The sequence below is a fragment of the Chanodichthys erythropterus genome, chromosome 7, assembly GCF_024489055.1.
Source record: "Chanodichthys erythropterus isolate Z2021 chromosome 7, ASM2448905v1, whole genome shotgun sequence".
In the NCBI taxonomy this organism is placed as follows: domain Eukaryota; kingdom Metazoa; phylum Chordata; class Actinopteri; order Cypriniformes; family Xenocyprididae; genus Chanodichthys; species Chanodichthys erythropterus.
The window spans coordinates 25,023,110-25,087,504 of NC_090227.1; the positions used below are offsets into that span (position 1 = coordinate 25,023,110).

General features: G+C 36.4%; 6 protein-coding genes across 12 annotated transcripts in view; 4 read left to right on the forward strand and 2 right to left on the reverse strand.

Annotated features, from left to right (window-relative positions):
• The first annotated feature begins 3,124 nt into the window (after window positions 1-3,124).
• Window positions 3,125-15,492, forward strand: zdhhc7 (zinc finger DHHC-type palmitoyltransferase 7). Its single transcript, XM_067389933.1, has 8 exons — window positions 3,125-3,290; window positions 4,245-4,321; window positions 7,615-7,908; window positions 7,996-8,120; window positions 9,411-9,507; window positions 10,023-10,104; window positions 10,565-10,695; window positions 11,954-15,492. Exons 3-8 carry the CDS (start codon window positions 7,621-7,623, stop codon window positions 12,131-12,133), a joined length of 903 nt encoding a protein of 300 aa, XP_067246034.1. The 5' UTR covers window positions 3,125-3,290; window positions 4,245-4,321; window positions 7,615-7,620; the 3' UTR covers window positions 12,134-15,492.
• A 1,289-nt stretch (window positions 15,493-16,781) lies between these two features.
• Window positions 16,782-24,134, reverse strand: nip7 (NIP7 nucleolar pre-rRNA processing protein). Its single transcript, XM_067389937.1, has 5 exons — window positions 23,975-24,134; window positions 23,514-23,600; window positions 22,855-22,993; window positions 19,383-19,523; window positions 16,782-19,276 (listed from the first exon to the last, which is right to left on the reverse strand). Exons 1-5 carry the CDS (start codon window positions 24,028-24,030, stop codon window positions 19,157-19,159), a joined length of 543 nt encoding a protein of 180 aa, XP_067246038.1. The 5' UTR covers window positions 24,031-24,134; the 3' UTR covers window positions 16,782-19,156.
• cog8 (component of oligomeric golgi complex 8) lies at window positions 24,086-30,805 on the forward strand. The gene is made up of 5 exons (XM_067389934.1): window positions 24,086-24,517; window positions 26,088-26,295; window positions 28,336-29,154; window positions 29,759-29,927; window positions 30,030-30,805. Exons 1-5 carry the CDS (start codon window positions 24,189-24,191, stop codon window positions 30,428-30,430), a joined length of 1,926 nt encoding a protein of 641 aa, XP_067246035.1. The 5' UTR covers window positions 24,086-24,188; the 3' UTR covers window positions 30,431-30,805.
• A 186-nt stretch (window positions 30,806-30,991) lies between these two features.
• Window positions 30,992-38,182, reverse strand: nob1 (NIN1 (RPN12) binding protein 1 homolog). Its single transcript, XM_067389936.1, has 9 exons — window positions 38,089-38,182; window positions 37,417-37,549; window positions 37,166-37,299; window positions 37,016-37,087; window positions 36,749-36,886; window positions 36,367-36,657; window positions 32,467-32,564; window positions 32,211-32,355; window positions 30,992-32,035 (listed from the first exon to the last, which is right to left on the reverse strand). The coding sequence occupies exons 1-9, from the start codon at window positions 38,155-38,157 to the stop codon at window positions 31,760-31,762; spliced, it is 1,356 nt and encodes a 451-aa protein (XP_067246037.1). The 5' UTR covers window positions 38,158-38,182; the 3' UTR covers window positions 30,992-31,759.
• A 77-nt stretch (window positions 38,183-38,259) lies between these two features.
• Window positions 38,260-58,387, forward strand: wdr59 (WD repeat domain 59). 6 transcript variants are annotated; one of them, XM_067389165.1, is made up of 27 exons: window positions 38,260-38,313; window positions 38,914-38,963; window positions 39,792-39,927; window positions 40,073-40,158; window positions 41,329-41,409; window positions 41,490-41,527; window positions 42,356-42,444; window positions 42,950-43,066; window positions 43,170-43,247; window positions 43,709-43,865; window positions 43,974-44,053; window positions 44,132-44,264; window positions 45,274-45,398; window positions 45,583-45,747; window positions 45,833-45,934; window positions 46,036-46,180; window positions 46,811-46,880; window positions 46,970-47,123; window positions 47,599-47,655; window positions 50,000-50,133; window positions 50,303-50,384; window positions 51,283-51,395; window positions 51,509-51,659; window positions 51,889-51,967; window positions 53,679-53,802; window positions 53,899-54,041; window positions 57,721-58,387. In XM_067389165.1, the coding sequence occupies exons 1-27, from the start codon at window positions 38,260-38,262 to the stop codon at window positions 57,954-57,956; spliced, it is 2,979 nt and encodes a 992-aa protein (XP_067245266.1). In that variant the 3' UTR covers window positions 57,957-58,387. The 6 variants fall into 6 exon arrangements, 4 of the variants coding, with proteins under 4 accessions (XP_067245266.1, XP_067245267.1, XP_067245268.1 ...); XM_067389166.1 differs by having other exon boundaries at window positions 47,602-47,655; XM_067389167.1 differs by lacking the exon at window positions 47,599-47,655.
• Window positions 58,388-64,345: 5,958 nt separating this feature from the next.
• Window positions 64,346-64,395, forward strand: part of glg1b (golgi glycoprotein 1b) — a 73,720-nt gene continuing 73,670 nt past the window's right edge. For both annotated transcript variants that reach the window (XM_067389938.1, XM_067389939.1), the window contains exon 1: window positions 64,346-64,395. This exon is cut by the window's right edge and continues 313 nt beyond it. In XM_067389938.1, coding sequence (XP_067246039.1) covers window positions 64,394-64,395 — 2 coding nt within the window. In that variant the 5' untranslated portion in view covers window positions 64,346-64,393.

Consider the following 64,395-nt stretch of genomic DNA (forward strand, 5'->3'; position numbering starts at 1 on the left):
AGAGTGACTACTCTTAAATGCTCTGATTTGAATGTGTTTCATTGATTTGTCAGACATGCTGGTCGTACCTTGCTGGAGCTAGATGAGTTGTCACTACTGCTGACGTCACTCACAATGCACTTTATCAGTCACGAAGACAGACCAGATTCAACCGTGATCATTTTCCTGATTTTGTATGTATGTATGTATAATTTCTGCAATAATAAAAATAAAAAAAACGAAGACAGACATGTTTTGACTGTGACAGAGTTGCGAGTGTGTGGCAGAGAAAATTATTTTTATATCATTTAGAGGGAAAACGTGCGTGTGCATTTTAGTGTTTGAGACAGCAAATTTTCAAAAGTTGCAAAAAGTCGCCAAATAAATTTTAATAGTAGCTATTTTTTTGCTAGGTGCTTGTTTTGGGGGGAAAAAAGTTCCCGGGGTAGTCTGAAAAGTTGCTAAAAGTAGCAACAAATTTGTTGGCATGTGACTGTGGCGCCACCCAGTGGTGAATCAAGGCAAATCACCCAAAGGCCTTCTTGAGTATTGCAATTAAGGGTTAGTTCACCCATAATGTCATTTATTACTCACCCTAATATCGTTCTACATCTGTAAGACTTTGTTTTCTCATCTTTGAAACACAAATTAAGATATTTTTGATAAAATCCGATGGCTCAGTGAGGCCTGCATAGACAGCAAGTTAATTTACACTTTCAAACGCCCGGAAAGGTACTAAAACATATTTAAAACAGTTCATGTGAGTACAGTGGTTCTGCCTTGATATTATAAAGGGACGAAAATATTTTTTGTGCGCCAAAAAAAAAAAAAAAAAAACGCCTTTCATCAATAGTTCATAGGCGATTCCAAAACACTGCTTCGAATCTTTTGTTTTGAATCAGTGATTCAGAGAGCCAAATTCACGGTTACTTCAGCAGTTTGGCAGTTTGACACGCGATCCGAATCACAGATTCAAAACAAAAGATTCGAAGCAGTGTTTTGAAATCGGCCACTAGATATTGTTGAAAAGTCGTTATTTTGCTTTTTTTGGCACACAAAAAGTATTCTCGTCGCTTTATAATATTAAGGTAGAACCACTGAACTGACTTGAACTGTTTTAAATATGTCTTTAGTACCTTTCCGGGCGTTTGAAAGTGTGAATTATCTTGCTGTCAATGGAGGCCTCACTGAGCATATCGGATTTCATCAAAATATCTTAAAGGTACAATATGTAAAATTTTTGCAGTAAAATATCAAAAAACCACTAGGCTAGTGTTATATATTTTGTCCAGCTGATTACTAACAATATCTCCAATGTTTTCAACTACTTGTAAATCATGAGAAAATTCCCATTCTAAACAGTGACACGGGGCAGTGCAGTGCAGTCGCCTGTCAATGACGTCAGTTACCTTTGTTACCGCCTTTACTGACGTAGAAACCACATGACAACAGTGCCGTGGACAAATGCGGAAGTAGAGTCTAGCGTCCAGCAAACCACTAGCTTGCTTCAAGCAGTTCCTTATTTACTTCTTGCACATTTTATGGTGGATTGTGTTACTTATTTATGGAACATAATTACTGTTTACCATCTGCCGCTGGTTCTGTCGACAAGGACAGCTCCCGTAAACTCATGATCGGAAAAGCGGAAGCGGCGCCGGCGACTGTGTCATAATAAAAGTCCCGCTGCTCGTGAGGCGTGTGTTGATCAATCGCTCCAGCTCCTCGTTCAGCTCCCGCAACACTCGGTCCTGCTCTGCTTCATACTACAGTTAACGTTAATAATCGCATCCACGGACATGAGTTCTTCCAGACTCCAATCCCTATTCTTTTGCACCGTCCGTTGAGATGGAGACCACATGTCCCAAGTTTCCGCTCTAAAACTTGGCGTCATCGAACCACGCCTTTGTTTTGAATAGGCTTCTAGCGACCTCTAGCGGAAAAAATATCACAAATTGTACCTTTAATTTGTGTTCCGAAGATGAACGAAGGTCTTACGGGTGTAGAACGACATGAGGGTGAGTAATTAATGACAGAATTTTTATATTTGGGTGAACTAACCCTTTAAAGTATCTTCTGAGAGATTAGGAGGGAAATTGTGAATACTGTGTAAAAAGTTTATTTTAACAAAAGTGCCCAGGTGAAAAAACACTATAGTAATTTATAGTAAATACTGTAGTGTTTTTGAACCATAGTAAAGTACTTGAATTCATTTGTTGTGGTAATTCTATAGTTGCTGTGGTAATATAACTATAGTATTATAAACAAATTACTTTACCCAATACTACTAAGATTTGTACAACTAGGGTAGCTATATTATACTACAGTATACACTACAGATTACAGATTTAGCATTCATTAACAAAGTGTTGTAAATACTATCATATATATATATATATATATACAGTTTACTACAATTTACTGTAGTATGGTTTAAAACCACTATATTTACTGTAGTATTTTTTCACCTGGGTGTGTATTCAAAAACTTAAACATGCTTGACAAAAATTAACAAGTAAAAAAATGAAGAAAAAAAAAAAAAAAAAAAAAGTATTAGATTTTTGAAGGAACAAACAATTTGACACAGGACCAACCAATATTGCTGGCCTTGTGACGAATTGCTTGTGTTCCTATTCTGCTGTCACATTAGATTCTAAATGCATAAATGTAGCCTAAATGTAGGCCTAGATTTAGAATTGACAGATAGCCTACAATTCTCTGATTTAAATCACTTTTATACACAAATAACTATAAAGCAACCTATTTAATCACAATTAAATGTCTATAGGGACATAAATGTATCAATTGAAATGCAATACTGAAATAATAATTAACCTTTTATAATTGTTAAGCACTGGTAGATTATGTTAGAAAATATATTTCATCATTTCATATAGGCTAGGTGAAGATGTCCACATTACAACACATTTGGCTCTCTTGCACACTTGTTCCCTTTGAGGCCCTTCTCTTAAAAATTAATCCTTGAATTGCCATTGAGACAGAAAGTGAGCAGAGGGCACCTGAGACCTCCCTGGAGGTCCTTATTAAATTAGGAGCTTCCCTGAGCGCTGCAGTTCTCCGGATTCGCCGGTAGGGGTCAGAAGTGAGGCGGCGTGTGTTCGGGCCTGTCACTCATCAGACAGCAGAAGCAGCAGAAATGATCGCACTGAACCCCGGAAGTGTGTGTGACCCTCATCATTATTTCTCAGCTATGAAACCCTTTAAACAGTCTGAGAAATGAAATGATCTCTTTATATGTGCCCATCGCTCACCTGAGAATCACAGCTGGTGAATAAAATCTCATTTTGGAGGCGGTAAGTAAAAGAAAACGCTCTGTATTTCGGTAAAGAAAGTAAATAATGATGATGTTTGCATGGCTGCGATTTATCAGGCGGATTTAAATGTGATTTAATAAGACTGTCAGAATAATTAAATTCATAATTGCTAATATATTAGTTATAATAAAGGCAAGTTGAAACCAACCACGTATTAGATAAAGGGTGTGCCGGGAGATTAGAGATTTGTTGCCATGATGGTCGCTATACTGGTTTATAAAATAACAACAACAAAATCACAGTATACACACTGAATTTATGTCTTTTTATTATTTTCTGCTGCCCGAAACTAATATCTGAAATCAAAACACATTTCCTCATAACAGGCCAGTGGCACTTTTAGTTACAATACAGTGTGTGAATGAGAGAGTTTGTACGATTCTAATATTTAGTCTAATATTTATTAATGATTGAATGTGAATCTTTTGATATAAGTGTAGATTGTTATTCATTTATAGCTCACTAAAGGAAACTGGTGGGTTTTATCAGGGTTGAAATCAACCACAGCAGTATCTTTTATGTCAAAATGAAACAGGTTTTTATGTCAGATGAAGGGCTCAAACTTGGATCTTTTCTCACACACACACATTTTATATATATATATATATTTTTTTTTTATTTTTTTTTTTTTGCTGGACTTTACTATAAATTTAGCCATAGTAAGTACAAAATATGATCAATGACATATAGTTGAACCTGTGTTTTATATTAAGAATGGGGTTCAGGTTAGGCTTTGTAAAATTGAGCTTTTGTTTAACAATGTTTTTAAATGATTACTAGCGATGATGTGAAGGAAGGCTTATTATGTGTGAATTTTGAAATATTATGGCCACACACACAGTGCTATCTGCATTGCCCCGCTTACACTTTACTTTCTTGCTGTACGTATAATCACGTATACAATGATTTTCTGTATGTGTTTGTCTTCTACAGGCTCCAGACTGTAGATGCCTTTGAGTTCAAACCCAACAGGGTTCGAGAGGATGTCATTGTGAGGGACGCTCTGAGTGGTGAGTCATTTGTACTTGCTAAGTAAAACATCACTTGAATAAATCCCTCACCTTAAGTATTAAACTTTTGTAACGTATCCCACACTGTCAGAGAAGTAAATACATGCAGGTGAGCATCTACTGTAAAGACTGTCTGATTAGTTCTTGCTTTATGGTTTCCAGTCCTTTTTCTCCTTCAGAATGAGTCCTTGTCAGTTTTTTTTGGCACTGACCATACGCATCTCTCTTTTAGGCTGTTTGGCCTTTTGTTTTGTAGGCAATTTGCATCTCAAAAGTTTTCATGTAAATGAGATGCTAAGTTTCAGCCCATGTTGAAGGCTGAAACTCCTACCGTGTTTCTTTAACAAAAGACGTTAGTGATGTTCCAGTGATACTAGGATTGAAAATGGTTAACAGCTCCATCACTATAAGAGAGCCTCTTTTTGAAGCTGGCACACTCTTGTGCCTTTTACATACTGAAATTTTAATTATGAATATGAAGTTTCTTAGGTTTTCACTTTCACTTTATTCGTGTCTGATACTTGTAGTTGGATTTGGGGAATTTAAAATATTTAGTGGGTTATTATATTATTTAGATACAAGCTCATGCTTGATTCAAAGTAAACTTTTGTTCAAAAGTTTGGTGTTTGTAAGTTTTTATGTGCACTAAGGCTTCATTTATGTTTTCTAATTTAATATATTTTAAAATGTAATTTATTCCTGTGATGCAAAGCTGAATTTTCAGCATCATTACTCCAGTCTTCAGTGTCACATGATCCTTCAGAAATCATTCTAATATGCTGATTTGGTGCTTTAGAAACATTTCCTATTCCTCATTGTTGAAAACCATTGTGCTGCTTAAGATTTTTGTTGAAACTGTAATACTTTTTTTCAGGATTCTTTGATTAATTTAATCTTGCTGAATAAAAGTGTTAATTTCTTTAAAAAAATAAAAAACAAAATCTTACTGAAATTTTGAACGGTAGTTTAAAGGGATAGTTCACCCAAAAATGAAAATTACCCCATAATTTACTCACCCTCGCATCAGGCCATCTTAAGTGTATTTGACTTTCTTCTTTCAGTCGAACACAATCTGAGATATATAAAAAACATTCTGGCTCTTCCCAGCTTTATAATAGGAGTGAATAGTAACTAAGATTTTGAAGCCCAAAAAAGCACATCCATCCATCATAAAAGTAATCCATACGGCTCCAGGGGGTTAATAAAAGCCTTCCGATACAAAGAGATGCGTTTTTGTAAGAAAAATATATATAATTAGAACTTATAACTATAATCACTGGCTTCCGATAACGTCCGTCCGTGCATTCACGAGAGAGTTGAGTTCTGCCGTATGACGTAGGATGTAGTAGGAGTAGTGTAAGCTTAGGTCAGATTAGACGCCTCTTCTGGTTCAAACAAATAGGGCCGTGCAACAAACTCAAGCATTTCTCTTTTAAACTTCTCGTTTTAGACTTTTAAAGGTGGTACAGAGGATGTTTTCGTCGACTGAGTTTTTGAAATGAGCGCATGCGGAAGAACAATCCCCCTCCTTCACAGCTCATTTCAAGTGAACGCCTCCCAAAACTCGTGCACGAGTGTTTGTTTACCACAGGCATTCGCTGTGTTATTAAGCCGGGCACACTTTTTACGACTAGCTAAAACATTCTGACTGTGCTCAACACACAGCGATAGTTTCCTGCTCCTGAAGCAGATTTATATACTTTCACATGGAATTTGAACACCGACTGTAATCGCAGACTGAACGCAACTGGCTCTGACTGGGTGCGTTTGAGCGCGATCAGTCATAAGTATCAATTTACATTCATAATCGGCCTTACAATCGTTAAGCCGCACACACACTTAGTGGATTCATTATGTCGATGATCGCGTAAACAATTGGCTGATGTTTTTAAGGCCCTACCTCGTGCACAGATGGATGTATATTAATATTATTCCTTTCAGTGCACCTAATAAATAGTCTTTTATCACTTAGTAAAGACAGTTTCAAGTAATATTGCAAAAATGTATAAAACAAAACATCCTCTTTACCTCCTTTAATTCGTGACCGGTGTTTTGTTTTGCTCTATCCTCTGCGCTTCAGCATTCGTCAGTACGTCATATGTCTGGTCAAAGTTCAATGATGGTTATTTAAAAAAGTTCAAAGGATATTTACCTTACAAAAACGCATTGCTTCGCTGCAGAAGGCCTTTATTAACCCCTTGAAGCCGTATGGATTACTTTTATGATGGATGGATGCTTTTTTGGGCTTCAAAATCTTTTTTTACTATTCTCTCTCATTATAAAGCTTGGAAGACCCAGAATATGTTTCAGTATAACTCCGTCTGTGTTTGACTGAACTAACCCTTTAAAGATAAAGTGTTGAATTTCTATGGAGAGGTTTTGCATTTTTAGAAGATAATTTTAGTGGCGCTTGAACTCACTGCAACAATTCTATTGTGTTGCTAGGTGGTTGCTATGATATTCTAGGTTGTTGCTTACTGACTCAAGTCAATAGAGCCTCTAAAGTACCTATGATATTCTGGTCTATAGATATGGCTAGAATTCTTCCTTTGTATTTATTTTAAAACCTGTTTTTTTAAATTGCCATTGAAAAAAGTCATACATTCAGACATTTAGAGAAATAATAACACCTCAACTCAACAAACCACACAATTTCAGGTATTATTCATGTCCACAGCACAAATGTGACCGTTTTAGTTCTACGAAACCCTAACACGTGTCTGTTGGCATGTCGCTCCACAACAGCTAGAAGCTGTCTACTCTGGACGTAACAAAGCGACTGTTGCGAATCCGTTTGTCCTTCCTATGAGAAGTATCGCTGATGCTTGGAGTACATCAGAAAAAGAACAAAGCATCAGTTTACCGTCTGGGGTTTGTTATGTCATGTCGCGCTGCATCCAGCGTAGACAACATCACTGATTATAATGGATTCTCTTGTCTTTTGTCGCTTCGTGCCACTCGTGTCCGGTGTGGACGCGGTGTAAGCATGAGCAGTAGTAATAGTGATACTTGCCTTAGTAAATAGCAACATTAACATTTTTGCATTTGGCATACGCTTTTAACCAAAGCATTGAAGGTGTATATTATATCAGGTCATGCATTCCCTTGGAATCAAACCCATTACCTTGGTGTTGCTAGTGCCATGCACACGTTGTATTGCTTTCCAATGCTGCTCTTTTATCTCTACAGTACCATTATATATAAGCATGTGAATCAGTGTTATGTGTGGCTGGAATCGAGGTCCAGTGGGAGTCTCGCTCGTCCTGCTCACCCCTCTCTCTCTGTCTTTGCAGGAGAGAATGCAGTCTTCAGGACACCGGTTAAGGGATGTGGAGCAGCACCAGCCCCTGCTCAGCGGAGGGGAGGAGGAGGTGGCTGCCGGCCGCGTCTGGTTCATCCAGGACAGCTGCGGGATGGTGTGCGCCTTCATGACCTGGTTTCTGGTTATGTACGCAGAATTTGTGGTGAACTTTGTCATGTTGCTCCCCTCCAAAAGCTTCTGGTACTCTCTCATTAACGGCGTGGCATTTAACTTCCTGGCTGTGTTGGCGCTGACATCGCACCTGCGAACCATGCTGACAGATCCGGTAAGAAAAGACCAACATTTTTATTGAATGTGGTCATGAACTTTTTGTGTTGGATGTTATTGATGTGACGTACATTGTGTTTATCAGGGAGCTGTTCCCAAAGGTAACGCCACTAAAGAATACATGGAGAGTCTGCAGCTGAAGCCAGGAGAGGTCATCTACAAGTGTCCAAAATGCTGCAGCATTAAACCAGAGAGAGCACACCACTGCAGGTAAGACCGTCATCTGATAAATGACTCACAATCAGGAGAGAAGCTTTTCCTTTTGCTATCAGTATTTTTATCTGTATGCGGCCACATTCGACAATTTTGTAGTTTTTTTTTTTTTTTCCCCAGTGGAAGTCCTCTTAAAATGTCAGACCAGACACAAAAAAAAGTTTTTGCTACTGTACCTTTTGCACTTGCATGTAAATGAATTATGCTGTGATTGGCTGGTGCTTTTTGCATTTGAAATGATGTTGCTAAATACAGCATATGCGCTGGTATGTAATCGTCGATTGTCTTTTCTTTACATGGTCAGTTTCGATATCATAATTTATACGAGGGCTTTTTTACAATTTGATTTCGATTCACAAGCTTGTGATTCCATTCAATTTTGATTCAATTATTCTATATCGATTCATTTTGGCTTGTCAGGTACAGCACATGGCAAATTTCCTCAAGGAAAAAATATCTCTCAACTAATGCTGTAAACTATACAGGGAATCCCAGTTGGTGCATCACTATAATATTATAGATTAAAAATGAACTTATTTGTATGCTGCTTAAATTAAATTTACATATAAGGACGTTTTAATAATAATTACTTTATAATAATATGTTTTCAATAACATAATTGTTTCTTCTCATTTTATTTATATAATATATAATTATTCATTTAATTTAAAACATTTAAATTGTTGCTGTCATAAAAACATGATAGATTTATTCAAAAATACAATAAATATGCAATATAGTGCATATATATTGCAAAATGCTTCTCTCTAGAGTTCATTTTTCTAGCTGACTAATGAGTTTTTGGACATTGAATGGCTTTTCTGAGGTAAATGTAACAAAATTACATGACATTGTTTACAAGATGTTTAATTGATGTCTTTCCGTGGTTGAAACACTGATTGAGCAATTACATGAGACATGATGCAGATTTCGGTAAGTTGTACTGTATCTTCCAACATACCTTATGATGTTCATTCATGTTTATTTTGTGCTATAGCTAGTAGTGAAGCGAAAGAGATGATCTGTTCACGTGCGTTCCGCGCTGCCGCTTCGTTTGAGGCGAAAAATCTAGTAGTGTATTGTGAACTGGGAGGGCTGTCATCAAAGTTTTTTAATATTATTATAATTTTTTTTTTTTCAAAGCGCAAGAAAAATTCTGTTTTACATTATATATCTCTTTTGTAATCAAGACAGCTGTATTTAGAGCCAAGTATCAGTGACTGCTGAATGTTTAGCATCTTCTTTTAAAAGTGGTATGGCATCTTCACCTGGTTTTGTTTGTTGTAGTATCTGTAAGAGATGCATCAGGAAGATGGATCACCACTGTCCTTGGGTCAACAACTGTGTGGGCGAGAACAATCAGCGATTCTTTGTCCTCTTCACTGTAAGTGTGTCTGAGACGGCTGCGTCTTTTTCTTTCTTTCTTTTGTTTTCTTCTTTTTTTTTATGGTGGAATTGCTGACAAAATCATCCAATTAAAAAGGAATGATTTTAGGCTCTAACATCTGATTGCATAAGCTTTGGGCACATAATTGTCTGAGTACTGTATCAGTACAATTATTTGTTTACAGAGTGATCTTTGGCTGTTACTTTGCTTGACAACTAAAAAAAATCCTATGGATAGGCTTATGTACTTTTATTACTTGGTGTGAAGAAATGTGATCATTACTACTAGTAAATTATTCAATTAGTTTTATTATTATAACTATTGTAAGGTTACATTTTACACAGTATATTGCTTTATTGTCTTTAACCAATTACTTTTGTTTCCGGTAAATTTTATAGGCATCAATATCAATATTAAGAACCTGCATTTTAAAGCATGACAAAAGTATTTTATATTTAATTTGTTGAATTTTGAATAATATTTGACTGTAATGTGTTTTTCTTTCTCCTCAGATGTACATAGCCTCCATTTCATTGCATGCACTGTGTCTCAGCGGTTTCCATTTCTTCACCTGTGTCAAAGTCCAGTGGAATGGTGAGTAATACAGATTTTAGATTTGCATTCCATTACTGGAGGAGAGATGATATTATGTCATATAAAGTCAAGTAAAAGACATTTATTGTGCTGTGTCATTGTCATCTCTTGCTCTCAGAAGCCACTTTGTGCTAACAGTTTCTGATTTGTGTGTTAACTGCACTACTTTTGCTTACTGTATGCAGTCTATAATATTACAATTTAGAATATATTTTGTGTAATTCTATTGTTCTAAAATTTACAATACAATTTTTATTGTATTGGTTTTTCATTTACTTTTTATTTGCATGTATAAGAATATATTTTGTAGTTTTTATACTCTGGAATAAAATACTGTTGTTGTTTTTTGTAATCTGTACTATTGATCTTTTCTTTCTCATACTAAGCATTTGTGAATTTGATTTCTAGCATTAGTTTTGACAGCATCATCTCATCTGTGTTGTTCTTCTCTGTTCTGTAGAGTGTAGTGATTTCTCCCCACCTGTGGCAGTCTTGCTGCTGATTTTCCTGTGTCTGGAAGCGCTGCTGTTTCTCACCTTCACTGCTGTCATGTTCGGCACTCAGATACACTCCATCTGTAATGATGAGACGGTAAGTTGACTTACACAAACCTCCAGAAGTCCTCTCACCCAGTTACTACCATTACTTCTGATGGAACTGAACTTTTACAGCCATATTGGGTCTATTATATTTATTGCAACTGATTGTAATTATTGGACAAAATAAATAAATAAAACAAATAAACCTGCTTATCACGCTGCTATTTACCAAATAAATTAATGCATAATTATATATGTATATAAGGGGTGTGACGAGACAGTTAGCTCAGTATTTACACAGTATTTTTAAGAAATCATCAATGATATACATGACAAGAATAGTGTGCAGGTGCATTGAAAATGCTTTAACTAATCATCTTGTAATTAATGTCATTTCAGTTCTACAAACCCGATTCCAAAAAACTTGGGACAATGTACAAATTGTGAATAAAAAAAATGCAATGATGTGGAAGTTTCAAATTTCAATATTTTATTCAGAATATAACATACATGACATATCAAATGTTTAAACTGAGAAAATGTATCATTTTAAGGGAAAAATAAGTTGATTTTAAATTTCATGGCATCAGCACATCTCAAAGTTGGGACAAGGCCATGTTTACCACTGTGTGGCATCCCCTCTTCTTTTTATAACAGTCTGCAAACGTCTGTGGACTGAGGAGACAAGTTGCTCAAGTTTAGGAATAGGAATGTTGTCCCATTCTTGTCTAATACAGGCTTCTATTTGCTCAACTGTCTCGGGTCTTCTTTGTCACATCTTCCTCTTTATGATGCGCCAAATGTTTTCTATGGGTCAAAGATCTGGAAATTTGCTGTACAATTTGGACATTTTCACTTAGGGGTGTACTCACTTTTGTGGCCAGCGGTTTAGACATTAATGGCTGTGTGTTGAGTTATTTTGAGGGGACAGCAAATGTACACTGTTATAGAAGCTGTACACTCACTACTTTACATTGTAGCAAAGGGTCATTTCTTCAGTGTTGTCACATGAAAAGATATAATAAAATATTTACAAAAATGTGAGGGGTGTACTCACTTCTGTGAGATACTGTGTGTATGTGTTTTTATGTATATACATATGTATGTATGTATATATATATATATATATATATATATATATATATATATATATATATATATATATATATATATATATATATATATATATATATATATAAAATGCAGCATTATTTCTCAGAAATACAATTCAAATTCACTGTATCTGAGTTTTGTAAAAATGTGATGATAGTATTAGCCTTAACTTAACATTTTTCGTTTGATGCTCATAGGAAATCGAGCGGTTGAAGAATGAAAAGCCCACATGGGAGCGGCGGGTGCGATGGGAGGGGATGAAGGCTGTTTTCGGTGGCCCACCCTCTCTGCTTTGGTTCAACCCTTTTGCTGGACTCCGGCTTCAGCGCCTGCTGATGGTCCGTGCCCGGAAGGGCGGGGCCGAGTTCTCCATTTGAGTGAAGAATGCTGTCTATAAAGGCATGTCCATCTGCCTTCATGCCTATTACCCCACTCACATAGGACATAGGAGTCCTTCCTTAATGCTGATGCAGGTTTGGAGATACTACAGTGAAAACCTGTGAAATAACTGATGTCGCCCTTGGAACAATGAGGCTACGTCTCGATACAGCCTGTCTGTGTCCACACATTATTACCTCGTTAGGCGGATCATACTTGTTATGCTCATATTTTCTTCATGAACATTCACACTCATGGGTTTTTGATTTGCTTTTTAAGTGGACTATTTTTGTTGTTTGGAAATTTATAGAACAGTTGAAGGATGTCAGTATCCGTTATCCAGCCTGATGAAACTACATCTTGTGATTTAAGTAGAGCTACTGTGTGATAAAAATAATGGCTAACATGCAATGGTTATTTAAAGAAATAGATCATAAACCAAATGAAATCCGCAAAAGATGTTTTGGGGGAATTTCACAAAAACTGTCAGGAAATGTCAGTGTTCATATATCACCCCAAAATCAAAAGGGAAAAAAAAGAAGATAAAGAAGCATTACAGATTTTTTGCATTAAAAGAAAAAATCTCATTTGCATTATTGTAATGTGAAAAATAGATGATCTATTATTTAAAAATGTAAAGTATTTATATATAGTATTTGTTGTACTGAATTAAATTTTTGCTGATTTTAATGTAATTAATTCAATAATGACAATGAAATTTTTTTTTCATACTACATAAATAACAATTGCTTAATTATAAAGAAAATGTCAAATTGCACAAAAATCTTAATGGCAGATAAAATAGGCTTTATTTTCCTTATGTAAAGTATCATTTATAGACTTTTTTTCCCTTTTGATGTTAGTGTGAAATATGAGCAGGACATTTCCTGAGATTTACTCTCTTAGGTGTTAAGTGCTTGCGGCTGGTTTAGTCACCTTATCTTTAGCGTGTAACCTAAATGAAGAAGTCATTTTAAAATAGTCTCGTCTTCATGTATTGTATAGATAATAATAGCCTCATTCCGTAGTCTTGAAATTAATGCCAATCCCACAAAGAACTTGAATGGATGATGTGACTATATATAATTCTTACATTGACCTTAGGTAGCTCTGTGAGATAAATAAAGACAAATCACATTATGGCATACATAATTAAAGGATGCCCTCCGTGCACACGAGGCCCACAGTGCTGAGCCAGGAACTCTAATTAACGTGTAGATTACAAATTTAACACACGGCAGTGACATTGGCGGGTACCATCCATGTAGTGGGACTTTGCGACCTCTTCGTTAGTCAAACAAATATGCTGCACAATTCACAGAGGCTGACTATCACTTTGTTTTATACTGTTTCTTGTTGCTTCGTGGTTCATTGTCCTCACTTTTATGCTTTTACCTTTAGCTTAGAGAATCGTTTCATGGTGACCACTAAGTTTTCCTTATGGAAAATATTTTCATCATACAAAGCTGGAACTTGTTTGGCACGGTCGACACGATGTGTGTGTGTGTGTGTTGCTTTGATTTCAAGGGAATCTCACAAAACCTGCCAAGACCATCTTCATGTCATTTTTCACTCTTAAATGAAAAGATAAAAACAAGGAATTACATTTTGCATAAAGGCTATAAAATCTATTTTCGGCAATTATATTCTCAATATAATGCAAAAAACATAAAAATAAAATTGTTAATCTATAACTAAATAATTATATTATTTATACTAGTATTTATTGTATTCCTGTTAATTTATGCTGATTTTAGTTCTCAAATAATGAGAAAAATGTCACAATGCCAGAAGTCTATATTTATGATAATAAGGATTTAATTTTTTTCATGTAATACGTAATTTTCTATTTTTTTCTTTTGATTTTGAAGTAAAATATGTCCTGGATATGTTCTCGACAGGCTTTGTGATATTTGCCCTACTGTATTATTAGAACATTTATTGCTTTTATTTTAAATATATATTCAAAATATATAAAAATAATGGCAGTACATGAGAATTATATCACAGCACTAAAAGGTGAGTTTAAGATGGGTCTAGATAGAGTTTTAAGAGACTTGAAAACTACTCCATATTTACCAAGCAGAAGAGATACATATATGTGTTAACAGTCTTGGATATTATGTTTACAATACTGGCTGTTTTCAAGCATTCATACGAATATGTGATGATGCTTTGGTTCTGGTATCACAGCCATTCAACAAGTCCAGTGTAGAAGATGAGGCTAACTGCATTTTTTTTATCACAAATGACTGGAGATAAAGGGATATGGAAATTTGAGCCAGTCTGACAATTGATTCTGATGCCAGATAAATGATTTCTAGATCAAATAATACAACAAAACTAGTTCTAAATTTTACTGTTGCCATTAAAGTGTAATTCCAGCATTTTATTTGTTAGAAAAAGTCATGAGTTTTGTGTGCCAATTTTGTTATGCATCATCTATGTAATGAATATGACAATGAAGTCTTCTTTTACACATTCCCTTCGCATTATTATGAAGATAACTGGCTTTTCATACAAACCATCAGACGGTTCATGCAGTGGAATTTACATTGGACTGAATGGTGTAATTTATTTTTTATTTTAAAGAAATGTTTCTACACAAAGTCTATTAGTTATTAATTTTCTCTAAAGGGAATATGTACTATATGCAAGCCCTGAAGATCATGTTTTGAAATTGATATGAGAAGACTTGCCTTTTATCAACACATCACTAAGAATGTATCTCATGCTTTTTATACCTTGTTTTAATTGGGTAGAAGAGGGAGTTATTTTCTTTGCATTAGAATAATTAGAGTTTTGCATTCTGTACTATTATTACTACTACTGCAACAGTATTTGCCTGACCTCAACTCTATTTTTAAAACATGCTTAGACTTCTAGATATTACTTGACTGTAAAAGCTGAGGGATGTTTGCTCTTAAATGACCTTCATTAACCTCAAATAGCATTAGGGATTACACTATTGCATATGTTATCAGACCTTTTGAAATGTCTTGGTCGTTGAACCAAGTTACCATTAACAAAAGCTAGAAACTTTGTCTCCAACTTTCACCTTTTCTCCACGTTAGATCTTTATAGTGCTGCAAATTTCACTGAAACGGGTCATTATAGCCCAAAATGTCTCAAAGCTTCAAGCTCATTTTAACAGTGTCTGAACTTGGAATGTTGGAAACAGGGTTTACGGTCACAAAGCAAAGATTATGAAATTATGTCTGTAATAAATGGTGTAAACAAATATTGTTCTGATACTTTAAAGTGTCATAAAGTTATGTTCTTTCTTATGTAAAGTTCTTTTACATAATAAAGTCATTAGATTTAAAAACTATTAAAGCCTATTGTGCAAATCTTATCTAATGCAATTTTTAGAATGTTTTTTGCTCACTGAGGCTGCATTTATTTGATCAAAAATACAGTAATATTGTGAAATATTATTACAATTTAAATATATATATATATATATATATATATATATATATATATATATATAATATATACACACACACTGCAGAATTATTAGGCAAGTTGATTTTCTGATCTTTTTTTTTTTTTTTCAAGCACATTTTACCAATTCCAATCCACATCAATCTTAATAACTACTATTAATATTGTTTTTAATCATTTATAAGTGATATATAATTGTTCATGAAGGCTGGAAATGAAAAATGCCTTATATTCAGGTGTGCAGAATTATTAGGCAGGTTTGCTTTTACAGGCAAAATGAGCCAAAAAAAAAAGAGATTAACTCAGACTGAAAAGTCAAAAATTATTAAATACTCATGAGAAGGACGCAATACTAATGAAATACTAGAAATTGCAAAGTTAAAGTATGACCAAGGGACAGCAAAATGCTCATTGGGTCAGCTGGGTCATACAAAAACAGCTGGAGGAGAAAAGACACGTTAACTGCAAAATAATTAAGGTGAAGAATTAAGTGTGAAACCATCAGGAACCCTTTAGTCTCCAGCGCCACCATTTTCCAGAACTGCAACCTAGCTGGAGTCTCCAGAAGTCTGAGGATCTCAGAGACTTAGGTTAGCTAAAGAATCCTAAAAAATGACCCGCTCTTAATAAGAATCACAAGCTGAAGTGTTATAAAATACATGAAGACTGGGTTTTTATAGGCCTTATAGACAGACAGCTTGAGAGTGACTCCTGAAGGACCAGCACCACATCCTCTTGTACCACTGTTTGAAGAATTTATCTTCCAGAATCTGGCAGTAAGTTTTGGAAGATCATTTTTAGTCCATATCTGCAAGACGGACATTTCAGGATAAGAGATGGACTAAAAGTGACTCCCACACCTTACTGCCAGATTCTGGAAGATAAATTCTTCAAACAGTGGTACAAGAGGATGTGGTGCTGGTCCTTCAAGAGTGTGTGTATATATATATAATTATAAAGTCATTTATTCCTCTAATGCAAAGCTGAATTTTCAGCATCATTACTCCAGTCTTAGGTATAACATGATCTGCAAATATCATTATAATGACTGATTTACTGAAAGAAAAAAAAAAAAAAAAAGAAAAAAATTCTTATTATCAGTGTTGAAAATAGTTAATATTTTTGTGTAAACTGTGAAACATTCTTTTTATGATTGTTTGATGAATAGAAAGTTTAAAAGCACAGCATTTATTTGAAATATTTGTAACAATGTTACAATGTTGTCTTAATATCACTTTTGATCATTTTAATGCATCCTTACTAAATACAAGTATTCATTTCTTTAAAGGGGTCATATAATGCCCCTTTTACAAGATGTAATATAAGTCTCTGGTGTCAATGTGTCTGTCAAGTTTCAGCTAAAAATACCCCACAGATCATTTTAGCTTGTCAAATTTTCCCCTATTTAGGTGTAATCAAAAACACGTTGTTTTTGTTTGTCGCTTTAAATGCAAATGAGGTACTGGCCGCTTTCCAAAAGAGGGCAGAGCTTTAACAGCTCACGCTTCGGTTGCTCAACAACAACAAAGCTGGAGAATCTCACGCAGCCAAAATGATGATTTTCAGTAACCTTACATTGTTCAACCTTAGTCAGAAACTGATGGAGAGACTCAGGAAGAAGTTACAACTTAAAGAATGCATATGGACGTTTCTGAATGGTTAGTGGATAAAAATATATGTAGTTGCTGAGCAGTTGATTCAACTTATTGACTAGCATGTGCCGTCATGTTAATCTGTTGTGCAAATCCAGCATTGAAGCAGTCCGGTGTAAAATGACGGCATGGTAACAACACTCTACTACAACTCTTCCTCTTCTCTAAAGCAGCCAATTATGGCGTAACATGGCCTCACCGCCTTTGTTGCGTGTTCTCTTGGGCAGGGTTTGTACACATTTTGGGGTTAGTGATGTCACTAACCCGGGAAAAAGCTCGTTGTAGTCCTTAAACAGCGAATTCTATAAAAGAAAATATCTCCCTTTGCATTGAACTTTGAGCGTCTTAACTTTACAGATGTTGTTTATGCTCATACAGCAACATTACACACGAAAGTTAAAAAAGTGAAATCATAATCAACCACCCCTTTAAAAAACTGTCAAGGGGTCACAATATATGGGTTTTCTAAAGAAAAACATTCTTGTACCTACATTTGCACTACTTTAATCTGTTTCCACTGTCATAGAAAACTTGGAAATATAATAAATCAGCTTCAGTATCAGAATTGCCATCAAATGAAAAATTGAATTTATCTTGGCATAGTTAAATAACAAGAGGTCAGTACATGGAAATGACATACAGTGAGTATCAAACTCCATTGTTTCCTCATATAAATCTCATTTGTTTAAAAGACCTCAGAAGAACAGGCGAATCTCAACATAACACCGACTGTTACGTAACAGTCTGCGTCATTAATATGTACACCCCCAATATTTGCTTATGCCAGCCCATGTTCAAGGCATTACACAAGGGCAGCCAGTATTAACGTCTGGATCTGCACAGCTGAATCATCAGACTAGGTAAGCAAGCAAGAACAATAGCGTAAAAATGGCAGATGGAGCGATAATAACTGACATGATCCATGGTATCATGATATTTTTAGTGATATTTGTAAATTGTCTTTCTAAACGTTTCATTAACATGTTGCTAATGTACTGTTAAATGTGGTTAAAGTTACCATCGCTTCTTACTGTATTCACGGAGACAAGAGAGCCATTGCTGTTTTCATTATTAAACACTTGCAGTCTGTATAATTCATAAACACAACTTCATTCTTTATAAATCTCTCCAACAGTGTAGCATTAGCCGTTAGCCACAGAGCACAGCCTTAAACTCATTCAGAATCAAATGTAAACATCCAAATAAATACCATACTCACAGGAGTCGATGTATGCATGATGAACACTTTGTAAAGATCCATTTTGAGGGTTATATTAGCTGTGTGAACTTTGTGTTTGCGGTTTAAGGCAGTTGAGAGCTTGCGGGGGAGCGGGAGATTTAAAGGGGCCGCACGCTTAATCGGTGCATATGTAATAATGGCTCAAAATAGGCAGTTAAAAAAATTTATTAAAATAAATCTATGGGGTATTTTGAGCTGAAACTTCACAGACACGTTCAGGGGACACCTTAGACTTATATTACATCTTTTGAAAAGGGGTTCTAGGGCACCTTTAATTCGCAAGAAACCTTTTGCAGTAATAAGAAATTCACTTTAATTGTTCAAAAGGAATATGGATGTGTGGCAAGTCTGATTTCACTGTCAGTGTTGATTTTATCTAAATTATTCTTAAACATTTATTTTTAACTAGTTTGAGTAAGATGTAACATGGTTTGGTTTTGTGTCCTGTTTTATTAAATCAGAAAATAATTCATAAATGCACAAGCCACTACATTATTTCAAACCTTTTTCATACAGAAATAGTCAAACAAATCCTTTTGTATGTGATTTTCATTACACATTGAAAGCCGTCCAAAAGACTGTCAAACATTGTTGATTTGAATGAAGTTTGTCAAACTTGTGTAAAAGAACATCCAATAGCCAGAATGTAATGAACTGTCCATGAGTACTGCCGTTATGTGCTCTTATGTCAGCGTGTCTTCACTTCTGATGTACTCCCCAATATCAGCCTGATGGAAAACCACAATGGACATGGGGTCGACCTTCCGACACTCCTGTGTGGTCTTCGCTGCGACTCCAAAGCCCTGAAATGAGATCAAGACAGTGATTGCATTTAAAGGTCACTGAATACTTTTCTTAACATGACAACAGTTGTTCTATCTTGAACATTTTTAAACAAAAATGTCTCACCAGCGGTACATCGGACATTGAATACACCACCACTCCTTGGTACTGCGATGTGTTTTCTGTGATTCTCCCCAGGCCGGATTTCATGACGTGGTTTCCATATAGGAAAGACTGCTCTGATCCAGGCTTCACCCACACCTTAAACTACAGCATACAGGAGGCAGATTACAGTTACACTTTATTTAAGTACTGAGTAATATTAATTACCTACATGTACTTTAGGGTTAGGATTAGGATGTGGTTTAGGCTAGTTGCATATAATTAAGCACAATTTATAGTAATTACTATAGTATAGTGATGTGTAACACTGTAAAATAGCGTTACAAGTGTTACCGTTTATACTTGCAGCATTTATTAACCTTTGTTAATGTTGAGTTCACAGTGCATTAACTAACTAATGTTAACAGATACAGCTTTTAATTTTAAAAATGTATTAGCAAAGAGTTGAGATTAACAAATTAAGTTTAAGATTAATAAATGCTGTAAGAAGTATTGTTTATTGTTACTTCATGTTAACTAATGTTGACAAATGAAACCTTATTGTGAAGTGTTACCACAGGGTTTATGCAGGTTTCAGTAAGTCAAATTTAAGACCTTTTTAAGACATTTTAAGACCATAAAGACTGAAATTTAAGACCTACACGACGCATTACCAAAAAATATTAAAATCAAAGAAATTCTGAAAAAATCATTTTATTTCAATGAATTCAGTCATTGAAAAAGCATTTATTTAATTTACAGATAAAGCAATCACATTAGTAACCTTCCACACACATCAATGTGCCAAATGCCTTAAAAACCTTAGGCCCAAAATGAAAATAGGCTAAAACAAACTTGCCCTCAAATAGAATAGATTTCATCTCATTATTTATTTACATTACAAAACAGCATATTAATAGCCTAATAAAGATTGAACAGGCTACTCCAACCCATGTAACAACCAATGTAGCACACACACACACACACACACACACACACCAGATAATCCATTTTAGATAGATAGATACTTACCTCGGGATAATTAGAGTATCTATCTAACATGGATTATCTGATATATGTATGTATGTGTATGTGTATGTGTGTGTGTGTGTGTGTCCCGCACTGTCCCATGAACTGTGAGCCCAGGTACATCGACTAAACTATTTCATTGTTCCAGAACAATGGTCCTGTTGGTCTGATTTTGGCTTTCATTGAACGTTACGACATACGGCCCGGTAAGAGTACGAATCAATTCCCTCTTTATAAACTCCCCCAATCCAAATCTCGCCGTAAGCGATCTTGTTGGGCCCGCAAGAGAACGACTTCGCGATTACTGAATCAGGGAACATCACTTGGAAGAGATCGCTAATCTCACTGTTGCTATTAAATGAGTGGTGTTTGTTTAGTCACCGTGTGTAGTATACAAATCACCTCTGCTTTCGATGTGTCAGTCGCTCAAAAAGTACCCCAAAGGTTGTTCGACGGAGCTGTGATGCTATTGCGCTGGAGACCGGAGGGACCAGGCATTGAGGAGGACGACGGCAGTGGTGAGGCTAATTGGCCGAGTCCGCTGAAGGGATTTTGCGGCTAGCTTGTGTTTCTCCGCTCTGGCGTGTGACTCCAGCGCCTTTACACCGCATCACACCCAGACTCTCTAGCTGATTTTTTTTTCTTTTTTTCTTCAAAGTTTGCAGTGAGCCTCGTACCTGGAGCTGGGTACCGCTTGTAACCAACAGCAGAAATCGCTGTGATCTAGCCATGTCTCGTTGAAAGTACACTTTCCCATTTCACCATCCACACGTAGCCGAACTTTAACAAACTCTGAGGAGACGCAGACGTATTTCGCGGGCAGGTATTGTATTTATCACGGGATTTGTAGTTTTATCAGAGCGTATACCAACACCAATATACCCCAGAAAGAACTACGACTCGCTACTTTTTTGCTACTTTGTAATAACTTTCAGCAGGTAGCGTTTCTGGAAATGGGTAAAAAAATTTAAGACGTGACTAAATGAAATTTAAGACCTCTGATGAAAATCTGGCCGTTTTTAAGACTTTTTAAGGCCTTAAATTTAAAGTTCAGAATTTTAGACTTTTTAAGACTTTTTAAGACCCCGCGGAAACCCTGTACCAAAAACTTAAATGAAAATTTGAAATTTTGCCTCGGCAATAAACTAAAATAAGTTTAAATTGAAGCACTAAAATGATTAACTGGAAATAAAAACTAAACTAAGGGGTGTTTACACAACATCGTTTTCAACTAAAAACAGAAACTTTTTATGCATTTTGAACAACAACACTGTTTCGAGGGCCTGAAAATGCAAACTTGAAAACTTTCAAAGTTGCAAAGTTTGCAATTTTTTGAAAATTATACTGTTATCGTCTCTGTGTAAACTACAAAAATGCAAATTTGCGAAAATTGTAACGTCATGTGCATTCGTATTACGTGTTCAGTCTATAGATGCATAGAGTTTCTTTACAAAGTGACATCGCCAACTACTGACCAAATCAGAGATGACGTGTTTTTGTAGGCCAACCCGGAAGTTAGCGGTGCACGGGTTCCCTCGATCGAAAGCCTATGCATTTTTCCCATAGACTTTTGGAAAAATCGCAGACAATATTATGTTTTGATACTTAGACATTTGTCTATCAAGATAATCTTTACAAGTTAACATTTATAAATTTTGAAGCCTAAATAAAGTCAGATATAAAAAGCTAACAGTAGGCTATAAACAGACTACAGCACACAATGGTCGCGGATCAACGTCATCAACACCAAACTTCCTCAAACTTTATTTAAAAAACAACTATTTAAAAACATTCTCGCTGATTATGATCTGCACGGTGTGTGAATACTTATCCACTTTTTCATGAGAAATGCTAAATGTCTCCCACCAAAGGAAGTAGTCCCTTTTAGCAACTTGGTAAAAAAAAAAAAAATAAAAAAAAAAAAATCACAAGCGGGTGTATTTTATGTCAGATCAAAACGTGAAGATATTAAGAGGCTTTGTTAACCACAGACCTTATTTCAGGCGATTTAGCAAAAACCCATTCAAAAAACCCATAGACTTTTAGGGCGATGGAACCAGAAGTCCTAAAATGCTAACTCGCTTCCGGGTTTTGCCTACAAAAACAAGTCATCCCTGAGGTACTCTATTTGACTGAATTTGTTATTCATTATCTTAAAAGTCTTTTGATCTAAAGGCTTCTGCTTAAATGCTTGAAATGTGTCTTGCAGATTAATATAAATTATGCCTACGTGTGAGTTGTGGTTGTTTTTTCGTTTTTTGATTTTATTTATGTTGATGTTTTTATGAGTCAGACCCGATACCAAAGGAAAAACAGCTAAAAGGTGTCAAAATAACAAATGCAGATATAATTGAAATCAAAATTATTTATACAATGCTTATATGAAACTTTAAAGCAGCGTCATAGTAATAAAAAGGAAAATAACAGTGTTAAAGTTACAAAATACATAATCAGAATGAATATTTACCTTAGCATATGGTGCGAGGAAATCCAGAGCTGTAATGTGCAGACGAAACTTCAGTGTCTTTGTGAACTTTCCAAAACACGTGCCAACTGAAACCAGTTTATCTCGGGAGATATTGGTAGCCAACTTCAGGATTTTTTCACTAGAATGGAAAAGATGAGAGTAAAGATTATTTAAATGAATGCTACATTAAAGACCCCAGGAAAGCCAAACTGGACATATATAGTTCTTTATACAATAGATTGTTTCAAAGCAGCTTCACAGTACAAAAATGGGAAAATAATGTTTAATGATGCAAACTTTATTTATTTATTTATTATTATCATTTATTATTTATATTTAAACATTAAATATAAGACAAATTCAAATTCTGCTATAAAGCAGCTCTACAAAGACAAAGTGTCATTATTCAGCTCAAGTGAGTTGGGTTGGTTCGTCAGTTTTATTTTTCCATGGTTTTATACCATGTCTGTTCATTATGTACTCCTAAAGGTTTATAAAAAATTCTTGCAGCTATATGCATTAAAAACACTTTAAAATCAAAATAATGATTACTTGTCTTGCCTAGAGCAAACTGCCCATTAAAAAGAATAGGAAATTTCAATAGGACATTTTTATGGTGATCACATTTAAAAGATAAAGTAAAATATAACAGACTTTACCTCATATAATATACTCGATCATTATGAAGTCTGAAACAGTAAGTCCCATCAGGCCGATCAATAAGAAGTTTGATGTTCTCCCCAATGCTAGAAACACAAAAATTGGGCATATTTAATTTAACTTGCATTAAAATATACTTCAAGTCTAATTTAAAATAGTCTTGGGCTCTATGGTGCAGCACATGTACACAATATTTCAACATAATTATATAAATATCACATCATAAACATTAAACCCATCAAATAAAAACCCTACAAAGATATTATATTATACTATAATTTATATATATATATATATATATACACACACACACACACACACACACACACACACAATATTATTAAAGTAAAGTGTAGAATAGTTTTTTTTTTTTTTACACATGACATGATCACACAGTCTGGCTACACTTTTGTTAAACGATCCCTGCTCTAAATGAGTAAAACCGAAACATGTCACTTACTATTTAGAGAGTTTCTCAAACATTGTTTTTGTCTCTTCGTCTGTTAAAGGACGCATGGTGAAAAGAATAAATAGTTTTTCTTAAAGAAGCTAAAAAACACCGCAGCTCCTTCAGACAGTGCGCAAGCCACGTGGGTTCAGTCCGTCGCACATATGTGACGTCGTTGTCTTTTAAATAAAGTTTATTGTTGAGTTTTGAATCAACACTTCCGATCATGGCTACCGTAGACGTGGAGGATGAGAGTATCCTGGCCTCGATATTTAAAGACAGCTTTCCTGAGAACTGGAGAGAGAATCCGGACTTCGCGGCGTATCTGTCGCAGTTGTGCTCGTGCGGTGTGGATGAGTTAAACCGGGAGCCGGAGCGTCTGTCGGAAGAGCGGGCTCAGATCCTGCAGCAGACCCGTGAGCTGGCCTTCACCAACTACAAGACGTTCATCAGGACCGCGGACTGCACACAACACATCTACACTGACTTCAGCACAGTGGAGAACTGTCTCTCGAAACTCTTGCACAAACTGCCCAGCTTTACTGAGAGATGCAGGTCTGTGCTTCACTCTCACTGTCAGGAAATAATGGATGGATGATAGGCTGTCTAACTAATCTGTCTGTCTATATGTATGTATAGTATCTCACAGAAGTGAGTACACCCTCACATTTTTGTAAATATTTTATTATATCTTTTCATGTGACAACACTGAAGAAATGACACTTTGCTACAATGTAAAGTAGTGAGTATACAGCTTGTATAACAGTGTACATTTGCTGTCCCCTCAAAATAACTCAACACACAGCCATTAATGTCAAAACCGCTGGCCACAAAAGTGAGTACACCCCTAAGTGAAAATGTCCAAATTGGGCCCAAAGTGTCAATAGTGCCAGCACTGCCTTAACCCTCTTGGGCATGGAGTTCACCAGAGCTTCACAGTTTGCCACTGGAGTCCTCTTCCACTCCTCCATGATGACATCACAGAGCTGGTGGATGTTAAAGACCATGCGCTCCTCCACCTTCCGTTTGAGGATGCCCCACAGATGCTCAATAGGGTTCAGGTCTGGAGACATGCTTGGCAAGTCCATCATCTTTACCCTCAGCTTCTTTAGCAAGGCAGTGGTCGTCTTGGGAGGTGTGTTTGGGGTCGTTATCATGTTGGAATACTGCCCTGCGGCCCAGTCTCCGATGGGAGGAGATCATGCTCTGCTCATTCATGGTTCCCTCAATGAACTGTAGCTCCCCAGTGCCGGCAGCACTCATGCAGCCCCAGACCATGACACTCCCACCATTATGCATGACTGTAGGCAAGACACACTTGTCTTTGTACTCCTCACCTGGTTGCCGCCACACACGCTTGACACCATCGGGACCAAATAGGTTTATCTTGGTCTCATCAGACATGACAGCCATGCAGGCCAATTTGATGCAGTGTATGCGGCGTATGGTCTGAGCACCTACAGGCTGACCCCCCACCCCTTCAACCTCTGCAGCAATGCTGGCAGCACTCATACGTCTATGAGTGCAGCACTCTATACGTCCCAAACACAACCGCTGGATATGATGCTGAGCACGTGCACACTTCTTTGGTCGACCATGGAGAGGCCTGCTCTGAGTGGAACCTGTCCTGTTAAAAGCGCAGTATGGTCTTGCCCACCGTGCTGCAACTCAGTTTCAGGGTCTTGGCAATCTTCTTATAGCCTACGCCATCTTTATGTAGAGCAACAATTCTTTTCTTCAGATCCTCAGAGAGTTCTTTGCCATGAGGTGCCATGTTGAACTTCCAGTGACCAGTATGAGAGAGTGAGATCGTTAACACCAAATTTAACACACCTGCTCCCCATTCACACCTGAGACTTTGTAACACTAACGAGTCACATGACACAGAGGAGAGAAAATGGCTAAAGGTGCATTCACACGGCCTCGTAATTCCTGTAGTTACGAGATTCTAGCTTGTAAAAAGCGTTCACGTCCTCATAGAGCTCGTAATTACAGCTTGTAAGCTGGGAGTTTTCTGAAAGCTCCCAGATGTACCACCAGACCACTGTAGATTCGTGAGGGGTGTACTGACTTCTGTGAGATACTGTCTGTATGTATGTAACTGGTTTCTCGCATTTATTTGCAGAGGTTTTATTAAGGAGGCTGAGGAGATCAGCGTCAGCAGGCGTATGAATAGCCTGACACTGAATCGACACACTGAGATCTTGGAGATTCTGGAGATCCCTCAGCTGATGGACACTTGCGTTCGGAACGGATACTACGAGGAGGCGCTGGAGCTGGCTGCTTATGTCAAGAGACTGGAGAAAAAACATTCATCACTTCCTGTCATTCAGGTACATATGATACTGTGCTGCACCAGTAATTGAAGATGACTCTTTGTTCTTCACTATTACTGTATTTTCTTGAAAATAAGTCGCATTGCATTGTTGAGAGAAAAAGAATTAGAAATAATGTAAAATACCTGTAATTAAAATGAAACATTTAGAAACATTATAAACACTATCATGTATTATACTTTCCCTCATTCCACAACAAATCCTCTAAATTTAACTATATTCAGAACAAAATTTATAAAATAAGCATAAATTATTGTCGCATTCATCATAAACGGCATCTATTATAAACGCCAAGCTTAAACAAATTTATTTAAAATGAAACAAACTACCAGTGTTTGGGAATATATAACTGGTATACAGCCCTTGTGCTATTAAACACATCATCAGAGATGTCCCTGCAAGAGGGAAAGGAAGTTATTTTGATTAAAGATTAAGAGGCACATGAATTTGAAAAAAAATATTGATAATGATGTGCACGGATAAATCATTCATAATAATGCAACATTCCATAATATTGCTGCTACTTTTCTAAGCGTTACTTTCTGTTTGAATGTACTAACACTTTTCACGTGGTGGACTGTAGACCTTATTTTCCAGAGAAACAAGCACGTCGCCATCTTTAGAATATTGTTTTTGAACTTCCGTTTTTTGCGGTAGCCCTGTATATTTCTATGGCATCGCTGTTGAAGAATAATTACCACACGTGAATCCACTTCACCAGCTAGAGTTAATGAAAGTTATCATGAGCATTGTTATGTTTAAAGCAGATGTCATAACAAATGTCAGTAGACCGGGAAGATTTTAAAATGAGCAGTTCATTCATAAATACATAAGATCGCTGTGGAAATACAAGCCGGAAGTCAAAAGACAACCAGCGCAGCGCTTTTTTATATTTAGGGGACAAGCACCGAAGGCACCTATTGCATCCGTTGGTCTTCTTCTTCTTCTTCTTCTTCTTCTTCTTCTTCTTCTTCTTCTCCTCCTCCGCTCTGGAAGTCTATGGCAGTCCATAGAACCACTTCCGGGAAAGTTATGAAATTTGGCACACTGTCACCATAGCAAATTCTCTTAACTCAGTCCCTCTAGCGCCACCAACTGTCCAAAGTTACACTCATGTTTATGTTAATAACTTTTGAACCATAAGGGCTAGAAACATAATTTTCCGTCATAAAAAAAATTCCGCCATTTAAAATTTTCCAAAAAAAATACTTTTTTGAACTCCTCCTAGGCTGTTGCTCAGATTTTCACAAAATTGGAATGGAATTCAAGTAGATTTGTCAAACCGTTTTCGATAAACGCACAAATGAATTTTATGTAGCACTTGAGAAAATGGATGTAAGGCTGTATCTCTGCAATGCTTTATCATATTCAGACCACACTTGGTAAAAGCATGTCATCACAAGCATGACCTGAGGCTACATGCAGCATTTCAGGGCAGCGCCACCTACTGGTCTGGAGATTCAAAAATATTTTATTTCTGCTTATAACTTCTAAACGGTTTGCCCAAAAATCATAAAATTTGTCTCATTAGATTTGGGGCAGCATGCCAAGTCCAATGCCGATGCCATTTTGGGCATCAGCCATTTTGAATTTTGCAGTAAAATGCTGTATTTTATGAACTCCTTAGCATATCGTTACAAAACTCGATATGGGTCATCAGCACAATGCCCTGAACGAGCCTTAGAAGTTTCGGACCTAAAGTTATTTACATGCTTATAACTTTGGATGTGGTTGACTTATTTCCTTAGATTGCTTAATCTTTGCTGAGTTCAACGATACCAAACCTGCTAGGTTTCACCTTATGGCTAGTGCAACGTTGCACTGTAATTGAACAAAACATGAAATTAGCTCTAACTACAGTACCATTGATCTGATTGACTTCAAAATTGACAAGCAGTGTCTTTGTCTCAGTTGCTATCATAGTCCATTATGACATTGTTAGCCTGCTGTTAGCTTCTTTGTTTGCTTCTGTGTGTTTGGTCCCTTAATTGCTGCTTGCAGCTATATTATATAATAGTCCTGTTTGTCTTCTTTTAGGGAATTGTGCATGAGGTTCGATTGTCAGCTCAACTCATGCTGAACCAACTTCTTCAGCAGCTGCGTAGCAATTCACAGCTCCCGGTTTGCCTGCGTGTGATTGGATACTTGCGCAGAATGGATGTTTTTACCGAAGCCGAGCTGCGCGTCAAATTCCTGCAAGCTCGTGGGAGTTGGCTGCGATCCATTCTCACCGCAATCCCAGATGAAGATCCATACTTCCACATTACAAAGACCATCGAAACCTGCCGCGTACATCTCTTCGATATTATCACCCAGTATCGTGCCATCTTCTCAGACGAGGATCCGTTGCTGCCACCCGGAGGTCAGGCTTTGAACGAGAGCGCCATCTTTCATGGCTGGGTGGTGCAGCAGGCGGCACAGTTTTTGGAGACCCTCGATCGGGACCTCCAGCGTGGGGTGGGAAGCCGCTTGGATTCTCTGCTTGGCCAGTGCATGTACTTCGGCCTTTCCTTTAGCCGGGTCGGGGCGGATTTCCGTGGCCAACTCGCTCCCATATTTCAGCAGGTTGCCATGGACACGTACCGGAAAGCTGTTCAGGAAGCGGTGGACAAGTTCCAAGAAGATATGAACTTGTACACACTGATTTCTTTCCCATCAATACTTGGAAGCACCATTCCGCCAGCTGTCCCGAGCACCCAGCCGGGCACACTGCAGCCCCCCATGGCCCTGCTGGATTTCCCACCTCTAGCCTGCTTCCTCAATAATGTCCTGACAGCCTTCAATGACTTAAGACTGTGCTGCCCTATTGGACTTGCACAGGAAGTTAGCAGATGCGTTGAGGAAGCCCTTATCAAGGTACGCAGGGAAATGTAGGATATTAATTATTATACTATTTTTAAATATAGAAGTCCTGTATGCTCACTAAGACTAAATCTATTTGATCTAAAATACAGTAAAAACAGTAATATTGTGAAATATTACAATTTAAAAGAGCTTTTTTCTATTTGAATATATTTTAAAACGTAATTTATTCCTGTGATGTCAAAGCTGAATTTTCAGCACCATTACTCCAGTCTTCAGTGTCCTATGATCCTTCAGAAATCATTGTAATATGCTTATTTGTTGTTCAAGAAATGTTTCTTATTATTGGCAATGTTGAAAACAGTTGTGCTGCTTAATATTTTGAATCATTTTTCAGGATTCCTTGATATATAAAAATCTTTTCTTACTTTATGAATGTCTTTGCTGTCACTTTTGATCAATTTAGTGCATCTTTGCTGAATAAGTGTATTAATAAACAAAAAAAAAAAACTTATTGAACCCAAAACAATGAAGATTGACTGAATTTAAATTGACTATGAAAGGAAAAAGATTTAGATATATTTGCTTGGATTATCTGTACAATTATTCTCCTGATTTGACATAATCTGATCTAACAATGCTATTCGTTTCTTATCAGGTGACCAAGCTGATCCTGGTTTTCCATCGAGCTGAAGAATCTGCCTTCAGTAGCCGTGAACGGGAGTTATTCGTTCAGTTCTGCAGTGCATTTGCTGAGGACATGGTGCCTTTCTTGAACCGATGTCTACAAGTTCTCTTTCCTCCAGCCCAGCTTGCACTTGTTCTAGGTAAACATCCACTGGATAAAATCAAGCACCAGCCAACATTATTCTCACATTTCAAAAATAAAACATGATGTTGTCTTAATGTATTTTGCATTTGTATTGTAGGTGTCCCTCCAACCCAGGTTTATAAGTATGGCAGTCTAGGCTGCATAAATGTGAATATGGTTCTGGAGCCGCTGGAGTTTGTACTGCCCCAGAAGGAGCCTGTAACCCCTGTCCTGGATCTCTGCCCTGATCTGAGCAGCCTGACGACAGCTGAATCAGATCCCTCAACTTCAGTCAATCCATTAACTCCTCAAGAAGAAAAGCCTGTCTTTTCTGAACAAGAAAAGCCTGTGTCAGCATTGGATCCTCATCTTTCTCAAAAAGAGAACATTTCTGCTGAAGCAGTCACTACACAGCAAAACGACGAAACCCCCAAGCCTGAAATCACCTTTGATGTACAGGACTTACCAGATGATTTGTCCAAAACAGTTATTCATGTTGAGGAGACGTTGTCGAAATAAAAAGCAACATTTGCTGTATAGCAGGGGTGTCCAATTTTGCTCCTGGAGGGCTAAATTCCTGCAGAGCTCCAACTATAGTTTCTGAAGTCTGAAGACCTTGATTAGCTGGTTATGGTGTGTGGTTAATAAAGGTTGGAGCTAATCTATACAGGACAGTGGCCCTCCAGGAGCAGGTTTGGAAACCCCTGCTGTAAAGTGTGTGTTGAATGCTTTTATGTGTCCTAAACAATAAAGCTTGGTTTTGATAGCAAATAACCATCTGGACATACTTAGACCAGGGTTTGGTTTGCAATATTATTGGCAACTTTATTTGGTGAAGGTAATAATGTAATATTATGTAATTATATATGGTAAATATTTAAATTGTGGAGAAAAAGTTGAATCTTATGTTTTCTATGACTTGCAGTGGTCCCAAAAAGTATTTTGACACTTAAGTCAAACTTAAAATGTCTTAATGTTGTTGCATTTTAATAAACGCCACTTTTTTTTTTTTTTAAGATCGCACAAGCACTTTAAGCAAAACATTTCACAAAAGACATGATATGCTGTACAAAAAGAAGACAAAATATACTGTGTAATTTTCTGTTTATTTGTGGTTATTGGAACATATTCTTAATTACTTAACTGTTTTTCTACTAGGACACCTGTGAATTTGATAAGTTTAGACTTCACGCACAGACTAAAAGGCATGTGTGATTAAGTTGATTAAACATTGCAAAAAAAAAATATATATATATAATTACATACATATATATTTCTTTGAAAAGCTTGTGCACCATTTGTCTACAAATACAATATTAAGTTTAACTTAAGTGTTCAAAAATATTTTGGGTCTTCTGTATGTGCTTGTAATTTACTGTTTACCTCTTGAATGTTTTTGTTTACTCATTTTCCAGGGGGGAGTGGGAGGTTAATTAAAATTGGGAGAAAAATTGCTGTTTGTTTTTGCAAAGAATTTGAGTTCTTTTAATCTAGATCAGAAAAGCTAGGTATTAAAAGTAAAGTAAATTGGCACAAAAATAAGATTTCCATATCACATTACAATAAGGTCTTGTTTGTTAGCATTAGTTAATGCATTAGCTAACATGAACTAGCAATGAACAATATAATTTGTAAAGTATTTATCAACTTGTTCATTGTTTGTTCATATTAGTGCATTAAAGGGATAGTTCACCCAAAAATATTCTGTAACAGCCTAAAACGTTACCTTAAGAGATAGATGAAACATGATTTAGATAAATCACTGTAAAACATTTTACTTCAGTTTTCTTTTTCTGAATTCAACATTTCTGGCTTTCAGTCCAGATTCTGCTGGTAGTGTGAGAACAATCACTTCTTAACAAATTTTTTGCGTGCTGCATTCGGATTTGTCCGTCGTCGTCCTCCTCCTCCTCCTCCGGTCTGGGTGTCCCGCAGGTGTAAGTTGGCTGACCTGCTGTAGATGTCATGCTCAGAGAACGGTGAGCTGCCGGCCAGGTAATCTGGGTCAAACACATCAGTCTTCTGGCGAGCTTTTTTAGACAACCTCTGCTGGGGGAAACGCTGATCTTCCACCAGATGGGGGTTGCTGGCATGTTTTCCTCCTTGTGGCAAAGGCAAAGAGTACTGCAGAGGACCAGAGAAGAGACAAGCCATAAGTACACATCATTAACAATTTATATGACACTACTAATAATACAACAGCTTTGCTTTGATCTGTAAATGAGAAACCAAATGAACATGATTTCTAATGCATTTAGCTCATACACAACATTAAATTTACTGTCAAAACATAACTCACTCTCTTCCCCTTTGGATTCAGCACTTTGGGATTCCTCGAAAAATGCATCTGCATAGTTCCATCCCCATTTATGGTGACTGCAACCTTCCTCAAGGTGTCATGCCCACAATTTGGACAGAAAGATTTGTTCATGTTTGTTGTTGTCCTGAAAAGAAATGGAAACAATAATAAAATCATATTATTGTAAATGTAATTATTGCTGCTACAAAATTAGTTTTTCGGTTATTATTTACCGAGGTGAATTACCATCACTCACTTGAAGCAGGCATGACAGCGCAGAATGAAGTTCCTGGTGTTTTTAATGAGCATGCCATTAACAGACAGCACATTCAGTCCAATCTGAATCAGAACGTTCTGTCAGGAAAAAAAACAAGAAGATTTAGGTTTTTGTGACAAAATAATAGACATAACTTGTATAAAATAGATCCGATACATTTCTATGGTTGGGCTTTATTTTAAGGTGTCTATATTACAGTGTAATTATATATTTAAAGGGGTGTGTGATTATGATTTCACTTTTTTTTTAACTTTAGTCAGTGTGTGATGTTGCTGTTTGAGCATAAACAACATTTGCAAAGTTACGATGCTCAAAGTTAAAGCTGCAGTCCGGAACTTTTTTGTGTTAAAAATTTACAAAAATGATAGAATGAGAATATACAACATGAATCCATTTTCCAAACCGTGTTTTTGTCTTATCCTAAATCATTATGGTACACTTATAATAAGTTTTTATATTCAGACTATTTCAGATCAGACTGGTAGGACTCGCCGCAGAGTATCACAGTAACTGCGTGACTCGCCATAGACATACACAGAGAAAAGTAGCTACGGCTAGAATGTTCCTCCGTAAGACGCCTGCAGTTCTGTTTATTAACCGCTAGAGGGCCAAAAATCGCAGACAGCAGCTTTAAATGCAAAGGGAGATATTTTCTTTTAAAAAATTCGGTAACACTTTATTTTACAGTGTCATTGTTACAAATGTTACATGTAGTAACTATAGTAATAACAGTAAATTATGCATAACCCTAAATCAAACCAAACCCTAATCTTACCCCTATAGTAAGTACATGTAATTACGTAATATTCCTCAGTACTTAAGTGTATAATTCCACTGTAACAAAGACACCTTAAAATAAAATGTAACCAAAAATTCTGTTTAAGGACTACAATAAACAGCTGGTAGGGACTACAACGAGCTTCTTCCTGGGTTGGTGACATCACTAACCCTAAGATTTTCATAAGCCCTGCCCCCGTGAACACGCAACAAAGGGGTGAGGCCATGTTATTGCAATACAGTACGCAACACAAATGCAATAGCATGTCATAAAAGCAAGATGACAACATAAGTTATAACCATAATTAAATAAACTATACCTGTTCTATCTTCATGCAGCATATATTCTCTGGCTCTGAAGGCATCTTACAACAGTTCCCACACAAGCGATTTATAGATTATCAAGAAGGAATACGCTTTTTTTTAAACGTTCCCTAGAAAAAAACATTACTTTTGTGCATCTTGAGACAAAACAATGGCTCTGACATATTTTAAGATATGTCAGTGCAAGTTTCTTTCAGTTAAAAATGCTCAAAAAAACATTTTAGTCTCTGATTAGCTTAAGCCTTGTTTGTACGGGGGTATATGTAATTACTAAAGGGTTAAGATTAAGGTTTGTTATAAGGTTAGTTGCATGTAATTATGCAGAATTTATATTTACTACTTTAGTAACTACATGTAACGTGTAACAAGGACACTGTAAAATAAAGTAAAGGTTAACACTTTACAATAAGTCCCAATTGTTAAAGAGTTAGTTGAGCCAAAAATGAAAATAATGTCATTTATTACTCACCCTCATGCCGTTCCACACCCGTAAGACCTTCGTTAATCTTCAGAACACAAATTAAGTTATTTTTTTTTAAATATTAATATAATATTAATATTATAAAGCGACGAGAATATTTTTGGCGCACCAAAAAAATCTAAATAACGACTTATACGGTGATGGCAGATTTCAAAACACTGCTTCATTAAGATTCGGAGCGTTATGAATCAGCATGTCGAATCAGCGGTTCGGAGCACTAAAGTCACGTGATTTCAGCAGTTTGGCGGTTTGACACACGATCCGAATCATGATTCGACACACTGATTTCATAATGCTCAGAAGTTTCATAAAGCAGTGTTTTGAAATCGGCCATCACTATAATAACTTATTTTGTTTTTTTGCCGCACCAAAAATATTCTCGTTGCTTTATAATATTAATATTGAACCACTGTACTCGCATGAACTGATTAAAATTTTTAGTACATTAATGGATCTTGAGAGAGGAAGTGTCATTGCTCCCTATGGAGGCCTCACGGAGCCATCGGATTTCAACAAAAATATCTTAATTTGCGTTCCAAAGATGAACAAAATTCTTACGGGTGTGGAACGGCATGAGGGTGAGTAATAAATGACATTATTTTCATTTTTGGGCAAACTAACCCTTTAACGTAAGTTGATACATTAATTAAAGGGACAGTTCACCCAAAAATTTAAATTCTGTCATCATTTACATCATTTACTATTTTGATGAAAGTTTGTAACCAGGCTGCTTTGGGGCACCAATGATTTTCATAGTAGGGAAAAAAAATACTGCCCAAAACTGTTCAGTTTCTCACATACTTCAAAATATCGTCCTTGGTGTTCAACAGAACAAAGAAATTTATACAGGTTTGGAAAAACCTGAGGGTTAGTAAATGATGACAGAATTTTTATTTTTGGGTGAACTATCCCTTTAACATTAACTAAGAATAATGCATTTGTTACAGTATTTATTAATCGGTTAACATTTGTTAAAAAATACAACTTTTCATTGTTAGTTTATGTTAGCTCAGGTCCATTAAATAATATTAACATATACAACTTTTGATTTTAATGTTAGTAAATGTTGAAATTAGCATTAACTAAAATTAATAACTAAGATTAATAAATGCAGATGTGTATTTCATTGTTAGTTTATGTTCAACTATTGTAGTTAATTAATGTTAACAAAGGGTCCAATTCTCACTATTAACTAGCTCCTTATTAGCATGCATATTACTAGGATATTAGCTGTTTATTAGTACTTACAAAGTACATATTAAAAAGGTACAGTTTGTGATATTTTTTTCCGCTAGAGGACGCTAGAAGCCTATTCAAAACAAAGGCGTAGTTTGATGACGCCAAGTTTTAAAGCGGAAACTTGGGACATGTGGTCTCCATCTCAACGGACGGTGCAAAACAATAGGGATTGGAGTCTGGAAGAACTCATGTTCGTGGATGCGATTATTAACGTTACTGTAGTATGAAGCAGAGCAGGACCGAGTGTTGCGGGAGCTGAACGAGGAGCTGGAGCGATTGATCAACACATGCCTCACGAGCAGCGGGACTTTTATTATGACACAGCCGCCGGCGCCGCTTCCGCTTTTCCGGTTATGAGTTTACGGGAGCTGTCCTTGTCGACAGAACCAGCGGCAGATGGTAAACAGTAATTATGTTCCATAAATAAGTAACACAATCCACCATAAAACGTGCAAGAAGTAAATAAGGAACTGCTTGAAGCGAGCTAGTGGTTTGCTGGACGCTAGACTCTACTTCCGCATTTGTCCACGGCACTGTTGTCATGTGGTTTCTACGTCAGTAAAGGCGGTAACAAAGGTAACTGATGTCATTGACAGGCGACTGCACTGCCCCGTGTCACTGTTTAGAATGGGAATTTTCTCATGATTTACAAGTAGTTGAAAACATTAGAGATATTGTTAGTAATAAACTGGACAAAATATATAACACTAGCTTAGTGGTTTTTGGATATTTTACTGCAAAAATTTTACATATTGTACCTTTAATATCTTCGGTAACACTTTATTTTACACTTAATTATCGTATTAACAGTAAATTATGCATGATTACAAGTAACTAACCCTAAACCAAACCCTAACCGTAACTTTATAGTAAGTACATGGAGTTAATTAATAGTACTCAGCACTGTAAAATAAAGTGTAACCATATCTTATTCTTATTTTATAAATCTCTTAATCCTACCCAATACCGAAAATTAACAACAACCTTATTAACTATTAATAAGCAGTAATTAGGAGTTTTAGTTCAATGATCAAGTTTTGATCAATGATCACAAGTACCTGCATGGCAAAGTCAGTAGTCACGCAGCCCACTTTGACATCTGCTGAGAGTCCCCCGTTTCCAGCATTCATCTGGACTTGCTTTATGTTGCTGGGAGTAATCCAACCTCCACCATCCTCCTCTTCTTCTTCCTCCTCCTCCTCAGCATCATCATCATCACTGCTTTGTTCTCCTTCTTCCTCATGTTGGTCTCCTTTAGTGCCATCATGTTCTTCAGATTCAGCTGCCCAGCTGTCAGTGGACAGATCAACAGACTCTAGTTTGTTTGTAACTGTGATGGCATCAACTGCCTACAGAAGGAAAGAAAGAAGGAAAACACTTTAAATAAGTTTAAATATTTAATTTTGTCAAACATGATTGAAATGTTGTCTGTTTCCTAACCAGCATTTCCAGAAGATCAGCCTCAATGCTGGGCAGAGGACTCCTCCAAAACTGAAAGCTGTTGAATTGTGAACTATCAGGGTCTCGTGGCTCGTTCATTCTAGGTGGGCTTTGGATAACAGTACCTGGTTTACTTGACTTTTTTGGGAAAAATATTAAATTAGTAGGCACCCTCAAGTTTAGCCAGATTTTTTCTTTAAAGACATCTTTGGGATATCCCTTTTAATAAGATTCAAATACAGATTGGATTTGCAAGTACTGGCTTACTTTTGATGGTAAATGGAAACCAGCAATGCCAACAGGAGTCTCAGGATGTCTTTGTGTACTGCATACTTGGACCTAAAATACAAATAGAAAACTGTGTCTTAAACCAGAACAAATGTGAATTCAAATCTGAAGTAATTAAAACATCAGTACCTTTTTCTCAGGTTCTTTCTTCAAATGGTCAGTTCCTACATTCTCTATTTCCAGTTGATAAGTCAGAGCCAAGACCTTGATGTCTGTTGCTGAAAGACTGGGATAGTCTCCCGTCTTTTTAGCAAATTCTGTCACTGTGATATAATAAGTAAATAAAAATATGCATAAATCACCACCCATAACACACTTCCAGCACCCAAATAAAGACTTTTAAAGTAATACGCATCAAAAACAGTAACAGTTGTTATTACCAAATCGTACATGCTCTGGAAATGGTTCTTTGAAATTGAGCTTGTATGGCAAAAAAGCCAAGCTCCTTTTAGTTGGTTTATCCCTAATTTCATCAACAACATCCTTCAAGGTATATATGTTCTTTCCAAATTCCTAAAACAAAGTAAAACACAAACAAACATGTGATAAGAGATAAAAATGCATGGTTTCTTTTTGCGTCTGGTATGCATAACACACGCGCGCACACACAAAGCAATAAATGAATACATTATATTAATACATTTATTTAGGCTATATCACATAAACTTCATGTATTACTTGTTCAACTGGGAGCTGTTGTTATTGTCAGCATTTTCTATGGTGCTGAATGAGTGAATTAATTAGTGCGTCATGGTAAATTGTGCTCCAAAACATTTTAAAATACACTAATGTACTCCTATGGAACACTGTGCAAAAAACTGGCAGTACCATACGATATTTTGTAAGTGTGTCGCCTTTGTATAATCAAATAAACCACACTCGTGCCTACAATGCGTCAAATATTTATTCTTGAACAGCCAGTTCTTACTACACTAGCACGCACATGTCAGTTTTGTCATTTATCCAGTGTCACAGTCATCAAAACTGACATTTATGGACAGCAGTATTACAATAATTTTAAAAAGAAGGCAACGTCATCAACAATAACTCACTTGCAGAGAAGCCCTTTTAATAAATGCGCCAGTATCTGCCACAACATGCTCCGCCATGGTCGCCTCCATCTTGACAGTGGAGAAAAGCGTCGCATCGGACATGAACTCTCGCGAGAAGACACTATTGTCCCGTTAGTATCACGTAATTTGTTGACATTCTAGAGGGTGAAGATGGCGGCCCGCTGGAGTAGTGAGAATGTGGTGGTGGAGTTTCGAGACGCACAGGTACACACAGTCATTACACATGCACGCATGCATTAGGTGCTTTAGAAGTGTAGTTTTCACAAGCATTAAAGCAATAAATATGCCCAGCTGTCATGTCAATCCTGAGCGACGTATTTTAAACTTTGAATTGAATGGCATTCTTTGTTTATTACGGTGTGATACCCTTACAAACTTATCAGTGTACTTTCAGTTGTTATTATTATTCATTACAGTTATTACAATAAACGTGTTGTCAAAAAAGACTTAAAATAAAATCATAGAATACTAATACTCAGTATTAGTAATGAGTTCCCTTGAGTTACAGTAGTAACTGTTGTTCAATATAAGCAGGTGTAGTCATTTTATAAAGATCCAACATACATACAATGAGAATTACAGAGTGCATTATAACCATACAAAGTATTTAGATACATAAATTACACATAAAATGTCTAAATGTTATTAGAATTACATTAGATATAAACTATTGGACTACTGTCATTTATTTTAAAACACTGCAATTACACTAGACAAGAACAATACAATAACTTTGGAGGGGAGATTTGTGGAGCCTTTTTTGTAGTTTATGTGTTGTGTCATGACAGACTTTTCTGTTTTCAGGCTACTGCAATGTCAGTGGACTGTCTCGGCCAGCATGCTGTTCTCTCTGGGTGTGTACGGCTTTGTCTAATGTCACATTATCATGTGGAATTATGAACACACCCTTATGAACCAGTAGTAGCATAGTTTTATATGCTGCGTCCCTTTTCTATGGAAGCCGCCGCGTACAATCCCGCTATTGTAAATCATAAAAACATAATTCTGACCTAAAAAGTTGAAAGTATAATGACATAAAAGGTGATAATCATAACAATATCATAATTATAACTGTTTTATCACATAAGAAAATGTTATCTTGTTAAATGTTACCACATAAGGAAAAAATAATGCTTTTGAAAATCATAATTATGACATAAAATGTCAATATTATGACTTAAAAGTCATAATTATTATGACAAAAAGTAAAAATTATGACATAAACTTTTAATTTAATTAATTTCAATCATGTGATTTTGACTTAGTATGTCATAATTTTGACTTTATCTCATTAGTTCGACTTTTATCTCATAATTATGACTTAGTCATTGTCATGTTGTGATGACAGCCATGATTATGAGATAAAAGTCGAAATTATGACATACAAAGTCATAATTATGAGATTGAAATGTCAAAATTATGAAATAAGTTTTGCCATAATTTCAACTTTTTATCATAATAATGAGATATTAAGTCTTAATTTCTCATAATTATGAATTGTATTTCAAAAGTATGACTTTTTATGTCATAATTATTATTTACACAAGCATAATTTGTTTCTTAAGTGGCAGAAATGGGTTTCCATACTTTTCATTTCTGTTTTTAAGTTTGTAAATGCCTTTCTACATGTATTGTTACACCATGCTGTATTTACTCTTTCTCTTGTCATTTTTTTTAAATAGGAGGCGATTCTTATATGTTGTAAATTTGGAGACGCCGTCCGAAGCTCCACGCAAAATCAGCCGCCAAAGCAAATGGGATGTTGGGACAGTTCAGTGGAATCCACACAAAACCGAGGCGCATTTATTTGCTGCATCTGTACGTAAATTAGTTATTATCTATTGCTGATTAATGACAGTGTCATAATGATCATGAGTCATATTTACTGTTTCACATGTCTACTGAGTATTTATTTTATGAATTTTATTTATTATAAATATACATTTTTCTTATCTTGGCAAAGAGTAACCAGCGTGTTGACCTGTACGTTTGGCGTGATGGATCCGGTGAAGCACATACGTCTTTGCAAGGCCATACACGTGTTATAAGGTAACAAAGGTGACGTCATGCTGAAATGCTACTTATAAAATCTGACGGTTTTGTCTCATCTAAACAATGACGAGACACTGTATATCCTCGCCAAAAGTAAACTATACTATAGTTCCGCTCTAAACTGATAAATTATGGACAATTGATTAGTACACTTTCAAATTAAAATTTCCTGATAATTTACTCACCCCCATGTCATCCAAGATGTCCATGTCCTTCTTTCTTCAGTCGAAAAGAAATTAAGTTTTTGATGAAAACATTCCAGGATTTTTCTCCATATAGTGGACTTCAATGGAGCCCAAACGGTTGAAGGTCAAAATTACAGTTTCAGTGCAGCTTCAAAGCGTTCTATGCGATCCCAGACGAGGAATAAGGGTCTTATCTAGAGAAACCATCACTCATTTTCTAAAAAAAAATACAAAAGTATATACGTTTTAACCATAAATGCTCATCTTGAACTGGCTCTCTTCTTCTTCTTCTCTGTTTGAGTTCCAGCAGTGTAGACGCTGCTAAGTGTATTACTGCCCTCCACAGGTCAAAATTTGAACTAAATTGTCATATTCAATATGCTAGTGCAAGTATATAACAATTAGTTCAAACTTTGACCTGTGGAGGGCAGTAATACACTTAGCAGTGTCTACACTGCTGGAATTCAAATAAAGAAGAAGAAGAAGAGAGCTAGTTCAAGATGAGCATTTATGGTTAAAACATATATAATTTTTAATTTTTTTTAGAAAATGAGTGATGGTTTTTTTAGATAAGACCCTTATTTCTTGTCTGGGATCGTGTAGAACGCTTTGAAGCTTTGAAGTAATTTTGACCTTCAACCGTTTGGGCTCCATTGAAGTCCACTATATGGACTCATATTTCATCAAAAACCTTCATTTCTTTTCGACTGAAGAAAGAAGGACATGGACATCTTGGATGACATGGGGGTCAGTAAATTATCAGGAAATTTTAATTTGAAAGTCAACTAATCCTTTAAGCAATTATAAACATTAAAATCATGAATGCTTTTAAACAATGTTTATTGAGAGAAGGGCAATATAAATAAATTGACTTGATCGCACTTGAATATTTAAATAATACATTCTAATATAACAAATAATACACGAATATAAGTTTTTATGTAGTTTGATGTTTAAACCAAAACTTTTCATGCCATTTCAGTGATTTGGACTGGTCGTGGTTTGAACCAGAGTTGCTTGTCACGAGTTCTGTGGACACATACATCTACATATGGGACACAAGGTGAGCGTGACGAAAAAGAACACATGATAAAGAGTTTGTGGAACATTCCATGGTTTATGCTTTTCTTTCTTGATTTCTAGGGACACACGAAAACCAACCGTGGCCTTGTCTGCCGTGGGTGAGTACATAGACTATATGAGTCCAGATATAATTTATTGATCAGTTTATTTGATCTCTAAAATTGACAGGGATTGACATTAACTTTTTTGCTCACCAGCAACTGTGGCTAGTGGTTTTCCAAAGTTACTAGCCACTCAGCATTTTCACTGGCCACAATTTTGACATTGATAACATGGGGAAAACTGCCTTATAGATATTTTTTATTTTTATCTCTCATAATTTGGCAGCAGGTATATTAGGCTGCTGTCACTTTAAGATCTGACACACGGATCCATCGTACTGTTACACATGCGTTTTCAATCTCAACTGTTTATGTTCACTTAAAACATAACTGACTGTGTTTACATGAATACTCTCCAAGACCGGCATTTTGACATTATTTTGAGTGTATTTGACTGTTTAAGCACAATAATCAGCAAAGAAGAAGTCGATTTAGTACTGAGAGGCGGGTTTATGTATGCGCACTTTGGGAATAAGTAAAATTATGCGCAATACGTGCAATCCCACGCAGAAACTCAAGCCCTGTAACTAACAATATTCATCTGAAGCAAATTAAACAAGTGAGTGAGGGGAGGCGGGTTTGTGTGTCAATTCACTGTCGGAGAGATGAGAGAGCGAGAAAGGCAGCTGGTATCGTGTATCTATTCTGCAGGAAAAGAGTATTGGAAGCGTTTCAGATATTTCAGTATCGATGTATTGAAAAATCTATATTTTTGATATCCCCGCCATTTGGCTGGTTGGCGGGTGCTAATGTCAAGCCCTGGATGTCAGTACTTTTATTTATTCTTTTGACTTACCATTTACTTGCGTTTTCTCTCTGTTTTAGCCGGAGCCTCTCAGGTGAAGTGGAACAGACGGAATCACTATTGTTTGGCATCAAGTCATGATGGTGATGTCAGAATCTGGGACAAGAGGGTGATTATGTCATTCTGTTACTTACTACATCATGATTACATCATCATTATTGGTGTTGTTTATCAATCAGATGTCTGTTTGGCTGTCAGTCTGTCTACTTAACATTTAAAAGTTTGGGGTCAGTAAGATTTTGTTACAAATGTATCATGTATTTTTATTATCAAAGAATAGAATAGAACTTATCTATTTGGGTATATTTTACAATGTAAATAATTTTTATAAATTGTAATGATATTTCATAATATTATTGTTTTTACTGTATTTTTAATCAAATAAATGCAGCCTTAGTGAGCAGAAGAGACTTTTAAAAATTTATAAAAATTCTGACCCCAAATTTTGGAATGGTAAAGTGAAATATCATTGTTCCCACATAGTGCGCCCATAACTGTTTATATATAAAAAACAAATATGTTTTGATCAAGATGATCAATGGAGAAATTAGTACGTATATAAAAGCTTATCTGTTGCACACATATTGTTTTTGACTGATTGTAGTGTGTTTCAGAAACCCAACACTGCAGTGGAGTATGTAGCCGCCCACCTGTCAAAGATTCATGGTCTGGACTGGCACCCTGATAATGAGTATATCCTGGCTACTTCCAGTCAGGACAACTCTGTTCGGGTGATTATAATCGCAATTATTGATCATATTTTTCACATTCTATTGTTTTTGCTGCAGTTTATCTTATACCTGATTCTGTGTCTATACTGATTTACTCCAAAAGTTCTGGGATTACAGACAACCCCGGAAGTACCTCGATATCTTGTCGTGTCAGGTGCCTGTGTGGAAGGCCAGATACACGGTACAATACAAATGAAAATCTAACTGTGCAATTTTACATATTATAATGTTTTTATCTATTTAAAATTTGTTGATGTGACAATTACACTACCGACTGAAAGTTATAATTAAGGAATAATTAAAATTTTTTAATGTTTTTTAAAGAAGTCTCTTATGCTCACAAAGGCTGCATTTATTTGATCAAAAATACAGTAAAAGCAGTGAAATATGATTACAATTTAAAATAACAGTTTGCTATTTTAATATATTTTAAAATGTAATAATTTATTCCTGTGATGCAAAGCTGAATTTTCAGCATCATTACTCCAGTCTTTTAAAAATCTTAATTATTCACATTTTTGACTCGCAGTGTACTTTTTCCCCTTATTCTTGGACCATTGAAATGTCATGTATAATTCCAGTAAAGATGAATTTTCATGTTGTAAAGTACTCACTGCATTCTCTTCCATTCCTTCCATTCAGCCCTTCTCTAACGGACTGGTTACAGTAATGGTTCCTCAGCTACGGCGAGAGAACAGCCTCCTCCTATGGAGCACATTAGAACTGAATAGTCCCGTTCACGCGTTTGTGGGCCATGATGATGTCGTGCTTGAGTTTCAGTGGAGGCCGCAGAAAGAAGGTGAGAGGAGCAACCAGTAGATGGTGAAAATTCTGGGAATGAGTGCTTCATTTTTACTTAAAGAACAGACAAGTATTATTGTCTTGCACTATCCATTCTGTACTTTAGGTTCCAAAGACTGCCAGCTGGTCACATGGTCCAGAGATCAAACCCTGAGGATATGGAGAGTAGATCCTCAACTCCAGAAGGTGATGCTCATGAACTCAATCCTTTCTCTACATCTGGTGGCTTTATGTTTGAGACTGAAGGTGTCATGCGTTCTGTAGCTGTGCTGTGCCAATGACATCATGGACGAGTTGATGGAGGGCTTGACTCTCACCACAGAGACGGAGAAAACTCTGAGGTCCCAAGACACCGAACCTCCACTTAGTCCAGGATTTACAGCTGACAACTCACAAGGTGAAAAATATGATTTGCTCTGGCAGTGATTTGATGCATTATGGTTCATAATATACACTATATTGCCAAAATTATTGGGACACCCCTCCAAATCATTGAATTCAGGTGTTCCGATCAGTTCCTGCACAAAGTCCTGACCTCAACCCGATAGGACACCTTTGGGATGAATTAGAGCCAGGCCTTCTCACTAACATCACTGCCTGACCTCACAAATGCGCTTCTAGAAGAATGGTCAAAAATTCCCATAAACACACTCCTAAACCTTGTGGAAAGCCTTCCCAGAAGGCTTTCCACAAGGAAACCCTACGGATTAAGAATGGGATGTCATTAAAGTTCATGTGCACGTAAAGGCAGGCATCCCAAAACTTTTGGCAATATAGTGTATTTAATTATTTCAGGTCAGTTTATAAGTATTTTCAAAAATATCCTGAAGAAATTAGTGTAATTTTGAGTATTGTCTGAATGCCTGTCTTACCATTTTATATTTAACATTTACATTATGTTCTTGTTATTTACATCTATTATATTTTATTTTATTGTGTTTTGTGATAGAATAGAATAGAATAGAATAGAATAGAATAGAATAGAATAGAATAGAATAGAATAGAATAGAATAGAGCAAAATCTGCTCAGGAAGTAGATTGGGGATCTGATTTGGTGGATTTTTATGAATGAAATGAGTTGAGAATTCTATTTTGTATAAAATATGAAAGTGTCTCTGTGTGTCTGTCTTATATCTGTTTTAGTCTGTTTAAAATAAAATGTATTAAAATAACAAATGGTTATTTTAAATTGTTAAAATATTACACAATATTACTGGTTATTACTGTATTTTTATCAAATAAATGTTTATTTGTTTATTTGTTTATGTTAATTGTTTATTAAATCTCCTTATTCATGTATTGAATTTTCATTTTTTCCCCATTCTCCATTTATGGTGATGTGAAAAATGGTAGATGTTCAAGTCAAATCCTAACTTTAATAAATGGAAATTACTGTCTGTTCACAGATCAGTTTGACGGCCCCCAGTCTAGCCTGTCATCCAGCGGTAAGAATGATGTACCAGGTTTGCCTCAGACTCTGCAGCAGGAGTTTTCTCTAGTCAACTTACAGATTCGCAATGTCAATGTGGAGGTCAGTCACTGTCATTTCTGAAAATCTGATGCAAGATTGAATGTAGTAACTGTATTACATTAGCTGTCTGATATTTGGTGTTATTTTGCTGAATTGTAATAAATAGGATGCAATTATAACGGTTTTATATACATAAATAAGAAATATATATATAAATAAGAAATTAACATTACAGTTCTTGTAGATGGATGCCGTCAACCGCAGCTGCTTTGTGTCAGCTGACTGCGGAGTCAATCGAGTCCGTCTCGTGGTGAAGTTCCCTGCCCAATATCCCAACAATGCAGCTCCATCTTTCCAGTTTGTCTCTCCGACAAACATCTCGTCTTCCATGAAGACCAAGATACAGAAGGTTGAAACTAACACCCATCAAGATTGTGTTGACCTTCAGTCAATGTTTTGAACAATGTCATGTTAAAGCAGCATCTCTTTTGTAGATCCTGACTGATACGTCACTTCAGAAGGTGAAGAGAAACCAGAACTGCTTAGAGCCATGTGTTAGACAGCTGGTGTCCTGCTTAGAGTCAGATGGAGTCATGGTGAGTGAATTTTACTTCTGTACTCATCATTTCCAAATTGTTGAACTGTTGTTGAATTTTTTAAATCGCTGTTTCTCCTTTGTCTCCAATTCGATGTCTAGGAGGATGGTACAAACCCTTATGTTCTCACAAACCCAGTGACTCCTGCTCTTCCTGCTTTCCCTAGAGTAAGCAACACTTATGGCTCATACCAGGACTCCAACATCCCTTTTCCCCGAACCTCAGGGGCTCGCTTCTGTGGGACAGGTGGGTTGCAATAACAACAGACCTTTTCCTTTCCATCTGTGCATATTAATATGGTTCCACTGTTTATTAATTGTTCACATATATACAGTATACACAGCTCTAGAAAATTTTAAGAGACCACTAGAAAACTAGTAGTTTCTCTGGATTTACTATTTATATATGTGTTTGACTAAAATTAACATTTTTGTTTTATTCTATAAACTACTGACTACATTTCTTTGAAATTCCCCCAAAAATATAGCCATTTTAAGCATTTATTTTTTAAAAGAATTTCTGAAGGGTCATGTGACACCAAAGACTGGAGTAATGGCTGAGGAAAATTCGTTAAAAATTTTTAAATATATTAAAATAGAAAACCATTATTTTAATTTGTAATAATATTTCACAATATTACTGTTTTTTCTGTATTTTTGATCAAATAAACTGGTAGTCCAAGAATGTTTGGGTATAATATGTCACAGTTTACTTTATTTTGCTATCCTCACTTACATAAATGAATTAAAGAGTCCTGCACCCACTAGTAATATATATCAAAAATATAAAAAATGTCTGAAAAATTTTGGTTTGATTGTATATATAAATATTTCATGTAAATTCAACACATAAATTACAACTTAATTTCCCCATTAGGATCCTTAGTTTATTTCACACGGCCCATGACTATGCACCGTGTGGCCCCTCCGACTGAACCTACTCCCAGGTGAATATTTAATTATTATTAGATTGCAATGGAAGAAAAGTTAGCATGTGTAAGATGAATATGATCATAAGATCTTTGTTTATGTGCAGGTCACTGTCGGCTCTCTCAGCGTATCACAGCGGGGTGCATACGCCCATGAAAATGCGAACAGAGTCTCAGACCACGCTTAGGCTGTACAGCGGGAGCCCAACACGCACAGACAAAGATCAAGTGTCCATATCATCCTTCTACTACAAAGAACGGGTGAGACTTGTCACACAGGACTAAAATTAGCTGGTCTTGGAAATTTTATTTTAGCTCAACAAGACTTTTTTTTAGCATCAGGTGGTTTAAGTTTGTATGGTTAACAATGGCATTTTTTTTTTTTTTTTTTTTTTTTTTTTTTTCGTTTTGTGAAGGCTCCTAAAAGTGAAATGGTCATATGTTTTCCTGTCTGTAGAATTTTTTACACATTATTTCTAAAATGTGTTTTGCTTTGGATATTTTCACTTCCATAACCCCACTATTTAGCTCCATAACATGTTTTTCTTGTTTTGGTTTACTTCTGAGTTATTCTTGCTTTTCACTTCCCCTCATTCCACCCGCGTGATCCGTCTGTTTAAAAACACCATTTTCACGGTTCGTTTTCACAGTTGTTTTCTGTTCTGTCTTTTTCCTGTTGAGTTTTGGTGGCATGTGTCCCTCACTCATATTGCTGTGGTCTGTTTTATCCAATCAGAAGCCCCCTCTGTCTGCTCCCCGCCGTTGGTCTGTGCAGACTATACATGACTGTCCGGTATTGACCTCCGCCCCTCCCTCCCACTTATTCACTCTTTCATCTACTTCTTGCTCTAATGCCAAATGGCTATTTTTGCTGTCATGCATTTAATGTATGGCACATCACAGCTTACCATTTTGCACTATATTTTCTGCTTTGAAAAAAATCATTACTAATTTGGTGTTACAGATCATGAAAATGATCTTTGATACTGTCCGTGATGCTGCATGTGACACTGTAACCCATCAGTTTGTCACAAAATAAACAGCCAACATTTTACAGCCAAAAAGGAAAAAAAAAAAAAAAAAAACATTTAATTATCAGGGATGACTTTAACTAACTTACTAACTAACTGACTGACTAACTTACTAACTACATTTGATGTTTATTGTTTTAATTTAATATATATATTATATAATTTAAGAAATCATGACTGCTACTAAATATTTTCATCTGGTAGATACAGTGCCCTCCACAATTATTGGCACCCTTAGTAAATATGAGCAAAGGTGGATGTGAAAATAAATCTTCATTGTTTATCCTTTTGATCTTTTATTAAAAAAATTCACAAAAATCTAACCTTTCATTGAAGGAGAAGAATTGAAAATGGGGGAAACTTACATTATGAAATGAATGTTTTTCTCCAATACATGTTGGCCACAATTATTGGCACCCCTAGAAATTTTTATGAGTAAAATATCTCTGAAGTATATTCCCATTCGTATTTACATTTTTTTTAGCACACCAGGGTGACTAGGAGCATGAAATTGTCCAGCCATGACTTCCTGTTCTACAGGAGTATAAACATGTGGAAACATAAAGGCCAAATTCCCTTAATCATTCATCACAATGAGTAAAACCAAAGAATATAGTTCTGATGTGCAGCAAAATATTGTTGAGCTTCACAATATAGAAAGTGGGTATAAGAAAAAATCTAAAGCATTAAAATCCCCATTTCCACTATCAGAGCAATAATTAAGAAGTTTCAATCAACTAAAGATGTTACAAATCTGCCTGGAAGAGGACGTGTGTCTAAATCGTGAAGTGAGGAGGAAAGTTTGAGTGGACAAAGACTCTCCAAGGATCACAGCTGGAGAATTGCAGAGATTAGTTCAGTCTTGAGTCTCAGAAAGCCTAAAAAAAAATGATCAAAAGCACCTACATCCCCACAAGATGTTCAGGAGGGTTTCAAGAAAAATCCTCTGCTCTCATCGAGAAAAAATCTCTGCATATTCAGTTGTCAGACAAGACTGGAACTTCAAACGGGACCGGCTTCAATGGTCAGATGAAACTAAAAAAAGAGCTTTTTGGCAGCAAACCCACCAGATGGGTTTGGAGCACACATGAATAAAAAGTACCCCATGTCCACGGTTAAATACACTGCTGGATCTTTAATGTTGTGGGCCTATTTTTCCACTGGAGGTCCTGGACATCTTGTTCAGATACATGGTATCATGGATTCTATCAAATACCAACAGATAAAAAAATCAAAACCTGACCGCTTCTGCTAGAAATCCTATAATGGGCTGTGGTTGGATCTTCCATCAGGACAATGATCCAAAACAAACATAAAAACAGACACAAAAATGAAGCTTCTGCCGTGGCCATCTCAGTCCTCTGACCTGTACCCTAAAGAAAATGAGTGGAGTGAACTGAAGAGAAGAAGCACCAATATGGAGCTGGGAATCTGAAGGTTCTGGAGAGATTCTGCATGAAGGTCTCTGATCTCTTGTCAGGTGTTCTCCAAACTCATCAGGCATTATAGAAGATGAATCAGAACTGTTTTCTTGGCAAAAGGAGGTTGCAAAAAGTTTTGAATAAAAGGGTGCCAATAATTGTGGCCAATGTGTTTTGGAGAAAAACATTTCAAAATGTGAGTTTCCCCCCCACTTTCAATTATTTTCCTTAAATGAAAGGTTATAATTTTGTGAATTTTTTGAATGAAAGATCAAAAGGATAAACAATGCAGATTTATTTTCACAGCTGCTTTTGCTCATAATTACTAAGGGTGCCAATAATTGTGGAGGGCACTGTATTCTCGGTTTACCCAACATTGGCAAGTGTGGCAAATAACCCAGATGATATTTCAAATTGTGCTTATAATAATTCTTTAGTATGTTTACCAGATATGAAACATTTTGAAAATTGATTTAATAAATTATATTAATTCTAATTGTAACATTACATCCATAATAATTTAATATATATAATGATTAATAATAGTGTTTTTAAAGGGGTTTTCTCTTATCGTCCACCCTGCATATTTACAGCTTTAATTTTTGCATTTCTTCAGTTAATCTAAAGTATTTAATAATAAGTAGTAGTGATTGATCCTGTGGTTTGTCATCATCACGGTGATCAGAAATCCCGCCGCTGGAAAGGCAAGCGAGAGGGAGGAGACTACAGCAGCAGACCCATCAAACTGGCTGGCAAAGTCATCATCCAGGAGATCTCATGTCTGCTTCCTGTGCACAAAGCCCTCGGGGAGACCTACGTGTATGTTCTGTTTTCTTAGATAGCAAAGCATTCCAGGTCAATCATATTCAGATGATATCTCTCTTGTTAGAAACAGACATAAATTACAGCATCAACTGTCAATACCGTGACATTCTTTTGCTCAAATGTCATCTTGATCCGTGGCATTTTTTCATTTTTTTCCCTTTAGGCTAAATGTTAATGACATACAGGACACGTGTCAGAAGAATGCGGCGGCAGCCTTAGCAGTGGGCCGCAGGGATTTAGCTAAGGTATCTGATATACACTACTAAAGTTAGTAAAAATTATGTTTTTTTGTTTTTATATTTCTGAAAGAAGTTCTTTGCTCATTTATTTGTTAAAAAATACAATAAACATATACATTTTATAAAAAGATACAGTAATATTACCAAATATTATTGCAATTTAAAATAACTATTTTCTATTTGAATATATTATAAAATGTAATTTATTCCTGTGATGGCAAAGCTGAATTTTCAGCATCATTACTCTGGTCTTCAGTGTCACATGATCCTTCAGAAATCATTCTAATATGCTTATTTGCTGCTCAAGAAACATTTCTTATTATAATCAATGTTGGAAAAAAAAATTTCTGCTTAAGATTTTTGTGAAAACTGTGAAACACTACCATTGAAAAGTAAAAAAAAAAAAAAAAAAAAAAAGTGTATATTTTTATTCAGCAAGGATACATTAAATTGATCAAAACTGGCAGTAAAGACATCACAGAATCCTGAAAAAAAAAATCACGATTTCCAAAAAAAATAATAATAATTGTTTTCAACATTGATAATGATAATAAATGTTTCTTAAGCAGCAAATCAGCATATTAAAATGATTTCTGAAGGATCATGTGACACTGAAGACTGGAGTAATGGTGCTGAAAATATTGCTTTCCCATCACAAGAATAAATTACATTTTAAAATATATACAAATAGAAAATACTTATTTTAAATTTTAATAATATTCCAGAATATTTACTATATTTTTGATCAAATGAATGCAGCTTTGGTGAGCTTCTTTCACAAACATTTAAAAAATCTTAATTATTCCAAACTTTTGACCTGTAGTGTATGTGTAAACATGATTTCCATACAAGCCATATTTACTGATTAATTCCCATAATTTTTCCATGGTCAATCTTCTTTTAGGTATGGGCACTTGCCTCAGCAGCCACAAATGTTGACCTTAGTCCTGACCCTGACCCTGATGCTGGAACTCCCTGGGCCAAACATCCATTTGGGCGACACCTGCTGGAGACATTGTGAGTTGCAGCTTGTAAACTGGTGACACCAACACGTATGCATTATATAGAGCTTTAATTTATGAACGTGTCCTCGAATTCACATGAGCTTTGACTGTCTCTTTCCTCCACAGGCTTGAACACTACAGTCAGATGAGTGATGTTCAGAGTCTGGCTATGTTGTGTAGTGTGTTCCGAGGTCATGGCAGTCCTCAGGAATATTTCACTCTATACGGACATCAGCAACCACGACCGGCGATCTTCACGGCCCACCACTCTCGCTATGTACGTTTGTAAACCTAATTTATCAATGCATGAATTCTGTACTAATTTGACTTTGAAAGAAAGTTACACAGTAATTGTGTCTTTCAGTTAAAATATAAATGAGTTGTGTATTTCTCTAAAATGTGTGAGATATATTTTTTTGTATATAATAGAGGTTGTTTTCAGCTTAATGTCTGTGTACCGCATCTGTGTTTATTTCTTTGATTTGGTAATATTATTGCTCCTTTAGCCCAGTATGACCTCCAGTTCTGTCACTTCTGGATCGTGTTCAAGTACCTCAGACTCTGCAAACACTCCGTGGAACATGGGTGAGAGATCATGGGTTTATTCACAGAGGTTATATTTCAGTGTTCAGTGTTTATGAAAGAAGCATCATGTGCAGTTCTGTCACACTGATTTATTATTATTTATTTTTTTTGTGATTATTTTTCTGTGTGGATGTTTGACTATTCAGAGTTAGTTGTTGCTTGGTTTAATGGTTATTGATTGACTGAAAAGTTTATGATATAAGAAAAATTACTTCTGTCATGTAACTAAATGCTGGTCAACACATCATATTTATCAATGTGCAAAACATCTTTATTAGGCGTGTAATTATTAAAATCAATTAATTAATTAAATATATATGTATATAATATTATTATTTTTATATAATACACTATATTGCCAAAAGTTTTGGGACACCTGCCTTTACGTGCACATGAACTTTAATGACATCCCATTCATAATCTGTAGGGTTTAATATGGAGTTGGCCCACCCTTTGCAGCTGTAACAGCCTCAACCCTTCTGGGAAGGCTTTCCACAAGGTTTAGGAGTGTGTTTATGGGAATTTTTGAACATTCTTCTAGAAGCTCATTTGTGAGGTCAGGCAGTGATGTTGGCAAGAAGGCCTGGCTTGCAGTCTCCGCTCTAATTCATCCCAAAGGTGTTCTATCGGGTTGAGGTCAGGACTCTGTGCAGGCCAGTCAAGTTCCTCCACACCAAACTCATTCATTCATGTCTTTATGGACCTTGCTTTGTGCACTGGTGCACAGTCATGTTGGAACAGGAAGGGGCCATCCCCAAACTGTTCCCATAAAGTTGGGAGCATGAAATTGTCCAAAATGTCTTGGTATGCTGAAGCATTAAGAGTTCCTTTCACTGGAACTAATGGGCCAAGCCCAACCCCTGAAAATCAACCCCACACCATAATCCCCTCTCCACCAAACTTTACACTTAACACAATGCAGTCAGGCAAGTACTGTTCACCTGGCAACCACCAAACCCAGATTCATCCATCAGATTGCAGGACAGAGAAGCGTGAATTGTCACTCCAGAGAACACGTCTGCACTGCTCTAGAGTCCAGTGGGGCCTTCTTTACACCACTGCATCTGACGCTTTGCATTGCACTTGGTGATGTAAGGCTTGGATGCAGCTGCTCGGCCATGGAAAGTATTTCATGAAGCTTTCTACGCACTGTTCTTGAGCTAATCTGAAGGCCACATGAAGTTTGGAGGTCTGTAGCTATTGACTCTGCAGAAAGTTGGCGACTTCTGCGCACTGTGCGCCTCAGCATGAGCGACCCCGCTCTGTGATTTTACGTGGCCTACCACTTTGTGGCTGAGTTGCTGTTGTTCCCAGTTGCTTCCACTTTCTTATGATACCACTAACAGTTGACTGTAGAATATTTAGTAGTGAGGAAATTTCACGAATGGACTTACTGCACAGGTGGCAACCTATCACAGTACCACGCTTGAATTCACTGAACTCCTGAGAGTGACCCATTCTTCACAAATGTTTGTAGAAGCAGTCTGCATGCGTAGGTGCTTGATTTTATACACCTGTGGCCATGGAAGTGATTGGAACAATTGGAACACCATGCTTTGGAGGAGTGTCCCAATACTTCTGGCAATATAGTGTGTGTGTGTGTGTGTATATATATATATATATATATATATATATATATATATATATATTTATTTATATATATATATATATATATAATATGTATTTATATCTTTTTTTCTTCTTCTTCCAGTTGGACGTGAATCAGAACATGCTCCTCCATGGGGAGAATCGTCCCCAGATGACTATCGCTATTCAAACCAGATCTACACGGACCCCCGAGAACGAGAAAAAGAGCAACATGACATGAACAAAAGGTTAACGTCCTGTTCAACCAATGACACTTACACACATCACATTAACGGCTTCACACGTTCAAAATGGGACTTTAAAGAGTTCCTTCTGATCCACAGATTACTGGACCCTTCCAACTCATGGCAATTTGATGATTTCAAGAAGTGTTACGGTGAGATCCTGCACCGTTGGGGCATGAAGGACAAGAGGGCAGAGGTGCTCAAATTTGTTTCCTGCCCTCCAGAGCCACACAAAGGCATAGGTAAGTCAAAGGAATAGTTTAAAATGGCTTCTGGGTCATACAGTACTATCAGACTACCACAGAAAATGATTTCATCTCATCCCTCAGTTTGATAAAACAAGCAAAAAGTGTGTTTACCATAATGCTTTTACAATGGAGGTCCAGATGTTTTAGAAGAGGGTGTAGAAGCATAAATGTGCAGCTTGTATTGTTGTTAAGGTGCTTATAATAATTTTTCAATTTGTTTAAATCATCCATTTGGTGGTGAGACTGCTGTTCTAGACAGTTATATTTAAACTTCTGCTTATTTGTTAGCAACATAATTCCTGTGAGTATGTATTTCCTCATTTAAACGGTCCCTTTTCTTATGGAAGCTTGTTTCTGCCAGGGAATAAAAATAAAAAAGATAATGAGGGTCATGCGCAACAAACTTCCGTATTCTGTAAAACAGGTCGCATTGCTTCCGGTTTGGATCTTTTGTATGTGCTTTGTAAAATATAGAGTTGTTTTAATCAAGATGCCTTCAAAAAGTGAGCAAAGATGAGCATAACCAATGTCCATTGCATATGCAGATTGATATCTAAAAAATATATATATATTTCTTCTTACTTACTTTTAGATATTTAAATTGAATAAAACAGCAAAAATAAAAAGAACTTGCTTGGTCCATAGATATTGCCGTCAATTCATACTGCCGTTAACACTTTCTCCAACAAATGGATGCAATGAGACCAGTTTTCCTGTTTGTTCATATGACATTCAGCATAAAGCGTATTGAAAGGCAACTTGAAACATTTTATCTTATTTGAAGGTTATATCTAAGAATTCAGATTTTTTTTTTTCACATTTGAAAGATTCTATATCACAATTTTTTTCTTGCAATTGAAAGTTTATCTCATAATTCAGTCTTCTTCTTTTTTTTTTAGCAGAAATAAGACTTTACATTTTGCAATTTGGACTATATAACTCGCAAAAGTTAATTTATCACAATTTTCAAAAAAAAAGTCAGAATTGTGAGATATGAAATTGCAATATGTAAGAAATAAACTTGAAAAGTCACTTAACTAACTAAACGAATAAAGTCAAAAATCGCAATTCTGGCTTTTTTTTTTGTCTGCACTACATCAGTGGTTCATCTCGCAAATTTATTGGTCTCTGCAGTCATCTCAACCAATACAGCCACAGGCTTTTGTGGTAACATTAGCATAAATAGATAAATAAACTCAGTTTTACAGAACAGAGGCTTTACTTTGATGACAGTCAACTTATATGCAACTTATATGTAATTGTCTATCAATCGTTACTTTGCTTCGTTTGCAGTTTTACTGATACCTACAACATTACATAGGCTACTGTGTTATCAGTCTAGTATCAGCGAGTCTTACCACTAGGCGAATACGCTTAGTACCAGATGCCCAGGCTGCTCGTCCTCTGGGAAAGTAAAAATAGATGGTATTGTGGTGTCCTTCAGAATGGTTCTTTTCATTGCAAAGATATTTGGTTCGTAGTCCTCGTGCTAGAAATGGAGACTACATATTCTGCGTTTTTTTAGGTTTTCTATAACGGTGTCATCTCCAAACTTCGGGTGTTTGATGGCCCACAGCCACTGTTTACATCGCTCCAAATCTTTAACTTAATCGGAAAATGATGTAAACTTACTTGTCCTTTCCTGGTTTTGGGTGTAAATCCAGGTACAAAGCAATTTAGCACCATTTCGCTGTAAATGTATGAACTAACTCACGATTTATTTGTTTGAATTTTCCTGGTAATGCCGCCTGTAGGTGTGGTTTGGGCGTGGCCTCGCAAGGGCAGCAAAACAAGTGCATTCTGGGAGTTGTTGTCTTTCATCCACATTAGTCAAAAATACATTTTCTGCCTTTTCTCAGTCTAGAAAGCTCCAAATTCAAAAATAATTTCACATTTCTACTACATAAATGACCAATTTTAAATACACATCCATCTTTCCAGGGGTGAAGTACCCCTTTAAGTAGCTTTTATAAACATACCCTAGAAAAAAACATTACTGGTGTGCATCTTGAGATCAAACAATGGCACTGACATATTTTAAGACATGTCAACGCAAGTTGCTTTCAATTAAAACAGCTAAAAAAATGCATTTTAGTCTTGGACTGGCTTGAAAATTCTGTCATGTATTACTTACCCTCATGCCGTTCCACACCCGTAAGACCTTCGTTAATCTTCAGAACACAAATTAAGATATTTTAGTTGAAATCCGATGACTCAGTGAGGCCTGCATAGGGAGCAATGGACACTTCCTCTCTCAAGATCCATAAAGGTACTAAAAACATATTTAAATCGTTTTATGTGAGTACAGTGGTTCAATATTAATAATATTTTTGGTGCGGCAAAAAAACAAAATAACGACTTATTTAGTGATGGCCGATTTCAAAACACTTCTTCAGGAAGCTTCGGATCATAAATGAATCAGTGTATCGAATCATGATTCAGATCACGTGTCAAACTGTCAACGGCTGAAATCGCGTGACTTTGGCGCTCCAAACAGCAGATTCGATACACTTATTCATCTGTGCTCCGATGCTTCCTGAAGCAGTGTTTTGAAATCGGCCATGACTATATAAGTCGTTATTTAGTTTTTTTTGGCGCACCAAAAATATTCTCGACGCTTTATAATATTAATATTGAACCACTGTACTCACATGAAGTGATTTAAATATGTTTTTAGTACCTTTATGGATCTTGAGAGAGGAAATGTCATTGCTCCCTATGGAGGCTTCACGGAGCCATCGGACTTCAACTAAAATATCTTAATTTGTGTTCTGAAGATGAACAAAGGTCTTACGGGTGTGAAACGGCATGAAGGTAAGTAATAAATGACAGAATTTTCATTTTTTCATCTTTAAGCCTTGTCTGAAACTGGGGGATAAAGTCAGAATTGTGAGATGATAAGTCACAATTACCTTTTTTATTCTTTATTCCATGACAGAAACAAGTTTCTGTACTTTCTGGTTTTCAAGTTGCCATGTTTACCAGTTTTGCACAGTCATGACAGTTCAAATTGTTTATTAATTTGCACAGACAAACTATTCAAATGTTTGTGATCAATAAGATTTTTGTTGTTTGAAACAAATGAATACTTTTATCCAGTAAGGATGCATTAAATTGATCAAAAGTGACAGTAAAGACATTTATAGTGTTACAAAAGATTTCTATTTCAAATAAATGCTGTACTTTTGCTTACTTTCAATTCATCAAAGAATCCTGAGAAAAAAAAATTGTATCATGGTTTCCACAAAAACATTAAGCAGCACAACTGTTTTCAACATAGATAATAAGAAATGTTTCTTGAGTATACAAGAATTATTTGACAATAAAAAATCAGCTTTTCCATCACAGGAGTAAATTATATTTTAAAATATATTGAAATAGAAAACAGTTCATTTGAATGAATAAAATGTCATAATATTACTGTTTTTACTGTATTTTATCATATAAATGCAGCCTTGATGAGCATGATGAAAAAATCTTTAAAAATCTTACTGAGCAGAAACTAATTGACAAGTCCAAACTATTTTCTGTGAAAATCAAACCCAGAACATTCCTTTAGGGAGCAAAGCATTTGTCTCAAATTTCTGGGATGTCAGTCAACATTTTAACTCTTTAACAAATGTTTAACACTACATTTCTGAGCCTATAATCATTTCTTTGCTCTCATATGCAGAGTTCGGCGTTTACTGCTGCCACTGTCGAAGTCAGGCCCGCGGAACCCAGTGCGCTGTCTGCAAACGCTTCACCTTCCAGTGCGCCATCTGTCACGTGGCCGTACGCGGCTCCTCCAACTTCTGCCTGAGCTGTGGCCACGGAGGACACACCAGCCACATGATGGACTGGTTCCGCTCTCAAGAGGTCTGTCCCACCGGTTGCGGCTGTCACTGCCTCTTGCAAAGCACTTTTTGAACATTAAAAAGACTTGATCAAGATATGCCTCAGAAGTCTTGGTACTGTAGAAACTTCTTGGTGGAGAGATGTTAAAGAATGATTAATCCCTGCGACTGTTCAAGTGTAGAATTATATACTAATGAGGAGCCGCAAACATCAACCTCATAATAGGTCAAACCAACCTAGTTATTGAGTGAAATTGTTATACAGTGCTGTTTTTTGCACTTTTATACTTGTTGATTTGAGTAGAGCATATATTTGCTCTATAAGGTGCCAAGGGAATTGATATGTGAAACATTTGCCGAAAAGGAGAAGGGAAAAGTTGCTGATTTTTAGGGTTATAAAACAAAACTATTTTTTCAAATGTATGTTTTGATCACTCTTTTCAGTTAAAGGGATAGTTCACCCAAAAATTAAAATTTGATGTTTATCTGCTTACCCCCAGTGCATCCAAGATGTAGGTGACTTTTTTTCTTCAGTCGAACATAAATGCTGATTTTTAACTCAAACCGCTGCCGTCTGTCAGTCAAATAATGCGAGTGGATGGGAACTTCTACTATAAGAGTAAATAAAACTTGCTTAGACAAGCCCAAATTAAACCCTGCAACTCATGACGACACATTGATGTCCTAAGACACGAAACAATCAGTTTGTGCGAGAAACCGAACAGTATTTATATTATTTTTTACCTCTAATACACCACTATGTCCAGCTGTGTTCAGCATTCGCTTAGTGAGGTCTGATCGCGCTCTGACAGCAGCAGTGACGTCTAGCACTCATTGAAGTATATGTGCGAGACATCACTGCCATTGTCAGAGCGCGATCAGACCTCAGTAAGCGAATGCTGAATGCAGTTGGACATAGTGGTGTATTACAGGTAAAAAAATGATGTAAATACTGTTCGGTTTCTTGCACAAACTGATCGTTTCGTGTCTTAGGACATCAATGTGTCGTCACGAGCCGCAGGGTTTAATTTGGATTTGTCTATGCAAGTTTTATTTACTCTTATAGATGAAGTTCCCATCCACTAGCATTATTTGACTGACAGACCGCAGCAGTTTGAGTTAAAAATCATCTTTTGTGTTCTACTGAAGAAAAAATTCGCCTACATCTTGGATGCACTGGTGGTAAGCAGATAAACATCACATTTTCATTTTTGGGTGAACTATCCCTTTAAAAAAAAAATAAAAAAATTCCCTTCAAAGAAGAATTGTTGTATTCTTTGAAGGATTATCTACAATGTACAGTATGTGTGCCATAAAATATTAATAAATTTGACAATACAGTGATCATTGCTTCATATTCCACTTGATTTGTTGTAGTAATGTTGCTGGAAACATTTCTTTAACTATCTTTTATAAAACAAATAAAAGTGTAATAAATGTCATCACTACCTCATAAATAAATGGCATAATACATAAAAAAAAAAACTTAAATAAAGCAAGATTGTAACAAACTTGTTTACTGTGAAGTTCTGTACTCAATTTCTTTATTAACTGTGGTCATCTGTAACAGCAGAGATTTAATAGCTTTTCTACCTGCAAATGTTTATTTTTTATATTAATCCACATTTCTGTAGAAATCAGTAGTCACATAACTTATTAAAAAGTATTCAAACTCCTGCATATAGCAGGACCACAGGCGCTGCTGATGCAGTTCTATTCAACCGTCATTGAGTCTGTCCTCTGTACTTCAATAACTGTCTGGTTTGGCTCAGCTACAAAATCAGACATCAGAAGACTACAGAGGACAGTTCAGACTGGTGAGAGGATTATTGGTGCTCCCCTACCCACCCTCCACGAACTGTATACATCCAGAGTGAGGAAAAGGGTTCAGAAAATACCCCACATCCAAGCCACCTTCTCTTTGAACTGTTGCCACCTGGTTGGTGCTTCAGAGTACCAGAACAGTAGGCACAAGAAAAGTTTCTTCCCCCAGGCAATCTACCTCATGAACAGTTAAATGTAATTATGTGCAATACCACTTATATTTTTTGACAATACCCTACCTCTTAATATATATATACACATATATACACACCAATCAAGCATATATATACCCACTTTTGCTGCCAAAACAGCCCTGATCCATCAAGGCATGGACTCCTCTAGACCCCTGAAGGTGTGCTGTGGTATCTGGCACCAAGATGTTAGCAGCAGATCCTTTAAATCCTGTAAGTTGTGAGGTGGAGCCTCAATTTATCAGACTTGTTTATTCAGCACATCCCACAGATGCTCAATTGGATTGAGATCTGGGGAATTGGAGTCCAAGTCAACACCTAAAACTCATTGTGCTCCTCAAACCATTCCTGAACCATTTCTGCTTTGTGGCAGGTTCATTATCCTGCTGAAAGAGGCCACAGCCACTGAATACTGTTTCCATGAAAAGGTGTACATGGTCTACAACAATGCTTAAGTAGGTGGAACATGTCAAAGTAACATCCACATGGATGGCAGGACCCAAGGTTTCCCAGCAGAACATTGCCCAAAGCATCACACTGCCTCCGGCGACTTGCCTTCTTCCCATAGTGCATCCTGGTGCCATGTGTTCCCCAGGTAGGAGATGCACTCGCACTCGGCCATCCATGTGATGTAAAAGAAAACGTGATTCATCAGACCAGACCACCGTCTTCCATTGCTCCGTGGTCCAGTTCTAATGCTCACTGTTGGCGCTTTCGGTGGTGGACAGGGGTCAGCGTGGGCACCCTGACTGGTCTGCGGCTATGCAGCCCCATATGCAACAAACTGTGATGCATTGTGTATTCTGACACCTTTCTATCAGAACCAGCATTAACTTCTTGAGCAATTTGAGCTACAGTAGCTCGTCTGCTGGATCGGACAACACGGGCCAGCCTTCGCTCCCCACGTGCATCAATGAGCCTTGGCCGCCCATGACCCCGTCGCCAGTTCACCACTGTTCCTTCCTTGGACCACTTTTGATAGATACTGACCACTGCAGACCAGGAACACCCTACAAGAGCTGCAGTTTTGGAGATGCTCTGACTCGGTCGTCTAGCCATGACAATTTGGCCCTTGTCAAACTCACTAAAATCCATACGCTTGCCCATTTTTACTGCTTCTAACGCATAAACTTTACGGACATACTTGGCAATAAAGCTCTTTCTCTTTCTGATTTATCCAAAAGGAATTTTCCTCTTTGGGTTTTAGAAAAAATATCTATAATTTTTTTTTTTTCCAATCTTCAAGCATGACATAAATGTTAAGGACCTTCATTTACCATCTTGAAGTGCACTTATTGTACAAAGATTTTTACAGACGCACATTACTTTAATCTTATATCGATCATTATGTGGCTTATTATTACCTTCATTCAACAGAGAAGGTTTTTATATTATGCTGTCTCGTGCTTCTTATTCATGTTAGCTATTATTGATGTCAGCTTGTTTAGTGTCAGTGAAGTGGATTAATATGGACTCTGTCATTGATTTACGGTTGGTGAGCCAGCTGACCTGCCTGTGACCCTTTTCAAACAACGTCATACTGCAGAACAGGAATTCCACAGCAATACTAAACATCAAGACAGACTAAGCATTAAGATAATACTGTTGTCAAGATACACTCATATCAGATGGGGATAGATTATATGAAATTAGATTATATGAAGCATTATTCGGAAACTATTTTAAACATGTTCACAGTATATATGATACAGTTGAGATGACTGAGGTTTAAGGGTAGGAATAGAGTCACTGTGATTTTGCCAATTTTGCCAAGTAAGACATGTTCCTGGATCAACATACACGATTCCAGACGAGGAATAAGGGTCTTGTCTATAGAAACCATTGCTCATTTTCTAAAAAAATAAAATAAAAATATACGTTTTAACCATAAATGCTCATCTTGAACTAGCTCTCTTCTTCTTCTTCTTCTCTATTTTAATTCCAGCAGTATAGATGCTGCTAAGTGTATTACTGCCCTCAGGTCAAAGTTTGAACTAATTGTTATATACTTGCACTAGCATACTGTATATAACAATTTAGTTCAAACTTTGACCTGTGGAGGGCAGTAATACACTTAGCAGTGTCTACAATGCCGGAATTCTAATAGAGAAGAAGAAGAAGAGAGCTAGTTCAAGATGAGCATTTATGGTTAAAATGTATAAAATTTGAATTTTTTTTTTTTTAGAAAATGGGTGATGGTTTCTCTAGATAAGACCCTTATTTCTTGTCTGGGATTGTGTAGAACGCTTTGAAGCTGCAATGAAACTGTAATTTTTAGCTGTTTGGAGGCCACTATGGAGAAAAATCCTGGAATGTTTTCAGTTTCAATGTTTTAATTTCTTTTCGACTGAAGAAAGAAAGACATGAACATCTTGGATGACATGGGGGTGAGTAAATTATCAGGAAATTTTAATTTGAAAGTGAACTAATCTTTTAATTGTCATTCTGAGATTTGATTCAGAGGCGGAAAGAAGTAGTTCCACACACAAGAGACACTCCGTTGTTGTTTCTTAATAATTCACACACATGTGCCGTCTAACTGTTGTATAAAAGCAATATAACTAGTCCTGCTCTATATCATCACGGCTATGATTCCTCTAGCCTAATCACAGCCATGCTGATATAGAGCCATACCACACTCCTACTCATGTGAGTATATTTACTGATTAGATTATGTTATATTAAACCAGTGTTTCTCAACCAGGGGTCCGTGGACCTCTAGTGGTCCTTGATGTAGCCTAATGCCAGAGGGTCCATAAAATATCTGAATATGAATATTTGTATATTCTGACATTTGACATGTTCCCATAAAAGAAGATAATATATGTATAATATAACAGACGATATGACTGAATATTGGACAAGTCAACTAACGTAGTAGTAAATTATACTTGATTGCATTTGGTCGTCACAAAGACATTAAAGGTCCCATTGAATGGAAAATTGAATTTATCTTGGCATAGTTGAATAACAAGAGGTCAGTACATGGAAATGACATACAGTGAGTTTCAAACTCCATTGTTTCCTCCTTCTTATATAAATCTCATTTGTTTAAAAGACCTCAGAAGAACAAGCGAATCTCAACATAACACCGACTGTTACGTAACAGTCGGGATCATTAATATGTACGCCCCCAATATTTGCATATGCCAGCCCATGTTCAAGGCATTACACAAGGGCAGCCAGTATTAACGTCTGGATCTGTGCACAGCTGAATCATCAGAAAAGGTAAGCAAGCAAGAACAATAGTGAAAAATGGCAGATGGAGCGATAATAAATGACATGATCCATGATATCATGATATTTTTAGTGATATTTGTAAATTGTCTTTCTAAATGTTTCGTTAGCATGTTGCTAATGTACTGTTAAATGTGGTTAAAGTTACCATCGTCTCTTACTGTATTTACGGAGACAAGACTGTCGTTATTTTCATTTTTAAACTCTTGCAGACTGTATAATTCATAAACACAACTTCATTCTTTATAAATCTCTCCAACGGTGTGTAATGTTAGCTTTAGCCACGGAGCACTATCAAACTCATTCAGAATCAAATGTAAACATCCAAATAAATACCATACTTACGCAATTAGACATGTTGCATTACGAACACTTTGTAAAGATCCATTTTGAGGGTTATATTAGCTGTGTGAACTTTGTTTATGCTGTTTAAGGCAAGCGCGAGCTCCAGGGGCCGGGAAGCACGAGAATTTAAAGGGGCCGCAATCGGCGCATATTTAATGATGCCCCAAAATAGGCAGTTAAAAAAATGAATAAAAAAAATCTATGGAGTATTTTGAGCTAAAACTTAACAGACACATTCAGGGGACACCTTAGACTTATATTACATCTTTTAAAAAGACGTTCTACGGCACCTTTAATGACACAAATGAGCCCATATTATTCTGGGGTCCTTGAGGACGGTTCTAAATAGGACGGGGGTCCATTACTCAAAAAAGGTTGAGATTCACTGTATTAAACAATTATAATCAAACAAACTTATAGCCTTAGCCTATACCTCGACCACAGACAGCACTGAATGTTATGGTTCACATCATTTCAGTAGTAAAAATTAAGCTATCTATCTTTTTTTATAGAGTATATGTGCTAAATCCTCTGCAGTAAGCAGTGAAGCGAGTCCTACATAACTCAAGTTTTCTGAGGTGGACTCGATTTTCTGATCCCACTATGTCGAAGACCTACCTGATACATCAATGGACGTTGCTTGGTAACCTTCCTGGAGTATCTGTTACTTAACGTAATTAATATTCATGATCCATGCCTTCCTCATATAAGAATCTTTTATTGGACAGCTTTTCGAGGCTTATTTACGAACGTGTGTTATATAGCCAATCAGTAAAGCTTACTGGGCTTACGTCACATTACGTAATTCATATTCATAAGCAAATCCTTCGCCGTAGTAGGGTCCGCTGGTCAGCGCTGTGTCTTCAGCAGCAGGAGGAGTGAGTGGAGCTTGATTCAGCTGTTGTGGCCGAAGAT

Coding starts and splice junctions, on each gene's coding strand:
- zdhhc7 (XM_067389933.1), top strand. CDS start 7,621: ATGCAGTCTTCAGGACACCGGTTAAGGGATGTGGAGCAGCACCAGCCC. Junction 10,105..10,564: donor TGTCAAAGTCCAGTGGAATG/GTGAGTAATACA, acceptor TCTGTTCTGTAG/AGTGTAGTGATTTCTCCCCA. Junction 10,696..11,953: donor CCATCTGTAATGATGAGACG/GTAAGTTGACTT, acceptor TGATGCTCATAG/GAAATCGAGCGGTTGAAGAA.
- nip7 (XM_067389937.1), bottom strand. CDS start 24,030: ATGCGTCCTTTAACAGACGAAGAGACAAAAACAATGTTTGAGAAACTC. Junction 23,601..23,974: donor TTTGAGAAACTCTCTAAATA/GTAAGTGACATG, acceptor TTGTGTTTCTAG/CATTGGGGAGAACATCAAAC. Junction 22,994..23,513: donor GATCGAGTATATTATATGAG/GTAAAGTCTGTT, acceptor TTTCCATTCTAG/TGAAAAAATCCTGAAGTTGG.
- cog8 (XM_067389934.1), top strand. CDS start 24,189: ATGGCTACCGTAGACGTGGAGGATGAGAGTATCCTGGCCTCGATATTT. Junction 26,296..28,335: donor CATCACTTCCTGTCATTCAG/GTACATATGATA, acceptor GTCTTCTTTTAG/GGAATTGTGCATGAGGTTCG. Junction 29,928..30,029: donor CCAGCTTGCACTTGTTCTAG/GTAAACATCCAC, acceptor TTTGTATTGTAG/GTGTCCCTCCAACCCAGGTT.
- nob1 (XM_067389936.1), bottom strand. CDS start 38,157: ATGGAGGCGACCATGGCGGAGCATGTTGTGGCAGATACTGGCGCATTT. Junction 37,300..37,416: donor TCCAGAGCATGTACGATTTG/GTAATAACAACT, acceptor ATTATATCACAG/TGACAGAATTTGCTAAAAAG. Junction 32,565..36,366: donor CTACTGACTTTGCCATGCAG/GTACTTGTGATC, acceptor TTTTCCTGACAG/AACGTTCTGATTCAGATTGG.
- wdr59 (XM_067389165.1), top strand. CDS start 38,260: ATGGCGGCCCGCTGGAGTAGTGAGAATGTGGTGGTGGAGTTTCGAGAC. Junction 46,881..46,969: donor CCGACTGAACCTACTCCCAG/GTGAATATTTAA, acceptor GTTTATGTGCAG/GTCACTGTCGGCTCTCTCAG. Junction 47,124..47,598: donor CCTTCTACTACAAAGAACGG/GTGAGACTTGTC, acceptor TTATCCAATCAG/AAGCCCCCTCTGTCTGCTCC.